Consider the following 72,089-nt stretch of genomic DNA (forward strand, 5'->3'; position numbering starts at 1 on the left):
GATGACCCGGTCTACCAGACCTAGCGAGGGCTGCATGGTGCTCATCTATGGTTTTCTCCCCTGGCTCTATTGGTTGCTCATGTCGAATGAGGCAACCATCACTTCATGATGCAACATAGAGCGTTCTAAAGCATTTCGCTGCACAAGCGATGCTTAGTTCCCGAGCCCCCGGGCGGTTCAGGGCCCGAATCATCCGGGAGGCACGGGTGTATGGAATGAATGTGCATATGGATGTATGAATGATTTATATAGAAATAGAGGGGGTTTTGGCAGTGTTTACCTTATCGACTGGAGTGACGGGGTTCAAAGAGCTTCAGTAGAAAACGTCCAACCGGGACCCGTGCTCGTCGTTCATGACGGAGTCGGCATGGCCTACTGAAAGCTCTAGTTTGGTTTTGGTGAATTGATGAAACCCTATGTGCTAACCTAGTTTATCAAGAGATCATGAGATAGGTAGCACATTTCATGTGGTGAAGCAAATGGAGATCATAACATGAAGATGATGATGGCATGGTGATGATCAAGTGCTTCAACATGAAAAGAAGAAAGAGAAAAACAAAAAGCTCAAGGCAAAGGTATATTTGTAGGAGCTATTTTGTTTCGGTGATCAAGACACTTAGAGAGTGTGATCACATTTAGGATTGATAGCCGTACTATGAAGAGGGGTGAAACTCGTATCGAAATGCGGTTGTGAAAGTGCCACTAGATGCTCTAACTCATTACAAATGCATTTAGGATCTAGTGGAATGCTAACACCCTTTAAAATGTTTGTGAAAATGTGCTAACACATGTGCACAAGGTGATACACTTGGTGGTTGGCACATTTGAACAAGGGTGGAGAAGTTAGAGGTGAAATGGAGTTGGTCGCAATGACGCTAGCGTCGGTCTACTGACCGGACGCTGGGTCTCTCAGCGACCGGACGCTGAAAGGCTGCGTCCGGTCGAGCTGTCGGACGACACAGAAAATTGGGTTAAGCACAGGACGCTAGGCTGTGTCCGGTCAGCAAAAATAGGATTTGGACCCTTACTGGAAACGACCAGATGCTGAGGGTCCAGTGTCCAGTCATCCCTATCGGAGCGTCCGGTCACCATTTCGATCGTTGAGATCAAATGTTCACTATTGAACGCAGGTGACATGTGGCCACCATTGGGCGACCGGACACTGACGAGCAGCGTCCGGTCTGTTCGGCCGGAGCGTCCGGTCAGCCCGATCAGTGCCCAGTGAAGGGGTACAACGGCTCTATTTCGTGGGGGCTTCTATTTAAGCCCCATGGCCGGCTCAAGCTCACCCTCTTGCACATTTACATTGACATAGCATACTTGTGAGCTTAGCCAAAGCCCTCCCACTCATTTGCATCATAGATTAAACATCTTTGTGAGATTGGGAGTGATCCAAGTGCATTGCTTGAGTCATTGCATCTAGAGGCACTTGGTGATTGTGTTTCGCTGCGGACTTCGCTTGTTACTCTTGGTGGTTGCCGCCACCTAGATGGCTTGGAGCAGCAAGGATCGTTGAGCGGAGGGTGGTGATTGTCTCCGGCTCCGATCGTGGTGATTGTGAGGGGTTCTTGACCTTTCCCCGGCGGAGCGCCAAAAGGTACTCTAATACATTGCTCGTGGCTTGTGTGATCCTCATCTTGTGTTGGTTGTGCGGCACCCTATTGAGGGTTTGGCGTGTGATGCCAATTAGCGCGTGAACCTCCAAGTGAGTGAATCGCCACAACGAGGACTAGCTTGCCGGCAAGCAAGTGAACCTCGGTAAAAAATCATTGTGTCATCATTGATTCCGAGGTGATTGGTCTACATTGATATTTATCATTGTGATTGATTGGTTCCTTCCACAACAAGGCGGTATAACTATCTCGCTCTTACTCTTTATATTGTCGCAAAGTAGTTGTCAAGCTCTTTAGTGTAGTTAGTTCTGAGAGCTTGTTGATTTGATTAGTGTGAATCTTTAGTTAGCATTTGAGAGCACACTAAACTAGCTTTGTGTTATAGCTATTGTGTGGATATATACTATCTAAACTAGAATTGTGATAGGTGGCTTGCATTTTAAGTAGGCTAGCCCAACACTTGCTTCGCCGCATAATTGTCTAACTATTTTGTTAAGTGTTGTTGTAGAAATTTTATTAGGCTATTCACCCCCCCTCTAGCCATTAGGACCTTTCAAGTGGTATCAGAGCCGAGGTCACCATTATTTGAGGCTTAACATCCTTCGGTGTTAAAATGGCTCAAATCAACAACACCAAGAAGCCACCCCAATTTGATGGCTCAAATTATCCCTATTGGAAGGCTAAGATGACAACATATATCAAGTCAATCAATAGGAAGATTTGGAAGGTAGTAGAAACTAAGATTGAGATAGAAGATGAAGAGGCTCCCACCGCCGTCGAAAAATTGCTACTCCAAAACAATGACATTGCTCTTAGTGCCATCCATGATGCTTTCAATGAAAGAACATTTGAACAAATCAAGAACATTGAGAGAGCTCATGAGGCATGGAAGAAATTAGAAGAATCATTTGAGGGCACCAAGGCAATCAAGGGTGCAAAGGCATACATCCTCAAGGATAAATTTGCTAGCTTCAAGATGAAGGAAGATGAAAGTGTGCCGGACATGTTCCATAGGATGGAAGTGATTGTAAATGATCTCAAGGCACGTGGTGAGAAGATAGAGGACAAGGAGTTCTCAAACAAGTTCTTGAGATGCTTGCCTTCAAGATTTGGCACATTGGTCACCATCCTAGTGAGGAGTGGTTTGGACACCATGACACCAAACCAAGTGTTGGGAGATATCATGACCGATGATGCTTATAGAGATGATGATGAGAAGGAAGAAAAGAGGGAGAAGAAAGATGACAAGAAGGATGACAAGAAGAAGAGCATGGCATTCAAAGCCACATCATTCAAGGGTAAAGCAAAGCAAGAAACATCAAGTGAGGAAGATGATTCATGGGATGATAGTGATGATGAGAAGATGGCTCTCTTTGTCAAGAGGTTTGGCAAGTTCATGGTGAAGAAGGGCTACCGTGCAAGAAGAAAGAAATCTTCATCCAAGAACAAGGAAGAACCAAGAAGGTGCTTCAAATGTGGAAGCAAAGATCATCTTGTTGCACAATGTCCATACAATAGCGACAATGATAATGACAAGAAAAACAAGAAGAAGGAAAAGAAAGAGAAGAAGGACAAGACATTCTTCAAGAAGAAGAAGGGTGGATCATATGTGGTCACTTGGGATAGTGATGCTTCCTCAAGTGATGATGATGATGATAGTGATGATCATAAGACCACCAAGAAGAAGGTTCTTGCAAGTATAGCAATCAATGAGAAGCCTTCTCTCTTCGACTCTCCATCATGCTTCATGGCTAAGGCCACAAAGGTACAAACTTGTGATGATGAGAGTGATGAGGAACATGGTAATGAAAGTGATCATGAAAATGATAGCGATAGTGATAATGATGAACCTACCAAAGATGAATTATTTGACATGCTTGAAGATGCTAGAGAACATTTTGACATCAAGAGAAGGGAATGCAAAAGCTTGCATAAGGAGATAAAAGCCCTTAAGCAAGCCTTTGATGAGCTCAATGCATCTCATGAGAGGCTAGAGGATGCCCATGAGAAGCTTGGCAAGGCTCACAAGAAGCTTGAAAAAGATCATTCCTCTTTGCTTGATGAACAAACTCAAAAGAGGCATGTTGAAACTTGCAATGTAGGTTTAACTTGTGACTTAATTGATACATCACTATCTATGCCTATCATTGTTCCTCCAACTAACCCTTCTTGTAGCACTTCCACTTCCACCTCATCTAGTAGTGATGGTCTCACTTTGTGATACCTCACTAGTGGTCGAGAATGAGAACCTCAAGAAGGAGGTAACTAAGCTCACTCACACCTTAGCTAAGGCTTATGGTGGTGAGGACCGCTTGCTTATGGCCTTGGGTAGCCAAAGAGCTTCTCTCTACAAAGAGGGATTGGGCTATACCCCCAAGAAAGGCAAGGCAGCCTTTGCTCCTCACAAGACTAGTTTTGTGAAGAACAATGATTGGTTTTGCATTAGTTGCAAGCAAGTTGGTCACAAAGAGCAAGAATGCACCAACAAGAACAAAAATGCTAATGTATCCTCCATTAAGCTTAATTCATGCTATATGCTTATTAAGGGTACAAATGTTTTAAAGGCTAAGTTCATTGGCAAACCATGGATGGGCTCAAAGAAGAAAGCCATTTGGGTGCCAAAGAGCCTAGTGACTAACCTTCAAGGACCCAAGCAAGTTTGGGTACCTAAAAGAATTGATCTTCTTTTGTAGGTAAATTACAAAGCCGGAGGAAGGCATTTGGTTCTTGATAGTGGGTGCACTCAACACATGACCGGTGATCCAAGAATGTTCAACTCAATCAACACCAATGGCAATGATGGTTATGATAGTATCACATTTGGTGACAATGGCAAGGGCAAGGTCAAAGGGCTTGGTAAGATTGCAATATCCAATGACATGAGCATATCCAATGTGTTGCTAGTAGAGAGCTTGAACTTCAATTTGCTATCCGTAGCTCAATTGTGTGATCTTGGATTTAAGTGCATATTTGGGGTAGATGATCTAGAGATCATAAGTGTAGATGGCTCTAATTTGATCTTCAAAGGCTTTAGATATGAGAATCTATACTTGGTTGATTTCAATGCTAGTGAAGCTAGATTATCCACATGCTTATTCACTAAGTCAAGTATGGGTTGGTTATGGCATAGAAGGCTTGGTCATGTTGGAATGAAACAATTGAATAGATTGGTTAAGCATGACTTGGTTAGAGGCTTGAAAGATGTAGTGTTTGAGAAGGATAAACTTTGTAGCTCTTGTCAAGCCGGCAAACAAGTTGGAAACACCCATCCTAAGAAAAGCATGATGAGCACTAGTAAAGCATTTGAGTTATTGCACATGGATTTGTTTGGGCCAACACAATATACTAGCATTGGTGGTAATAAGTATGGCTTTGTGATAGTGGATGACTACACTAGATACACATGGGTATTCTTTCTAGTGGACAAAAGTGATGTATTTGCAACATTCAAATCATTTGTCAAAGGCATTCAAAATGAATTTGAAACAACCATCAAGAGAGTTAGAAGTGACAATGGTAGTGAGTTTAAGAACACTAGAATTGATGAGTTATGTGATGAATTTGGAATTAGACATCAATTTTCGGCCAAGTACACACCACAATCAAATGGCCTTGTTGAGAGGAAGAATAAAACACTCATTGATATGGCAAGGTCTATGCTTAGTGAGTACAATGTGAGTCAATCCTTTTGGGCCGAAGCTATCAACATGGCTTGCTATTGTAGCAACCGCCTCTATTGTCACAAGTTGAAAGAGAAGACACCATATGAGCTCTTGAATGGTAGAAAGCCCAACATTACATATTTTAGAGTCTTTGGTTGCAAATGTTATATCTTGAAGAAAGGCACAAGATTGGGCAAGTTTGACAAGAAATGTGATGAAGGATTCCTACTTGGCTATTCCACTACAAGCAAAGCATATAGAGTTTGGAATTTGGATAGTGGTACTCTTGAGGAAGTTCATGATGTTGAATTTGATGAAACCAAGGGTTCACAAGAAGAGAATGAAAACTTGGAAGATGTTAGAGGCATTCAACTTTCAAATGCCATGAAGAACATGGATATTGGTGAATTGAGGCCTTGGCAAGTGAATGATGATGAAGACGATCAAGTGCAAGTGCTCTCCAACTCAAATGTGCAAGAAGATGCAAATCAAGTTAGTGCAAGTGACTCTCATGACAATGATCAAGATCAAGTGGCTAGTACATCATCTCTACCCAATGATCAAACAAGTGCAAGCAATCAAGTTCCGGTGCTCCAACCAACTAATATTGCAAGAGATCATCCTTTGGACACTATAATTGGTGATATCTCAAGAGGTGTGCAAACAAGATCAAGATTATCATCATTTTGTGAACACTTCTCATTTGTGTCATCCATTGAACCTAAGAAGATAGATGAAGCCTTGATGGAGGTTGATTGGGTGAATGCTATGCATGAAGAATTGAACAACTTCACAAGAAATCAAGTATGGGAATTGGTAGAAAGACCAAAGGGACACAATGTGATTTGAACCAAATGGGTCTTTAGAAACAAGCAAGATCAAGATGGGATAGTAGTAAGGAACAAAGCAAGATTGGTAGCACAAGGCTATACACAAGTTGAAGGTCTTGACTTTGGAGAAACATATGCCCCGGTTGCTAGATTGGAAGCAATTAGGATCTTGCTAGCCTATGCTTGTGCCCACAACATCAAGCTCTATCAAATGGATGTCAAGAGTGCATTTCTCAATGGCTACATCAATGAAGAAGTATATGTTGAGCAACCTCCCGGATTTGAAGATGACAAGAAGCCCAACCATGTATACAAGTTGAAGAAGGCATTGTATGGCTTGAAGCAAGCACCTAGAGCATGGTATGAGAGATTGAGGGACTTCCTCCTCTCTAAAGAGTTCACAATGGGCAAGGTTGATACCACTCTTTTCATCAAGAAGATTGGAAAAGACTTGTTTGTGTTGCAAATCTATGTGGATGACATCATATTTGGGTCAACCAATCAAGATTTTTGTGATGAGTTTGGAAAAATGATGGCTAAGGAGTTTGAGATGTCCATGATTGGAGAGTTGAGTTACTTCCTTGGTCTTCAAATCAAGCAATTGAAGCATGGTACATTTGTGAGTCAAGGCAAGTACATCAAGGACATGATCAAGAAGTTTGGCATGGTTGATAGCAAAGCCATTAGTACACCAATGGGAACCAATGGCAACTTGGATAGTGATGCAAGTGGAAATATGGTGGATCAAAAGTTGTATCGGTCAATGATTGGAAGTCTACTCTATGTGACCGCAACAAGGCCGGATGTCATGTTTAGTGTATGCATGTGTGTAAGATTTCAAGCCTCACCAAGAGAAAGTCATTTGAAGGCTACAAAGAGAATATTGAGGTACTTGAAGCATACACCAAATGTTGGTTTGTGGTATCCCAAAGGAGCAAAGTTTGAGTTAGTTGGTTATTCCGACTCGGATTATGCAGGATGCAAGGTTGAAAGGAAGAGCACCTCGGGCACATGTCAATTGTTGGGAAGATCACTTGTTTCATGGTCATCAAAGAAGCAAAATAGTGTTGCATTATCAACCGCCGAAGCCGAATACATATCCGCCGGTAGTTGTTGTGCACAAATACTTTGGATGAAGGCCACCTTGAGTGACTTTGGAATCAAATTCAAGAAAGTGCCATTGCTATGTGACAATGAAAGTGCAATCAAGCTAACCAACAATCCGGTTCAACATGCAAGAACAAAGCACATTGATGTCCGCCACCATTTCATAAGAGATCACCAACAAAAAGGGGACATATGCATTGAGAGTATAGGCACCGAAGATCAACTTGCCGACATATTCACCAAGCCATTGGATGAGAAAAGGTTTTGCAAGCTAAGGAATGAGTTGAACATATTGGATTTCTCAAATATGTGTTGATGCACCTCCTCTTATATGACACGCCTCTCCTTCGAGCAATCAAAGGTAAAAGTTGCTTGGCATGACATACATCCTTGCTAAGGACATGTTTAGTACATCTAGTCATTCCCTCTAGCCACTAGTTTTATTAGGCTCATTCAAGAAAATCAAATGAATTTGATGATTGTATGGTACCACTATTGCTTCTATGTATGACTTGATCTAGTGGTAGCATATGACATGTTTATGGGCTTGCAAACCTAGTGTTTAATCTAGAAAATAAGCTCTAAGTGTTTAACTCAACATGGTACAAGATAACCCTTATTTAGAGGTGTGAAGAAGCTTGTCCTTGGATCAAACCGAGTTAAAAATCATTGGCATATATTCTAGTTTGAACCAAATTTGGGAAAATAATCCTCACCCCATTGATTGACATTGATAATCTCAACCCTACAAGTAGTATTGAGTACATTTTAAATCCTTTGTGGTCATTGATGACAAAGGGGGAGAAAATAAAGTATACAAAGATAGTGAGATGACTAAGGGGGAGATAATAAGATGACAAAGGGGAAGAGAGATTAGTGTACAAAAATAAAGAAAAGATATCAAAAGGGGGAGAAACAAAGATAATTAAAACTTTGAGCACACAAGTAGGGGGAGCAAGCTCATGAACTTGTATGATGCATTTGAATGTGCATTTCATATGTTTGCTTGCATGGCACAAGTTTTAAATTCAATTATCCATGCTTGTGTGATGTATGAATGATGATATGAAAAACTAGCATGCATAGGTTATCTATGTTTTCATTATTTTATGAAGTGGTATCTATTCCAAATATTTCCAAGTGGTATATTTATCAATTGGTATCAAGCTAACCATGATACTTCTAAATACTTTTATAAGTGGTATCTAGCTAACCATGGTACTTTCAAGTAAATTCATATGGTATCAAGCTAGTCACGATGCTAAGGATGGTATAATTGTGCACTCCGATTGGTATCATGCTTCAAAGGTCCATCTCTCATACCTTAGCATCATGTGGTAGACATTGTCTCCTATATTTCCTATCTAAGCATATGTGCATGCTTCAATCCAAACTCTTAGCACATATATAGGGGGAGCAATTGCTACCATTTAGGGTTCATGAAACTTGTCCATATTCTTTTACACATGGTAAATATGCTTGGACAAGAAACATGGATTCAATTGAATTTCAATTCATATCTTTGTATAAGGGTTGTCATCAATTACCAAAAAGGGGGAGATTGAAAGCTCTAGTTTGGTTTTGGTGAATTGATAAAACCCTATGTGCTAACCTAGTTTATCAAGAGATCATGAGATAGGTAGCACATTTCATGTGGTGAAGCAAATGGAGATCATAACATGAAGATGATGATGGCATGGTGATGATCAAGTGCTTCAACATGAAAAGAAGAAAGAGAAAAACAAAAAGCTCAAGGCAAAGGTATATTTGTAGGAGCTATTTTGTTTCGGTGATCAAGACACTTAGAGAGTGTGATCACATTTAGGATTGATAGCCGTACTATGAAGAGGGGTGAAACTCGTATCGAAATGCGGTTGTGAAAGTGCCACTAGATGCTCTAACTCATTACAAATGCATTTAGGTTCTAGTGGAATGCTAACACCCTTGAAAATGTTTGTGAAAATGTGCTAACACATGTGCACAAGGTGATACACTTGGTGGTTGGCACATTTGAACAAGGATGGAGAAGTTAGAGGTGAAATGGAGTTGGTCGCAATGACGCTGGCGTCGGTCTACTGACCAGACGTTAGGTCACTCAGCGACCGGACGCTGAAAGGCTGCATCTGGTCGAGCTGTCGGATGGCACAGAAAATTGGGTTAAGCACCGGACGCTGGGCTGTGTTCGGTCAAGCATGACCGGACACGTCCGGTCAGCAAAAATAGGATTTGGACCCTTACTGGAAATGACCGGATGCTGAGGGTCCAGCGTTCGGTCATCCCTATTGGAGCGTTCGGTCACCATTTCGATCGTTGAGATCAAACGTTCACTATTGAACGCAGGTGACACGTGGCCGCCATCAGGCGACCGGACACTGAGGAGCAGCATCCGGTCAGTTCAGCCGGAGCGTCCGGTCAGCCCGATCAGTGCCTAGTGAAGGGGTACAATGGCTCTATTTTGTGGGGGCTTCTATTTAAGCCCCATGGCTGGCTCAAGCTCACCCTCTTGCACATTTACATTGACATAGCATACTTGTGAGCTTAGACAAAGCCCTCCCACTCATTTGCATCATAGATTAAACATCTTTGTGAGATTGGGAGTGATCCAAGTGCATTGCTTGAGTGATTGCATCTAGAGGCACTTCTTGATTGTGTTTTGCTGTAGACTTTGCTTGCTACTCTTGGTGGTTGCCGCCACCTAGACAGCTTGGAGCAGCAAGGATCATTGAGCGGAGGGTGGTGATTGTCTCCGGCTCCAATCGTGGTGATTGTGAGGGGTTCTTGACCTTTCCTCGGCGGAGCACCAAAAGGTACTCTAATACATTGCTCGTGGCTTGTGTGATCCTCATCTTGTGTTGGTTGTGCGGCACCCTATTGAGGGTTTGGCGTGTGATGCCAATTAGCGCATGAACCTCCAAGTGAGTGAATCGCACAACGAGGACTAGCTTGCCGGCAAGCAAGTGAACCTCAGTAAAAAATCATTGTGTCATCATTGATTCCGAGGTGATTGGTCTACATTGATATTTATCATTGTGATTGATTGTTTCCTTCCACGACAAGGCAGTATAACTATCTTGCTCTTACTCTTTATATTGCCGCAAAGTAGTTGTCAAGCTCTTTAGTGTAGTTAGTTGTGAGAGCTTGTTGATTTGATTAGTGTGACTCTTTAGTTAGCATTTGAGAGCACACTAAACTAGCTTTGTGTTATAACTATTGTATGGATATATACTATCTAAACTAGAATTGTGATAGGTGGCTTGCATTTTAAGTAGGCTAGCGCAACACTTGCTTCGCCGCATAATTGTCTAACCATTTTGTTAAGTGTTGTTGTAGAAATTTTATTAGGCTATTCACCCACCCACTCTAGCCATTAGGACCTTTCACCTACATGGGCCATCCCTTCACTTCCTACATGTGTCTCTGTGTGGATACTGAGTGATTTGATCAACTTAGGGGGCCGGTTGGTCTCTCGGTGGTGATTTCGTTTTTTGGTCTCCCCAGGCCTGGCCTGGGGAAGCGAGGAGCCACCCGCGTGCGGTGGCGCTTCGGTTCCTGTGCCCATCGTGTGGTAGTGGTTGGTCATACGGTAGTGGTGGGGCCATGCCCAGGCCACGTCCCATCTAATCAGGAGCCGTTCCATCGAGCAGGGCGCGTCTCATCGGTTCAGGGCACGTCTCATCTGCATTAAATGGAAAAGAGAGAGAAATTCTCGCTTCGCCGTTCTGCCTTCCCTGATCGGCGTGTCCTTCCTTAACCGCTGTTCCTTTTTCCTTAAGTAGGGGCAGGGAGAGGGTTTTCATTTTGTTCTTTTGCCTGTTCTTCATCTGCCGCCGCCTTCTTCCTTTTTTGCCGTGAGCGTTCCTGGGAGCCGCGGATGTTTCTAGGAAAGAAAGGGGAGAGAGCGAGGGAGAAGAGAGGAACTCACAAATCCTTTTATGATCCGGAGCGAAATGTCAGACTGGAGGTCTTCCAACATGAGGAAGTCGGTGCTGGAGGCTTTCATCATAAAGGGGTTTCTGCCGCCGTAGGAGGTGGCGCACTGGAGGGTCCCTGGGAGGGAGGAGTTCCCGCAACCTTGTCCCAACGAGGTGGTTTCCTTCCTTACCTTTCATGAGCGCAAATTAGGATACCCCGCGCACTGGTTCCTGCGCGGGCTCCCCAACGAGTGGGGTCTAGAGCTACAGCACCTCAACCTGATGGGGGTGCTGCACATCGCTGGTTTTGTCACCGTCTGCGAGGCTTTCCTCGGGATGGAGCCGCACGTGGATCTCTTCCGTCTTTTCTTCTCTGGGAGAGCTATGACTGACTGGAGTTTGGCCGAGACCGCACCGGTGGGAGGGTTCGCCCTACAGTGGAAGCCAAGTGTGGGAGGCTCGTATCCCGCGTACATCCCATGTGACTCCATCCGGGGATGGCATGGGGAGTGGTTTTACATCCGGAATCCAGCGGCGGCGCTGTTTCCGACATTCACCGGTGGGAGGCCGGTGAAGCAGAAAAGTTGGTTGTGGGGTTGCGCCCGCACGGAGAGGCACAAGGCGAAGGCCATTGAGGAGGAGCTCTGGAAGCTCGTAAGGCACGACCTCAATGGGGTGCGGGTGTTCCACACCCTTTACCGCCACCGAGTTGCGCCGTTGGCGGAGAGGACGCACCCGATGTGGATGTACGGTGGCCGGTCGGACCCAGACCACGTGTCGCCGGAGGAGCTGCCGGACAACGTGATCTAGAGTCGCGTCGGCCGAGTGCTGCAGCTGAGGCCTAGAGAGACGGTCGTGGGAAAACCCATACCATTCAATGCCTCGATCATGCCCACACTGGTATGCTCCCTTATTTTGTTCGTGCTTTTTCTCTGCTTTTTTCCCATTTCTTTGATTTCGGTTCATTCGTTCCGTAGGGGCTTGGGAGGTACAAGTCCCGGCCACACCTTCCTAAGGGACAGGAGGGCGCAGCCCGGCAGCCCGCCTAGAAGGGGGTGGCAGACGCCCGGAAGAAGAAGAAGACTAGGGAGATCTGGTGGAAGCAGGAGAAAGAGCAGGAGGTCGCCCGGCGCGCGAGGGCCGAGGAACATAGGAGCGACGTCGAGTCGGAACTCGATTCGGACGATCCTACGGATGTGGATGACATGGTCTTCTCCGATGAGGAGGAGAGTCAGGAGGTCGTTGTGACCTCGGTGGAGCGTCGCGGCACTGCGTTGACATCCGCTGGTAATGAGCAGGAGGCCGCGTGGCGTGCGGCGGTTCCCACATTGAGGAAGCATGCAGCAAGCACGGACGTTGTTGGTGAGCGAGCGGCGAAGCGGACGTGGTCACCGCGCCCCTCGACGGCGTCGCTGGTTCCGTCCCTACCTATTGTGGACGTGGCGGAACAAGGCGGGTGGTCCGAGGAGCGGACTGGCACCCGTTCGTCGCTGGGGTTGGTGACGGCGCGCGACTTGTAGCCAGGGGCAGCCCTGCCCGCCGCGGACGCAGTCGAGCAAGCCGGTCGGTCCAAGGTGCAGATTGGTGCCCGTGTGCCACGTGACTTGTAGTTGGTGGACGTTCCGCCTGTTGCTCCGGTTGGGGAGTCCCGAGCCAGAGGTCGTGGCGACCTGTAGGTCACGCAGGAGCCGGTAGGAACGACTCCACCCATGGCTGAAGTAAGGGAGCACGGGTCATAGTCTGGGAGCGGTCCTCGCCGTGCAGGCCCGTCGATGTCGGGATCTGCCTTTAGAGTTGTGTCGCTCGCCTCCCGGTACGTCTTTCTCTGTTTCCTTTTGGCCTTTTGCTGGCTGAGTTTTTGTTGGAGTGTGACTTACCCGTACCTTCCAGCAGGGGCCTAGGGATGCCGGGGCTGAGCATCACCCCTACTCCATTGCAGGAGACTTGGAAGCCCATCCTGTAGCGTGTTGCAGTGAGTGAGGGGGCATCAGGGTGGTAGCGGCAAAGCCTTCCCTCTTGGGGGTGGTGCCCCCCGGGGCGGCTACTAGTAAGGCGGTAGCGGCGACATTGGTGATGGCGGCGATCCCAGTGCCATCAGCGGGGGTTGCGTCAGAGGTAACCCTCGCGGCCCTTCCTCTAACGGTCACGGTGGAAGAGACGAGGGAGGATGAGCTCCCTATCTCTCCGGGTGGAGGGCCGCATGGCTTACCCTTGCCGTCGGAGCCGAAGGCGCTGGAGGAAAGTGCGGCCGGGACGGAGTTGGGATGCCTAGCGACGTTCCATGCGAATGAGGTGGTGGACATCCCATCTGATGATGAGGTGGATATCGCGGCGAAGCCACCGGTGGTGTCACCGTGGGAGCTGGCGGTGTTGCTACGGGAGCCGATGGTGTCGCTGCGGGAGCCGGCGGTGTCGCCGCGGGAGCTGCCGGTGTTGCCGCAGGAGCCGACGGTGGTCTAGTCGAAGGCTGGGCCCTCTAGCAGGCTGCCAGAGGGGGACCTAGAGTGGCCCTGCCCTGAGGACCCTTCGAAGGCGTGGTTCGCCCTCCGGGATTCCTGAGAGCATCAGCTCTGGGACATTTTTAGGGGGCAAGGGCATGCCGCGGTGTCTGAACTCACCAAGCTATCCACGAAGCTCGAGAGCGCCCAAAAGCAGGCTTAGTTCGCCCGGCAGTTGGTTGAGGGTGACCTGCAGCTCGCCGTGGAGGTGAGTTTCTAGTACTTGTCCTTGCCCTTTGAAAATTTTGTCGGTTGTTTTTTAGCATGCTTGTTTTTCATAGGATATAAGGAAGATGTCATCCCGCAAGTCTTACTTCCTCCAAATGGAACACGCCCGGATGGCCAAGCTTGAGCGTCGGGTGGAGTCTGCTTGTCGTGAGTCCTAGGTCCGGGCGGCCGAGGCGGCCATGGCACGAGCGGAGGGGCAGCGAGCGGCGGAGTGGGCGGCTACTGCCGAGCAAGGGCTCGAGGCGGCGAAGGTCCACCAGGCAGAGACTGAGGCGAGGCTACGGGTATCCTAGGCGAACACCGAGGCGGCGCTTCAAGAGGCCTTGGTGGCCCTTGATCTGGAGTGGGCCGCCCTAGAGTCAGCATAGAAGGCCCTAGAGGTGGAGCAAAGGGCCCGGTCGAAGGCGGACTAGGAGGTGCTCGTGCTCCGGGGCCGAGTGATGGAGATGGAGGAGGCGAACGCCCGGCTCCATGTGTAGGTGACTCGTCAGGCAAAGGAAGCCTCCGCCCTTGAGAACTCTCGTGTTGGTACGTACTTTTTGTTTTGTCGTCGTGTTGATTTTTCCCTCGGCCTATTTCTAAGCTTGTCACTCCTCTTGCAGAGCTAGGTGGAAAGGTGGAGGTGCTGGAGCGGGACCTAGAGACGACCAAGGTGACCCTTAGCTGGAATGCGGAGGAACTGGCCAAGTCCCGCGAAGAGCGACATGCTCTCGAAGGGGATCTTGACTAGATCCACAATGTTGCCCAGCTCGTCGTCTTGGAAGTCTTCGGGTCGGCGCCAAGTACCAGTGCGCCCACCATACAGCTGGCGGAAGTCCCAGACACGATCAAGGACCTTGTCAGGAGCGGGCTGTTTTACGAAGCGTTGAGGGTGCTGACCTCGGTGGTGACGCACCACCCGAATCTGGACTTTGCCACTATCTGTAGCGGGTATGCTGAAGGCCTGAGCATGGCGGACATCCAATCTATCGGGGAGAGCTTGCTGCCGCATGCGCGGTCGGTGTCAGAGCAAGTCTCTATCAAGTGGGTGATGGAGGTTCACCATGAAGACATGGCCCGAAGCATACGTGGGGACGATGCCTTCGAGCCTATGGATAGCACGAAGCCTGGATCAGGGGGGAACGTCGCCTCGGCTCCGAATGAGCCAAACATCGTGCCGCTAGGGAGTGAGCAGCCTACGTCTTCATCGGTCGTGCCTCCAACAGATGCCGCCGGACCGGTTTAATAGCTTGCAGAATATAAGTAGTTTAGTGAATGTAAAAAGTTTAAGTTTGTGGAGGAGCCCCCGTGTAAACGTTTCTGTGATGGAATCACTCCATTCGGGGAAGCTTGTTCCCTTTCGTTCCTTAGCTTTCCCTTAGCATAATTTTGTTTTTTATTTCTTTCTTTCTCGTACCTACCCATTTGTTCCATAGGCTATGACCTTGAGAGCCCGGGGCATGGCCTGCGAGGCTCAGCTGCTCGTTACCATAGGAAAGAGCGGGGTGCGATCAGTCAGAATTTTTAAAGCAAAGCTACGTAAGGTAATTTAAAGGAATGAACTACCCCTTGTTAGGGTAGGAAGGAATTTCTCCATACGACAGTAAACAAAATAGAGAGGTAATAGTGCCCCCTAGTGGAGCCCCGAGCGCCTGAGCCAAAAAGTGTTCGGGTCGGGGTGTTCTTACAGGAGCATACGCTAAGTAAATAATGGTAAGACTAAAACTTAGGGGAAGAAAAAACAACATAGTTGTTCCAAGGTGCTCGGAGAGAGCATCATTGTTGTTGTCCTTCAGTCGGTAGGCGTTCGATCGGATCACTTCGTCCTTCAGTCGTTGGATCCTTGTCCGCTATGCCCCCTTCTTCGGTTGCTGCCTCCTCGCCTTTTTCTTTCCTTGGCCTGCCAGTCTACCTCAGTAGGCGCTTGAGGAGCTGGCAATCCTTGTAGAGATGTTTGACGGGATAGTCGTGGTTGGTGCATGGGCTCTCCCTGAGCTTGTGAAAGTGGACCGGAGGGTCTTGCTAGGGCTGAGTGCCCGCGTGATCCGCCGTGGTGACCAACGCGGAGTTGGCCGGTCGGCGGTGATCCTTTCTGTTCTTTTTACCCCTCAGAGTGGAGGGTCCCTTTTCTTGATCCTGGCGCTTGGCCATGCCTTCGCCGTGGCCTCCGTTGAAGCGCGGTGGGAACGGCGCTTGCTAGAGGTGTTGGGCAAAGGTTCATGGTCCCGGGCTATCAGGACTAGGACTCCGGTCGACGCTGCGTGTGTCTCAATTCGGCCCGAGCCGCGCATAGGAAGGCGGTTGGTGCGGAGCAGTCGTCAGGTCAAGATGAGGTGCCGTTGTGGCCTCATGTGCCGCGCTCAGCGGCTGTTGTGGTGATAGGGTGTAGTGCCCCATCTGCTGTGTCCCTGTTCCCCGGACGAGGAGCGAGGTCGCGAGTCAGCGTCGCGATACGGAGCACTCCACTTGTTGAAACGGCGGTGGTCTCCACCAGTGCCCGCAGGTTCTGGTGGATCGCCTGTTCGTGAGGGTCGTTCGGCTCGGACAGGCTGCGCAGGAGCATTGCTGTGGCAGCAATGTTCTGGCTGGCCCAAGCGAACTGCGGGGCATTGGTTCCCCTATATGGGGTGTTGCGCTGGACCTGACGGGCACAACCCTGAGCGCCATTCGCCGGTCTATGCACACGGGGCACAATGTCATGCACCGAGCGTGCTGGCGCAGTTGGTGGCTGATGCGGCCACTATCGTCGTAGATCTTCCCCGTGCTCACGTGTGAGCTCAGGGGTGTCCGCATAAGGGCCCGGGGGGGATGAGTCCGTGAGGACTCCGTTACCCCTAGCGGTTGTTCCAGAGCGTCCGCCATGGTGCACTCCCGGGACGGACGGTGGCTAGGTGCCACGTCGTCGATGCTGGAGCCGTCACTCCCGACGTCGTCATCCATGATGTCGAGGAAATAGGTGTGAGCATAGCTCGCCATCCCCACGAACTTAGACATGAGAGGGGGCGGCGCCATAATCTTTTGGAGCCCCCGGGCGTGCGTGTCCGCGGGAGACACGAGGCCATAGGGGAACCGGCCGTACGGTGGCTGTGATGGGGACAATGGCAGCACTCTGGGTATTTGGCGGAAGATAGAATGTAGTAAGTACATAACAGCATGTATATTACTTACAATGGGGTTTGAGCAGAGAGTTTGCTCGAAATGAAGTGCAGATGCTGCGTTGTTGAAGTCGTGCATCCCGGAGTCGATGGAGGACATCCCTCCGATGGGTGCCGGGTCATGAGCCTCCTCATAGAGGTGTAGTACACCGAGCTAGTCGGCGATGAAGTCCAGGCTTTTGAAGAGGATGGCCTAGGATGGCTCGAAGACTGGGGGAGCCCGTATCCCAGCGGGTGAGAGTGCGGGAAAATCCAGCAAGCCGAAGCGAATCGTATCTCCCGAGCCCGCCACGGCGGGGGTGGCGGAAAAATGGGCCATCCGATTACCAAAAAGTGCTGAACGTACAACGTCTTCCCCACGGACGACGCCAACTGTCGGTACAAAAAGTGACCAACTAGTGAATATTTGTAGTTTTGTTGTACGTTGTGATCGGAGGTGGCCTAGCACTTAATGACACAGGATTTATACTGGTTCGGGCAACGTGCCCTACGTCCAATCGGGGTCGGTCGGTGACTTTATTCCTAAGCCCAGGTGCTCGAAGTCTGCAGTGGGGTTACAAACGAGAAGGAGAAAGATGGGGTGTACAAGAGGCCCGGTCGGCTCTGATCGGAAGGGCCGAGAGCGACTGGAACTAAGCTTATGAGCTAGGTGTTCAAGTGTGTGCTTGAGGTCCGAACCTAGCGGTTCTATGGTTTGTGAGCTATTGGACTAATGAATCTAAAAGAACTGAGTTTGAATGAATTGGTCATCCTCCTGTTGGAGGGAGTCCATCCCCCTTTATAGATAAAGGGGATGGCTTTACAGGTGAGAGGGAGAGGGTACGGATGCTTTGGAGCCTTGTTGCCCACACCGACGAGGATAGGACAATGGTTGGTGCCCACAACACTGTTGATGTCACTGTAGAATGTCAGGTGCACGCGGGAGGTTACGTTGTCTTCTTCAGGAAGGGTTGATGTCGGTACCTGCAAAATACTGCTTGCCCGAAGGCATGTGAGGAGTCTCACCACGTTTACCGGGTATGGTGAATCCTGGCACCTACAACACTATTGATGCCAGAGGCATGTGAGGGGTTTTTTTGCCGTATGGGAGTTTAATGGCGCCTACAATACTGTAGGGCCAAATGTCGGCTCCTACAATACTGTTTGTGTCAGGGCGGTTGTGGAACACTGTTCCCGTAGGTGCTCAGGGTATGTCCCTGTACCGTGGTTTGACTCGTGTGCTGCTTTCTCCGTTTGTCCCTGGACCCTTCTGAGCGGGCGTCCCCGGTCGGATGGCCCCAGTCGACTTCGGTTGCGCCAGTCGGAGAAGAGCGGTGAGCAGGGTTCTTACGTACCCCGGTCGGAGAGACACGGGGTCAGAGTCGGAAGTAGGGCTCGGGGTAGGCCTTCCGATCGGAGAGACCGTTTGGAGGCGGCTAGAGCCCAGAGCGAGCGCTCCAGTCGGATAGGTGGGCCGAAGTAGTTGACGAGCGGGCGTTGCTCTTCTTGGGCCAGACCTTCCGGTCGGTTGCCGGGCCGCCCCTTTGCCCTATTGTTTTTTAGACTCTCGGGTCGAGCCTTGGCATGGAAGCCGGTCCCTGAGGGACCCCGGGTTTATGAACCTGACAATAGTGTTAAGGAATGTGTTATTTCATACACTGGTCGCCGTCTTCTTGATCCCGAGACAGGGTATGCCCGTATTGAGAAATTATTCTTATCATTATACTATGCATGTTCTAAGTTGAGATATTATTTGCTTTCTAGCACATGTGTAGTTGCTTGGTAGGCCAATGTCAACAAACACATGTTGCATCGACCAATCCTTAGTGGAAGGATTGGTAAATGGGCATATGCACATATAGAATATGATTTGGCCTTTGAACTATTGAAAATTTTTAAAGGTCAAGTTATTGTTGATTTTATTGTAGAGCATGGAGTTGATTTAGATTATGAAGTCAATTACATAACTTGCACTCAATGGAAGCTTTATTTTTTTATGGATCAGCTTGCAATGATGGCCACAGTGTTGGCATTGTCATTGTTTCTCCTAATGGTGCTATTTTGATATGTCTTGCCGATTGGATTACTGCTGGATTAACAATCAAGCAAAATATGAGGCTCTCTTATTCGTCTTGGAAATATTGCAATCTATGGAGGTGTAGCATGTTCTAGCTTTTGGTGATTCTTTACTAACTGTGTAGCAAGTCATCATAGGTGTTTATCTATGGAGCTCCCATTGTTGCATATCTCATCATCAAAGTGGATAAAAATATTTAGCGATGTGCTTTCAAGTTTATTTTACACGTAATTGATGAATTGCATCGGACAGCCATCGAAGATTTATTGCTTAAGTGCTTGGATGATGATCAAGCTAGAGTGGCTATGGAAGAAGTTCATGAAGGCATTTGTGGTATGCCTCAATCAACTCTGAAGATGAAGTGGTTCTTGAGAAGAGCTAGGTTTTATTGGCCTACTATGATTGCTGATTGCTTTCGCTAATGCAAAGGTTGTGAAGAGTGCCAACGGTTTGGTAATGTGCAATTGGTCCCTTTTGCGTTGATGCATCCAATTATCAAACTATGGCTATTCAGACTTCAGAGGTTAGGGTTTAGACTTCATTGGCCAAATTCATCCCTCATCATCAAAGGGACATTGCTTTGTCTTGGTTTCTACAGATTACTTCACTTAATGGATTGGGGCGGTTCCTTTGAATAATATGACACATTGGCCATGTTCGCTTCTCTTATAATCCGTCTTTTTAGCTTGTTTTTTTCAGCCGGAATAGTATTTTTCTCTCACAACAAATTAGCATGAACAGTGTTTCAGCTTGTTTTTCCAGCGAAGCGAACGGGGCCATTGAGAGGTGATTGAGTTTATTATTGAGCACATAATACATAGATTTGGCTTTCCCTAAACATTAACTACAGATCAAGGAACTTCTTTTGTGTCTAAGGAGATGAGGGGGTTTTGCTGAATTATATAGGATTAAGTTGCTCAATTCATCTCCATATTAGGCTCAAGCTAATGGCCAAGCTGAATCGAGCAATAAACTTTAATCAAGTTGATTATAAAGAAGATTGAAGACAATCCCAGGAGATGGCATGAGGTATTGTCTGAGGCTCTATGGCTCATCGTATCTCTGGACATGGTTCTACCAAAGTTACTCCTTTTGAGCTTGTTTACGGTCAAGAGGCTGTGTTACCCATTGAAGTAAACTTGGATGCATATAGATTTGCAAGGCAAAATGATTTATCTTTTGTTATGTATCATGATCTAATGATGGATAATGTCGATGTGGTGATAGATAAGAAAATTCAAGCTTTGGAGGAGATTGAGATGGATAAAGCTAGAGTCAGTCAGGTTTATAACAAGAAAGTGAAAAGCAAATCCTTCCAAATTGGAGATTTAGTGTGGAAGACTATCCTACCTCTTGGGATGAAATGCAACAAGTTTAGCAAATGGTCACCTAGCTAGGAAGGTCGATTGAGAGTGATCAAAGTAGTGTTTGGAAACTTATATATGCTAGATGCATTGCAAGGTGATCTTTTCCCTAGAGCAATGAACAGGAGGTATTTTAAAAAAATACCTTCCAAGTGTTTGGCAAGAGACCTAAAGAGGTGTCCAAATAATGGACGATACATGCATCGTCCTTAGAACAAATATGGTCGATGTATATGCTCTTAGATGCTAGATAGCCGATGAGTTGGACATCATCACTATTTCGTTTTTCTTATGTTTTTAGGTTCACCTGAAGCTTCACCTAAAAATAGGGGGGCATATGTTGATGATCGAAAATGGCCCAAGGCTTTGCAACAATGCTCATGACGAAAGAAAGTCCCTAAAACATGTTTTTGAACTTTGGGGAGCGAGAGAAGGAAAAAGAGTCACCCAGCCCTGTCAAACCAGCATGGCCGGTCTCCCTAACTGGACAGGCTTGCTCCCTACGTCGCTTGCATGCCCTGCTGCCCTGCTGGGTCTCCCGCGCTGTCCTCGATGAAAATAGCGTGGTCGGTTTGGGACCCGGCTAGGCTGGCTACCCTACACCACCTCTGCCAAACCAGCTTGACTGGTTGGGACCCAACCAGGCCGGCTCCCCTATGCTAGCTGCTGCCTAGGTGGGCTAGACCTCGACAAAACCAGCATGGCTGATTTGGGACCAGGCTCGTTTCTCTGCTTAGTCCGAACTAATCTCCTTCCTAATCGGTTTTTCGATCTATTTTCATGTAGGAAACATGGAGAACACATTTTGGACTTGTTTCCTACAAGGATAAGACCACCCCTCACTATATATATGTACCATCCCAGATGTTAAAAAGTAGTTACAACTTTGATCATGAGCATCATGAAGCAAAATCATCAAGTATTGTTTCATTAATGCATTTTATGTTTTGATAGTAGCATGTTTATGTTGCATAAGTGATGTTTCATATGATGCATAAGTGATGTTTCATTTATAGTTTTGCTCTATTGCAAATGTGGTGTATCATATGTTTCTTATAATATGTTTCCCATGATGCATGAAATGATGTCAATGTTAGTAATTAGGGATCTTTGTGAATTTATATGTGAGAATTTGCTTAAACAAATAAAATTTGGTAAATATAAACTTTATACTTCAAAGTGTGCTTTATGTTATGGAATCAAGAATTAATGATGTTTTTAAATCAAACATGTTTAAATTTGAGCTCAGAGTTTGGATTTGGTGCTGAATTTCACACAGCAATTTCTGCCTAAGTCCCTAGAATTCAGTGTTTAAGTTCAAACTTTGGTGAATTACTAAATCAATTTTCATAAATAAAACTTGATCAAACTTTGTTCCATTGCTTGGTGCCATGCTTGACCTTTGTTACTGTGTAATTAGTTGTAATGTTTGATCAATGTTCAGCCTCCAATTAATTGCTCAAAGTTTGCTAACCAAAACTTCTTTTCAAAACCCAAACTGAAGTTTTGAGTTCAGTTTCAATCTATCCCTATTTCTTAGCCCTGATCTCTCTAACCGATTAGAATCAGGGGATGAGCTTGTAAGCAATGTTGGAGATCTCATCAAGATGAACAAATTTTATTTTTGGAGATCATAAAGTTGACACTTGGAATCTGAAGAAAAGGGAAGAGGAAGATCAGGGTTCAGGTTGCTACAGTGCAACGGCAATCACCTGCCACGCAGCAGCTTCACCACCGACCATTGCCCTCGCTCACCGCTTCACGTGAGTTGGGCATGCAGCTGCTTCGGTGGTGCGTTTGAACAGCTGCTGGCTCGCCCAGAAGCCTTGCCCCGCCTTCAAATCACCGATCCACCGGCGTCCTCCCCTTCTTTATCCTTTTGCGCCGCCGCCGAGAAGCTCTAGCTCGTCAGTGAAACAAGTCACCGCCGTAGCATCTCATCTCAATTACTCATGCCACAAGCTTTGCCTGCTCCTTACACTCCTTGCCAACCCGCTTGCATCACTTATTATGACCGCAACCTTCCTCGGCACCGGTTGCCACCACGGGCGCACCTCCATCGCCGCCGCGAGTACCTCATCGTGGCCAGCCCACTCCAGAAGAGATCCCGCCCTATCTCTTGGTGTTTTGGATTCCTTTTGATGCCATGTTGCTCATTGGCTTTCTCTTTTTATCTCTACCACCTAGGTTTCATCGAAACGCCACCACGACGCCAGTTCGTGCCGCTGCTTTCGCCATCACCGCTGATAACACAGCTCCGCCTTGGCTCCGACTCAACCGAGCAGCGCTTTGGCATCGTGGTGAGCCACTTGTTCCACCCGAGTCCTTAGTCTAACCCTTACCATGTCCTAGTGACTAGCCCGCTGCCGCGCTGCCATCCTATGTGCCGCCGTCTGCCATGACCATGGCCAAGCACATGCGAAGCCTCAATCCTTTCAACCGATAACACGGTAGCGATCGTGGTGGTCTCCTGGTAACAACTATCGCACCCGTCTAACCTCTACCGGCCCTTCATGGCCAGCGCAACACTCACCGTTGTGCCATGGCCGCCATGGCCAGCGACAAGCTCGTCGTGGAGTCGGATACGTTCAACCGATACCCCTAGACGATGCGCTAGGTTAGCGCGAGCATGTTGGTGCTCCTGCCGCCGCCGATGACCACGCTAGCGACGAGTTTTCGCCGGGCAAAGGGCGGCATAGCCGCGGTCAGCGTGGTCACGTGTCGACGTTGACCTGGCCCCGCGCATCAGTGATTGGGGCTGGGTGAGGCTCAGTGAAAAATGAATTTCAACGTTTTTGTTTTTCAGAAAATGTTAAAATATGCAGTTCTTTGTTTAATTCATAACTAAATATAGGAGCATCATAAAATTATGAAACTTTTTGTGTAGCTTTGTCATGATGTGTTCTACCAAGGAAAAATATGAATTGGTCATTTTCAGTAGTTTTGGTATTCTTAAAAATTACCTCTTTTAATTAATAAATGAACCTTGCATAATTTTTATAGGCTAAAATAATTATGTTTTAATCATGAAACTTTTTGTGTATGCTTTGCATGTTTATTCCTGCCTATGCAAAAATGTTGATCCTATTTTGATAGAAATAAATTATCTACTTAATTCAAATGCTCTTTATGGATTAATAAAAATATCAAAATGATTTCTATAAATCCCTAAATGACTTTGATGTGATTTCGGGATTGATTGTGGACCTTGGAACACCAAACCCTTGTTGTTCCTTGGCAACATAATTCCTTTCCATGATATGTTTATCATCAACTTGTTATATTAAATAAATGGTTTAATTAAATGCTTAATTAGTAGATGCATGTACGTAAGTCTTGATTGCTCCTTGTATTCATAGTTGAGTAAGTAGTTATGCTATGTAGATTCTTTCCATGTTAATCTTGTTGGTCCATGTTAAGTTAAATACCTGTCTTGCTTAATTAGTATAATATAATAAGTGTTGCTCTCATGTTAATAACTAATTAACTTAATAGTTAATTAACTAAAATGCTTTGTAAGATAATAACCCTAGTTCTTAGTGAAGGAAAGTTGTACTCAAGATAAATAACTTTGTTTAACTTTTGTTATGTACTTGTGCATCTCTCACCATGCATCATGGCATGCAGTACATCATGTTAAGCAAAGCATCATTTATTACGTGTAGTGCATACGAGAGTGAGAAAACTCGTGTTGATCAAGTTTCGAAGAAGGTCCATCCACCCATGGTGTTGGTGCCAAGTCTAACTTCTAGATCTTTCTATGGAATCTAACCGTCTCTGTAATGCAGGCAAGCCCCGGTGCATACTACCCTTCTATAGCATTTATAAATTTTTACTACACTTTAAGTCTTGTGAGATGTGCATTAGGCAATTAGGTTTTGGTTGAATACCGTTGCTGCATGATTACCCTGATAGTCAGGTATCCTTAGTCATACCCTGCTAGTATGAATAGGTTGATATCTCTAATGCATAGTAATCCTTAGACTTCGATAGAAGTCGAATGATGGTTTCATCGTTCGCAAGGAATAGGTTCTACCTTGCTCTTCTCGACTCTGTTTATGGGTCAGGAGTATACCATGATGATAACGATGTTTAAATTGAGACCAGGCAGTACTGGTGTTAAGGTAAGTTGGGTAGATAGGTTCGCCTGATCGTGCCCATTCCACCTGTGTCGATTGAGGACCATACCATTGTAGACTTGTCGTGTTTGAGACCTTGCAGTACTGGCCACATATTCTGGTAAGCCTAATACTTTGGCTATTCCATTATGTGAAAGGCCAACCATGCACTGGGAGTGGAGAGATGGCGAGAGTAGCGTGTACACATCCTATGAATCCACCAAGAGTGGCGCAGGGAGGTGGATTACTGTGCTCTCGGGTAGCGCTGGACCCGTTCATGTTTTGGAGGATCTGAGTGAGGGTTGATATATGTAGGTTCGGGTATGGGCCTAGACCTGCATATGTCGTGTGGTAAGGAAACCCCAGCTGGGCCAAATTGATTCGAATCGTCATGCTTCTTAGTTATGGATACTCGATCCCCCGATCTTCATCGTAGTTAATCTATGCAACATGGCTACTTGTGGAAATGAGATGAGAAGAGATGTGATAATTAATGAAGTGCTGGAGCTAGATCATAGGTGCAAATTGGATACTGATAATGACTTAATACATAGCTAAAAGATTAATAGTAAGGATCCACTTGTAGTGAGCTTTTCTGCAAAAGTAATTCTTGATTCAAACTTTCCTTTAATCCAGCATGCCCTTGGAGTCTTTTCTTTAGTCGGGTAAGACTTGTTGAGTACCCTCAAGTACTCAGGGTTTATTAACCCCTGTTGTAGGTGCTAACTTGTGCTGATAATCGAGGTTATGTTGGTGGGCTCGACATGATCTGGCTATCTCTCCTACCATAGATGCTTCACCTAAGATGCTTCTGTAGTACTACTCACTTTTAAAACTCAAGTTAAGTTCTTACTCGAATATCTTTTGTAACCAAATGTTATAAGTCTTCCGCACTCTGATGTAAGTTATTCTTATACCAAATGTTGTAGTGTTGTGGCAACTCCATGTTGATCCTGTATGAGTTGTGGATGATTCGGGGTTCCCTGAGGATACCCAACAGACTATCGGGATTGTGTGGCTTATGTGTGCACCAGTCAGAGGTCTGTAAGACAACGACGAGCACATGTGGGCCATATAATTTGGGTGGTTCTAGCACAGATGGTATCAGAGCTCATACATGGATCAGCAACAACATTACTTTTGAAAACTTCAAAAGGAATTTACAGATTAAAAGTTTTTAAAGAGTACCAAACTAAGACTACTACTTAATCTCCCTTATGCTTGCTATCCAAGTTCCGTGAAGACTTACTAGTGATTCAAGTAGAAGGCATCGCAAAGTTTTCAACTCTTCTTCAGGCAAGCCAGATGGAAAGTCAAACGTCCCCAACAATGCTTTGTAGAGTGCCATTCAACAGCCATCTAGGCTAGACTAAAGATAGTGTATAAAGTATTGCCCTATATAAATAACTTATGTCCTAACTCACGTTGTGATGACGTATAGGACAAGCATGCATCATGTCATTCACGTAAGGTTAAAAATATAATGATGTTGAGATTCTCCCTTTAAATTCTGGGACAACTATTCTCCTTTATAGCTATTCTATTTAAATAAATCTCGTCAAATATTAGGTTTTTGTTAAATCCAATATCCTTGATAATCCTTGCTCTATAAGTTCCTAATCCTTGGGGAACTTTTGGATGTACTTTATTTACCACTTCACCTCAATACAGAAACCCAGAACTACTCCTTGACTCTTAACCCTATGCGTGAGTCATGTTTTGATTTCTTCTATCCTGACACATGCTACTCCTTGATTTGATAGCCGACATGTGTTGGTTGAAAATTACTGCAATTGTGCCCTATGATGGTATCGTGGCCCGTGACCTCGGTGCGACGTTGAAACCTGCGGTCTCCTGTGGCTCGTGACCATAAGGAAGTACTGCTAAGCGCTCGCAAATATCGAGGTCTTGCGATCATGATCTATTATAGCCCACAATTGACGTACTTTCTCTATCCCTTGAACCACTTTTCAGAATTTACAGATGTGTTATTCCTAAAATTCTAAATTCCTTGATAATTACAACCTTCCTTCGATCTCGGTTGTAATTCTCAAACCAATCCTTGTTGCTTTGTAAACTTCTTTTAGGTTAATGTGCTTGACACATTTCCTTTTCCATTACTTAACCCTAGACTTTTGTCACTTCATAATCTCAAGACAAGATTTCTTTAAGGGGGGGTGATTGTAACATCCCAGATGTTAAAAAGCAGTTAAAACTTTGATCATGAGCATCATGAAGCATAATCATCAAGTATTGTTTCATTAATGCATTTTATGTTTCGATAGTAGCATGTTTATGTTGCATAAGTGATGTTTCATATGTTGCATAAGTGATGTTTCATTTATGGCTTTGCTATGTTGCAAATGTCTTGTTTCATATGTTTCTTATAATATGTTCCCCATGTTGCATGAAATGATGTCAATGTTAGTAATTAGGGATCTATGTGCATTTATATATGAGAATTTGCTTAAACAAATAAAATTTGGTAAATATAAAATTTATACTTCAAAGTGTGCTTTATGTTATGGAATCAATAATTAATGATGTTTTAAATCAAACATGTTTAAATTTGAGATCAAAGTTTAGATTTGCTACTGAATTTCACATAGCAATTTCTGCCTGAGTCCCTAGAATTCAGTGTTTAAGTTCAAACTTTGGTGAATTACTAAATCAATTTTCATACATAAAAATTGATCAAACTTTGTTCCCTTGCTTGGTACCCTGCTTGACCTTTGTTACTGTGTAATTAGTTGTAATGTTTAATCAATGTTTAGCCTCTAATTAATTGCTCAAAGTTTGCTAACTAAAACTTCTTTTCAAAACCCTAACTGAAGTTTTGAGTTCATTTTTAATCTATCCCTGTTTCTTAGCCTTGATCTCTCTAACCGATTAGAATCTGGGGATGAGCTTGTAAGCAATGTTGGAGATCTCATCAAGATGAACAAGTTTTATTTTTGGAGATCATCGAGTTGCTACTTGGAATCTGAAGAAAAGGGAAGGGGAAGATCAGGGTTCAGGTTGCTATAGTGCATCGGCAAGCACCTGCCACACAGCAGCTTCGCCGCCGACCACCGCCCTTGCTCCTCGCTTCACGCGAGTTGGGCATGCAGCTACTTCGGTGGCGTGCGTGAATAGATACTGGCTCGCCCAGAAGCCTCGCCCCGCCTTCAAATCGCCGAGCCACCGGTGTCCTCCCCTTCTTTCTCCTTTTGCGCCGCCGCCGAGAAGCTCCAACTCGTCGGTGAAATTGGCCGCTTTTGTAGCGTCTCAGCTCAATTACTCGTGCCACAAGCTTCGCCTACTCCTTGCGCTCCTTGCCAACCCGCTCACATCTCTTCTTGCCACCGCAACCTTCCCCAGCACTGGTTGTCGTAGTGGGCGTGCCGCCATCGCCGCCACGAGTACCTCACCGTGGCCAGCCCACTCTAGAACAGCTCCCGCCCTATATCTTGGTGTTTCGGATTCCTTTTGATGCCGTATTGCTCATCGGCTTTCTCTTTTCATCTTTACCTCCTAGGTTTCATCGAAACGCCATCGCGACACCAGTTCATGCCACCGCGTTCGCCATCACCGCCGATAGCACAGCTCTGCCTTGGCTTCGACTCAACCAAGCATTGCTTTGGCATCGTGGTGAGCAACTCATTCCGCCTGAGTCCTTATTCTAACCCCTACCACGTCCTAGCGGCTGGCCTACTGCCGCATCGCCGTGCTCTGCGTCGCCGTCCACCAAGACCATGGTCAAGCATGCACGAGGCCTCAATCCTTTCAACCGATAGCACGGAAGCGATCATGGTGGTCTCCTGGTCACAACTGTCGCACCCATTTAACCTCTACTAGCTCTTCGTGGCCGGTGCAACACTTGTCATTCTACCATGGCCTCCATGGTCGGCGACGAGCTTGCCGTGGAGTCAGATACCTTCAACCGATACCCCTAGATGATGCGCTAGGTCACCGCGAGCCTGTTGTTGCTCCTACCGCTGGCGATGACCTCGCCGGCGATGAGTTTTTGCCGGTCAAAGGGCGGCACAGCCACGGTCATGTGTCGACGATGACCTAGCCCCATTTGTCAGTAACTGGGGCTGGGTGAGGTTGAGTGAAAAATGAATTTCAACGTTTTTGTTTTTCAGAAAATGTTAAAATGTGCAGTTCTTTGTTTAATTCATAACTAAATATAGGAGGATGACAAAATTATGAAACTTTTAGAGTAGATTTGTCATGATGTGCTTTACATGTTTATTCCTGCCTGCATAAAAAGTTTGATCCTGTTTTGATATAAATAAATTATCTACTTAATTCAAATGCTTTTTATGGATTAATAAAAATATCAAAATGATTTCTATAAATCCCTAAATGACTTTGATGTGATTTCGGGATTGATTGTGGACCTTGGAACACCAAACCCCTGTTGTTCCTTGGCAACTTAATTTCTTTCCATGATATGCTTATCATCAACTTGTTATATTAAAAAAATGGTTTAATTAAATGCTTAATTAGTAGATGCATGTAAGTCTTGATTGCTCCTTGTATTCATAGTTGAGTAAGTAGTTATGCTATGTAGATGCTTTTGATGTTAATCGTGTTGGTCTGTATTAAGTTAAATACCCTGTCTTGCTTAATTAGTATAATATAATAAGTGTTGCTCTCATGTTAATAACTAATTAACTTAATAGTTAATTAACTAAAATGCTTTGTAAGATAATAACCCTAGTTCTTAGTGAAGGAAAGTTGTACTCAAAATAAATAACTTTGTTTAACTTCTGTTATGTACTTGTGCATCTCTCATCATGCATCAGGCATGCAGTCCATCATGTTAAGCAAAGCGTCATTTATTACGTGTAGTGCATACGAGAGTGAGAAGACTTATGTTGATCAAGTTTCGGAGAAGGTCAATCCACCCGTGGTGTTGGTGACAAGTCTAACTTCTGGATCTTTCTGTGGAATCTAACCTTCGCGTGGCAGGCCGTGGGCTGGACCAGGATAGCTTCCTCATGGTGCTTTGCCCCAGTTGCATTGATTTGATAGGCGTCTCACTTGTTCCTTTACGCAAATCAGCATCGAAAAGCGCTTTTCAGTGAATTATTCCATGTATTTGTGTTTATGTTTGTGTCCTGCAAAAATAATGTTCTTCGAATACATCTAGAACTTGGTTAATAGTAAATGCATATGTGTTTAAGATTGCTTATTTCTCCTCTTTTTGTGTCTTAATTGGCGGTCGGATTTGATCGGTAAAGACCGCCAACAAGCTCCCCCAAGCTTAACATTTGCTCGTCCCAAGCAAATAGCTAAGTTATTGGTTGTTGATCAGTAGTTGCTACAATGATGAATATAATTCATAAGTGCCATGCCTATAACAAAGTATTCTTCCTCAATTTAAATAAGTTGGCATTCTATCCACCCTTTTAACTTAATCCTTGTGGGGCTTATTACTTTTCCAAGTCTTAGGTGGTTGCAAGATAGAACGGTTCTAACAGAATAACCAATCATTGATTCTTTGATCAACTTTTTATCCGGGGGTTTTATGAGTTTTGCAAAATAAAACATAAGTTCCTCAAATAATTCACTCGATCGCTCAATGTGTATGATCCTCACCAAGGCATTTGATTGCTTTTCCTTCTTTTCATCCTATCTCTAAAAGGCTTTGAGTAGAGTTTTAGGTAGGTATGAATGAGAGGCATACTTATATCACATATATTGCTAAGTCAAAAATCAGATCCAAGGAGATGCAAGTCATACACTTTGATCAAGATGTGCAAGTGTGTGGAGTATTTTCCCAATCCTAATATTTTTGGTACTCCTTTGATCATGACTTTCTCTCTTTTGATTATTGCCTTAGAAGTATGGGCTATCTCTCTTTTTTCCAATACTTTGGAACCTTCATGTGTTCCATTTTTTTCTTTTTCTTTTTTGCTTTTTTGAGAGCTTCATGTGTCTCTCTTTTTCTAGCATAGCCCCATACTTCTTTTTGACATATGAAAACTTTGGAAAGAAAGACTCATGACAAATGAATGGAGCTTTTATTTTAGGTGGATGAAAAAAAGCATGTTTTTGCGTAACTCTCAGTGTAAGAGTTAGCATTTTATTTGTGGGTGTTCATGAATCTTGATCATGGGTGCATGACGAGAATCTCAACAAGGGTCACAACAATTTGACAAAACTCAATGTGAATATAAGTAGTATATGACTAAGGTTTGAAGTTTAATTGTGTCATATGGCCATGGTAGGAATTCATAACCATTGAGAAACTTTTGATTTTAGCTTTTTTAAAATGAAAACTCCGGATGCCAAGTTTCTCTTAGAATAAAGTCATAGCATATTCTATTTACCATATCATAACTTGCAACAACTTAGAAAAGGATCATGCTTTTGCAACCCACAAGTTTTAAGTTTTAGGATGAAACATTTCGGCCAATAAATTTAAATCTTGAGGAATACTAAGTTACAGCCTAGGCACAGATGAATTATAGATAGAGCAACTATTCATTATTTCAACAAAAAAGAAACTAAACATTCTTAAGTCATATATGAGAGTGGAATAAATATTTTTGTTGTCCTTATCATATTTCATTTTTTGGATTTTATATTTTTGGATTTTTTAAAGCTAATAATAAATGTAGAAAATAAATCATGCAAAAATCAAAATGCATAAAATAAAAGATACTACTTACCTCTACGGGGGTCCTCCCCTAAGCTTGCTCGTTGCCTACTGTCCGGGATTGAACCCCATGTATCGCCAGTAGGCCGCCTACTATTCTCGCTGTTGCTACAGCATCGCGTTCATTTGCGCCATTTGTTGTTGCTGATGTTGATGCCACCGGGCCGAATACTGCATGTGAGTATTAAGTGTGTTTTGGATCTCACCAGTATGGATTTCTAATCCTCCGAGGCGGTTGTTAATGTCCTCCCATCCTGAGACGGAGTGTCGTGGTTGCACAGGTGGAGGAAGCCCCTCGGAGTCGGATGAGTGCATCACCCATGCTGCGGCGCCAGTTTCTATCCATCCGGATCCTCCGGCCTCGTGTGTCTGCGGAATATACTCCCAACTGGGGTAGTGCATGGGTGTGAACCACGGCACTTGCCCAATCAGGAACGGCTCTATGTGGAACACCTAGGGCATAGCGGAAAAAGGCTATGGTTGAGCCTGTGAACTGCTTGCTTCATTTCTAGCTTTGCTCCTTGTCATCCTGCCAGACACAAAATTTCTACGAGCTTCCTCTTGTGGGACAAGTGGGAAGGTTAGTGCAGGGGAATTATACAATCGAAGACCTAGGTTAGGTAACGGGATCTCATTTGTACACCCCTAAAAGAAGAACACAAGTTGTCTGGCAGCATTATGTTTCAAATGATGTCCTTGTAACAAGTAATGCTCATCAATAATAAGTTGTGGAGTTCAAATATATTCTACTTCTTAATCTTCCAACGCACCAACACCATTGGCAATACGAATGACAAGAGATGTGCAAGATAATGAAGTAGAAAATGTTTTTAGCAATTCTAACCAATGGTTGAATAATTCTTTGACAGGAGCAATTTTAATCTTCTTCATCATGGCATAGAGTATTTTCATTTCATCATTATGAATAACTCGAATATCTTGCCTAGAGAATAAAGTCATTGCAATCCAACAATGCATGAGCCTTAAAGTGGGGTGTTGGATGTCCGTGTTATGGGGTGCAAATTTTCCAACTATGACTTGACCCAAAATTTCATTCCAAAATTTATGGCGATCAAATCCTCTTGATCTATGTCAAATGAACATTTTCGATGGAAACCTATGTGTTCGGCAAGATCTCTCCAAGTGCAAAAATACTCTATTTCAAACAAGCGAAAAGTGATCCCATCGTTGACTTCTTTTAGTGAGCATAAAAATTGGATGGTTAAGAGATGAGAACCTTCTTCCCAAACGGGATCAATTTCCTCCCACTCAATGGCTTTTCCAAATGGAGGTGAATTCGACATCCATACCTATTTCTTGGAGGAGCGCGAGGTCATACAATGGCGTGGGCTCAAACTCGTGGTCCTTGATGAGGTGGTAGGCTTCCATCTCCCGGCCTCTTTCCAAGTCGAGGTGGGGCTCGTCATCTTCCTCCATAGGTTGTCCTTGCTCTTGTTCTTGCTCTTCCACCGGCATGGTTTCTTCATCTTCATGCATCGGGCTTTCTTCATGCTCGGTGTAGCGCGAGCTTGAGCTTCCACGGGAGCGCTTCGAGCTTGATCCCGCAATCTTCTTGACAGCGCCGGCGATGGCCTTCCCAAACCTACCCAACAAGCGAGAAGTTGAGCGCGGGTTAAGGGTTAGCACAAAAATAAAATGAAGAATCCGAGAACTAGCTTGAGCTTGGAATTATTGCAGAGCTTTCTTGCACTAAAACTTGTTGCAAAATGCTTGGAAGAAAATTGGGAGCAAGTGAGTGAGTGGGAGAGTGAAAATGAGAGAGTGTGAGAGGGGTAAGGAGCTCTCCCGGGCACCCTCAGCTTTTATAGGCATGAAACCAACCAGAAACGGACAGAGGGCAACGGTCACGGCCTCCTATCCAAAGGCGGCGGCAATGGTCACCTACAGGGGGCGACCAACCCGTGGGGTCACTCGATCCTATGGTGGGCCGACCTGGCCACCCCTTTGGAAGGTAGTGGCCAACGGCCATTTCAGACTCAAGACCGTTGGGGGTTCGGTCAGATCCCCAATGGTCCGCTCAAAAATGATTTTCCAACAGAATTTTATTGAATTTTTTATTTTTATAATTATTGCAAAAATGATAACTAGTAATAAAAAATTATTCTTATTCGGAAAATGATTTTATTTGATTTTTCAAAGGTTCTTATTTTTACATAGAAATTCAAAATTTTAAATTTTAGGAATATTATTTTGAATGCTTTTTTATTTTTAAGATAACTACCGATTTACCTTCGATAAGGGTTCGATGTTTTCGGTTGGTCGAACAAAACGTCTCCTCCTTCATTGATCTACAGCTGCATTAGCATTTTCGAGGGAATCCTCGGGTTGCCCCAGGATTTTCCTCGATTGATTTCCAGGAATAGCCGCAGCTCTTTGAGAAATTTGAGTTTCTATCATTTTATTAAAACTTAATTGATTCTTTACTGTGGAGGATAAACTTTCTATTTGAGAATTTATATTTTTGAGCATTTTATCGTTTGACATTAATTTCTTTGTAATATTTTCATTAATTTTTGATTGCCCTAATACCAAGTCTTTGAAAGAAGGCTCATTCGAATTGTAATTTGAGTTATAGTTCGAATTACCTTGCGGGCGGGATTGGTTATTCCACCCGTTATTACCTGGTTGGCGAATGAAGGCAGCTTCTTCACGGTTTTTGGGGCAATCATTCCCCGAATGGCCAACATTCCCACAGACCTCACACGTCATGTGTGAGTCCATGGCCTGGACGGTGCCCATCATGGCGTCTTTATCTTGGGCCCGTTCCTCCAGTCTTTTCATCAATAAATCTATTTTTGCCGAAAGCATGTCCGTCTACTTCAAGGTATGCACTCCTTTTTGTGTTTTCCTTTCCTCCCCCAGCTTTGATTCGACACCATTTTATTGATGAGATATGTGGCTCCATCAATGGTGAGGGAAAGGAAAGCGCCTCCAGCAGTAGCGTCGAGGTGGCCCTTAGACATGGGTATTAATCCATCATAAAAATTCTAGAGCAATAACCAGTTTTCAATCCTGTGGTGCAAGCATGATTGGATGTAGTCCTGCAGCCTCTCCCACGCCTCGGGAATGCTTTCCATGGAGCCTTGCTGGAAGTTTGAAATTTGAACCCTCAAGGCGTTGGTTTTGCCCATGGGAAAGAACTTGGCGAGGAACGTCACGGAGCATTTGTCCCCACGTCTTGACAGCTTCCTTTTCTTTGTAAAACTACTGCTTCACCTTCCCCGAGAGGGAGAAGGTTAACAAGTGGAGCCTAATGCTCTCAAGTGCGGGGATGACTGGTTCGACTGTCGGAAGAGTAGCAGAAGAAGGAGCGGCACGAGACCGTTTCTTCCTTAGGAGTGCCTCTGGATTTTGAGTGTAGTTGTTCGGTAGGTCAAAACCGGTCATACACTATCCTGTTTTCATCCACAATACGAGAAAACAAGCAAAGTTAGCCTACATAAACAATGGCTACCTTACATGTATATTATCATGAACATGTCCTACTAGATTCTTTAATCAATATGCCTTCCTTGGCAACGGCACCAAAAATGCTTGTTGGCACTTCTTAGCATAGGTACTAGGTTTACATCCTTAGCAACGATGCTAGAACTGTTTGTTGGTATTTCTTAGCATCATCCCTCATGATTAGCAATGACACTAAGCAATAGCTTTGATAGTTCCTTTATATTTTTAGATATTTATCCACAAGCGCACGGAGCTATCATTGTAGCATTTCACCCGAAAGTATTTAGGGTATCGTTATATATATTTTCCTAAAGGAAGGCATTTGATTAAGAGTCTGGTATGGATCTGAACTTGAATAATAATGCTTGCAAGTACACCAATGTTTATAGTAGGGGTAAATACGGTGATTTCAAGATAGTGGACACACACTTGGCATTTCTCAAAGGATAAAATAGAAAAGAAAGAATAAAAGAATAATCCTAAGTCGAGCAGGCATTGGTCTAGTATAGTCATACAAAGATTAGTTAATGATCATACAAGTTATATAATTAGTATTAGGGCTAAGTGTGAAGCAGGTCGGGAGGCCACCGAGTACTGGTCTGCCAGGAACCTCATGTGACAATTTAGACTCCTACACCCCAGTCGAACATGGAGGATTACAAGGGATGGACAGGGCTATCACCACCTGCTACCTACCCCTCAACCGTGGAAAGGGACAATGCATTCACTGTCTCTCCATACCCAAGCACCACGCTTGCGTATACAGAAACTACCCAAATCCCTCTGAGTCCCTAACCCTACGGATCGATAGGTAAAGGACTTGGACACACCTTACGACACGATGAACCGTCACCTCAACTTTGCTCTAATTCTGATTATATAAGTTATATAAATAGTTAAGCTTAAAGTTGTGTATGCTATTCTCATGACACACAAACTATACACTAGTTCATATATCAAGATAATCACGTAACAATTATACTCTAGTTCATAAGTATGACTATAATGGTAATATGAGAGCATAGCTTTGGAAGAACTCATAATTCTATTCATGCCTAAGAGTCACTTTTTCCATGGAGCCAAGCTCTCCAAGGTAGCTTTGCCTTGCTCTAAAGCTACTACTAAAAAGGAAAAGCTACAACAGTGAGTGAGGTGTGTGAGGTGATGCTCAATGTGTTGTGTGTGTTGAAGAGGGGGGTACCCCTCTATTTATACAGTCCTCAAGGCGGTGCTGGAGGCTATTCTTGGCCCGTCCCTGGCTCCCACCACCTTAGCATGCTTCCATGCCACCACCACGGCAAGGGATGGCTGAGCAGCGCCGGTAGGGGGTCAGCTGCCCCTTGGGGTCGGCCGCCCTTGACGATGGCCACTCGCCACCGCCTTCACATGGCAGGCCGTGGGCTGGACCAGGATGGCTTCCCCATGGTGCTTTCCCCCAGTTGCAATGATTTGATAGGCATCTCCCTTATTCCTTTGCGCAAATCAGTGTCGAAAAGCACCTTTCGGTGAATTATTCCATGTATTTGTGTTCGTGACCTACAAAAATAATGTTCTCCAAATACATGTGGAACTTGGTTAATAGTAAATGCATATGTGTTTAAGATTGCTTATTTCTCCTCTTTTTGTTATTAATTAGCGGTCGGATTTGATCGGTAAACTTTACCACCAACATTTATGGGTCATGAGTATACCATGATGATAATGATGTTTAAATTGAGACCAGGCGGGATTGGTGTGAAGATAAGTTGGGCAGATAGGTTCGCCTGATCGTGCCCGTTACACTTGTGTCGATTGAGAACCGTACCGTTGTAGACCTGTCATGTTCGAGACCATGCAGTACGAGCCACATAATCCGGTAAGCCTAATACCTCGGGTATTCCATTATGTGAAAGGACAACCGCGCACTGGGAATGGAGAGATGGCGAGAGTAGCATGTACACATCCTGTGAATCCACCAGGAGTGGCGCAGGGAGGTGGAGTACTGTGTTCTCGGGTAGCGCTGGACATGTTCATGTTTTGGAGGATCCGAGTGAGGGTTGATATATGTAGGTTCGGGTACGGGCCTAGACCTACATATGTCATGTGGTAAGGAAACCCCAGCTGGGCCAAATCGATTTGAATCGTCGTGCTTCTCGATTATGGAGACTCGATCCCCCGATCTACATCGTAGTTAATCTATGGAAATGGCTACATGTGGAAATGAGATGAGAAGAGATGTGATGATTAATGAAGTGCTTGAGCTAGATCATAGGTGCTAATTGGATACTGAAAATGACTTAATACATAGCTAAAAGATTGAAAGTAAGGATCCACTTGTAGTGAGCTTTTCTGCAAAAGTAATTCTTGCTTCAAACTTTCCTTTAATCCAACATGCTCTTGGAGTCTTTTCTTTAGTCGGGTAAGACTTGTTGAGTACCCTCAAGTACTCAAGGTTTGTTAACCCCTGTTGCAGGTGCTAACTTCTGTTGATAATCGAGGTCATGTCGGTGGGCTCGACATGATTTGGTTGTCTCTCCTACCTTAGATGCTTCACCTAAGATGCTTCTGTAGTACTACTCACTTTTAAAACTCAAGTTAAGTTCTTACTCGAACATCTTTTGTAACCTAATGTTATAAGTCTTTCGCACTCTGATGTAAGTTAGTCTTATACCAAATGTTGTAATGTTGTGGCAACTCTATGTTGATCCTGTATGAGTTGTGGATGATTCGGGGTTCCCCGAGGACACCCGACATACTACCGGGATTGTGTGGCTTACGTGTGCACCAGTCAGAGGTTCGTAAGACAATGACGAAGTGGGGCATATAATTCTGGCGGTTCTGTCACAATATATCAGAGGATCATGGCCTATTGAAGGGTCCAACCACTCAATCATCTTTTTTTACATCTATTACCCTACTTTTTGCCCTTTTCTAACCCTCCTTTTGTTCATTGCATCTCTCCACAAGATTTATCGGTGTTTTAGGTGGCCTTGCCGACCCTATAACAACCCTAGGTGTGCTCCTCCCCGACGGGTCTCCCGGGAGGTGTTCCCAGGCTTTTCTAGCGAAGGACGGGCTCTAGATCGACCTAATCGATATCTATTCAGTTTCATCGATTCTGGAGTTGTTTCCTACGTGTGTTAGGTTGATTGCAACCTAGGGCGTGCTAGCCCTTGCTGGTATGTGATTTGAGATCTAATCCAACATCAACAACGTGTAAACACTCCGGAGAGAGAAAGTGGCTTTGGAATCGCTCCATTTGGTGAAGGTCCACTAGTTTCTTTCACTGCAAGAGCCTTAGATTACTTGGTGAAAAAGTTTGAGGGTCCCACTCAACCACCCTCCCCTAGTCGTCGTCTGACTTCTTGTTCCTCATATTTCAACATCAAATGTCGATAGCAGTAAGCCTAAAAACATCGAATTCATATCGTCAATAGCAAAGCTTTCTAAAAATAAATGTGGATGGTGAATCAAAGAATTTCCAGTTAGAAAATGAAAATCTCTTCCGTTGCCAGAGCTGGGTTCAGCCCAGCGGCGTCGGAGTCACTGTCAGAGGGGAGAAATAGGCTACCTGGGTTAACTACTGTAGAGTGAAATCTAAAATGTCAATCGTTGAATGCGGCAACCCCTTTTTACACGAAAACGGATATAGATATCGGATGTTTCGGACCCACCTACCCTCCTTTTTCTTGTCCCGAACGCGAATGCTTAACTAATCGTGGGAAATGTTCCTATCGACCAAATGCCAGCCGGGGCATAATGCCATCGGATGCTGCTCCAACTCTTTGTCGTTGTTGCCACGGGCTAGTAGCTCATTGAATTGGTCTGCACTCGTCAGCCTGTTCGGCAACCGTAAACGATCGTGGATTATTTACTGCTGACTAGTTTGGTGTGAGAGAAAAATACTGTTCTGACTAGAAATTTACGATCATTTGTTGTACTGTGGTATTAAATAGTATGCTGTGTTTGCTCCAGTCTTCTTGCAAGTGCATGGAACGCAACCCCACTCTTGCAGCCCGCATCTGATCCCGGCCCCGCGCACTTCAAGATGGTGGCTAGTTGCCGTTGGCATCTCCTCCCCCTCCCCGATGTCCCCGTCGCCAGGCTCCTCCTGCTCCTCGCTATCGCCATCGTCGTCGGTTTATTACCCTGTGCAGCAGATGCTGACGAGCAGCTGTACCTGCCGCTGGACACTCTCTGCCCGGCGTCGAGCAACTTCAGCGCGGGCACAGTGTTCGAGGCCAACCTTGACATCGTCGTCCACAGGCTCACCGCTGGCGCCGCCGCTGCCGGCGGTTTTTACAACGATAGCTACAGCGGCCGTTCTTTCGAGCCATCAGACGAGGTCTTCGGCTTCGTCATGTGCAGCATCGACACCAGCTGGCAGGGCTGCCAGAAGTGCCTGGACTGGGCGCCGTCGTATCTGAGCACGGCGTGTACAACGAATGCATCCTACGGTACTCGGATCAACCTTTCTTCAACTACCCCGACCGAGACTGGATCCACTTCAGGGTGGTGATCGACGCACGGTGGGAGCAGGGGCGGGCACAGCTATATTCAAGGGTATTCAGTTGAATACCCAAATTTTTTAGCAAGAAAATTTATAGATATAGTGTATATGTATTGGAAAGAAGAAAGCAATGAAGACAAATAAAGTTCTGGTGAAGAATACAGCCCAAAAACAAATGTTTCCACTCCTCTCGTCTTCCCACCTGATGGCCCAATAATGGCCCATTTTGGCCGAGCAATGGGACAGCAGCAGCTCACGCTCAATTGCTGAGTATAACTGTATAAGTTTTCTCATTCCTCTATATATTTGATATGTTGTCGCTTTGGGTATCCTCGCAAAAAAAATACATATACAATATTATCAATTATGATGCTACATATTAAGCTTTGGTTGTAAAAAAAACATCTTTTTTATATTTTAAATACCCGACCTCAAAATCCTAGGACGCCACGGGGTGGGAGCTGATGAAGAGGCTCGTGCCCGAGGCCGCCTCGTCGCCGCTGCGGTTCGCGAACGGGAGCCAGCCGTATAACAAGGACAGGAATGATACCTACGGTTTGGTGCAGTGCAGGAGGGACTGGGATCCGGCCCACTGCACCGACTGTCTCAACTACCTAATTCAGGAGCTGCTGACTGGGTTCCCTAACAAGACGGCGGCTTACGCCAAGGGGTTCAGCTGTTATGCCCGATACCAGTCAGATCCATTTGACACCATCTTGGATCCTCCCGGTAAGCCCGTCGTCGTTTTGCTATTTATATTTTGAGCGATATTTTCCATTGACGATTGGAACGTTGAATTTTGAGCTGACTTAAGTCTTGATATCATGATTCACTGAACAATTGTCTCGGTTTTCTATTGTTTATCAAAATTCTGTATATCTTTTTACTACATATTTTCTCTCAGCTTCACAAAACTATTTTCACTTGCTCCTACCAAACAGACCTTGATGAAACAACCTATAAGCTGTTTTGCAGCTTCTCTCACATGCACAGTTCCGCAAGTAGAGCTGAAAATACTAGCTTCTTCTGGCTCTCTATGCTGCCTTTCTTGAGAAACTGTTTTATTTACCAAATGCCTTTCTAAAACAACTTTTGCTTCACTAGTGAAACTACTTTATGGAATCGAAGAAGAAAAAAACTACTTTTCTAGTGAAGTTGAGGTGTACCAAACATACTCTTGTAGTGTATATGGTTTACGAATAACGTGAGAATGTACGGTAAAGTCATGTGTAAGTCATCAATGAACAAGAAAGACCCTTGTCTCATTTTCCAATAATTATAAAAGAATAATAATAATAATAATAATATTTGCTTTGCATAATAAACTTAGCTTAATCTAGTCTTTTAAGAATAAAGCTATGACCTCCCTTTCTCCCAAATAAACAAAAAAAAACTTGGTGCTAGACAAGTTGCCTTCGGGTATTTGTTGGCGGTTCTTAACGATCAAATCCGACCGCCAACTAAGATCCAAAACAGGAGAAATAAATAAACTTATGACACATATGCTTTTACTATTGACATAGTTTCACTTGTATTGCAAGATTACTATTTTGCAGGACTTATACTTGGAACTATAGTCAAAATGCGCCATCAGAGAAAGCGTAATATAGATCCTACACCAAAGAATAAGAAGACGGCCCATCCAACTGACCAATCCAAGCCCACCAAGAGACCCACCAGGTGAAGGCGGTGGCGAACGGGCTGGCCCAAGGTGCACCGCCCCCAGTGCCGCTCGGCCCCACCTCGCTCTAGCCGTGCATTGATTACACGTAGAGGCGGTTTGGGATGTTTCCTATTTTATCTCCCCCAAACTGACCAGAAACTAGTATAAGTAGGGGGGTGGAGCTCACCCAGAAAACACACAACATTTGGAGCCTCACACCTCACACCACATCTTGTACTCTTTTCATTTTAGTAGTCTTTTGGAGCTAGTAGAAGCTATCATGGAGAGCTTGACTCCTTGGAAGAAGAGAAATCTTGGTATGAATAATATGAAGAATTCTTCCAAAGTCTTGCTCTCATTTTATCAATATAGTAGTGCTTATGAAATAGAGTATAGTTTTCATGTTTTGATCTTGACATATGAACTAGCATATAATTGCTATGTTATGAGCTTAACATGTAGAACTTTATGCTTAAACATTCATATAACTTATATGATTAGAATTAGAACTAAGTTGAGGTGGCGGTTCGTTGTTCCTTCGGGTTTGCCCATGTCCTATGCTTGTCAATCCCTAGGGTTGGAGTCCCGGAGGATATGGGTAGTTTCTTTGTACACGGGTGTGGTGCCCGAGTGCACGGGAACCTTAGATATGACGGTGCTCCATGGTTGAGGGGTAGACGGCAGGTGTTGACAGCCCTATCCGTCCCTTGTAACCCCCCACATTAGGTATTCATGTAGGAGTTCGTAAAGCTTCCCATGCACTGGCAGACCAGTGCCCGGAGGTCTCCCCGCCCATCTTACACTTAGGTCCAGCTCTAACCATGTATTTTGTATGATCGTTAACTATTCTTTGCACGACTATATTAGAACAAGCCTGCTCCACTTAGGAATATTCTTTTATTCTTGGTTTCTCTTTTATCCTTGAGGTTGGCCCAAGCGTGTGTCCACTATCCTAAAAATACCATGTTTACCCCTGTCATAAACTTTGGTTCACTTTTCAAGCATGTAATCTTGTTCATATCTATACTAGAATCTTCACACCATGCCTTCCTTTGGGAAAATATAAATAATGATACCATGAATACTTCCGGGTGAAATGCTACAACGATAGATCCGTGGGCTTGTGGATATTGTTTCTGTAATCATTAAGAACTATTGTGTTGGTGTTCCTTAGCGGTTGCTAAGATTTATCCAAATCTTAGTGATGGTGCTAAGAAATACCAACAGGCATTTATGGCGCCATTGCCAAGGATGGATTCTATCTTCATACTTGGTGATTGCGTTAAGAAATGCCAACATTATTCTTTGTCACTAACCATTACAGAAACGAAGGATGAACGATGTCTAGGAACATGGGTGCTGCAATACAAACAAAGGAGATGCTCCAACATTCACACTTAGCTTTTAATATTGAATGACATAAAAGACCGTGTGTGGGGTCCTGACCCTACCATGTTTTTTTTCGGGCACACTGGTTTGCCCTCCATCTTCTCACCCATGCTTAGTTCCTATAAGTTTGATTGTGTTTGAAAATGCTATACATGATAATCAAACTTAAAATATGAAACAAAAGCACCAAACCACATAATGAACTGGTGTTGGGGCTTGCATGCAACTCTGATCCTATTTCACCTGTTCATATGCATACTCCCGGTTCTACACTCATTTAAACATGCAAATTAAAAAGAACCAAGTTAGAGTCAAATTTGAAAGTGAACATGATTATTACTCTTTGAGATTGGACTGCATAATCTTTATTCCTTACATACACTTAGTGCTTATGGGAAAAATATCATATAGGAAAAACATATTGACTAAGTTGTCGTGAAGTGAGATATGGCTTTGACATGGAAATCCAACCTTTTCTATTCAAAGTACTTAGAGAATTTTTCTTTTTAATAAAAATGTCAAAATCCATAGTTTCACACATATACTCCTCAATGGTAAGAAAAATTCCTACCAAGACCAAATATCATGATGAAAACCTTTTTGATGTGGGAGGCATGTTGGTCGCTAATTGCAAAACCTCTTAACATAAACTAAATTCTCCCTTATGATAGTACATACATGCATATGTATGTGGAAGGAAAGAACATCTACACTTTTGGTCAATTAAGGGTAAACAAGGGAATTCAAGCTATATTATGGAGAGTAGGCACAATAGAGATAATAAGTTCCAATCCAAATGAAATCGAGAGATGCTTTTACCAATTCTGATTGAGTTAGGTAGCATACCCAAGAGTAACTTATTCTCACCAAGAGACCACACAAAATTCACTAGAAGAAAAGGAACACTAGCATATATGTAACAAAAAATAATAAGCAAACACCATATGTAGATATTTATATTTATTGAGAATATTGGTCAAATATATCGTACACTGGACATATAGTATATAGGTCTGAATCCGCTATGTAGCTAAGGTATCTGGATCTGTATTTATATAAAAAAATTATCCAAATAGAAAATATTGTTTTAGATATCGAATCCATACCGTCAAAAAATTATAAGGTGGTGCAAGAGGCCGTTATGGGCCTGCATGGGCTTTGTTGCCATTGTACAGGGAGCCCCCCCCCCCCCGCATCTAGCCCAAGCTTTTCTTCCTAAAAAATGGCGAAATAGCCATTTGGGCCCCTGAACTTCCGTGCAAGGCTCAAATTGGCCCCTGAACTATCAAAACGTCCACTTTAGTCCTTAATCTTCTGATTTACAACTCAATCTCGTCCATTCTGCATGATTGCTGGACACGTGGACAGCTGCACATGGAAAATGTCTAAATTGTCCCTCCCTAATTCCTTTACCTGGCGTGGACGGTCACGGCGTTTTCCTGTCCGTCTCTTTTCCTTCCTCTCGGCCTTGCCCTGTCTCTCTTTTCTCCATGGTGGCTGCACAGGTAGGTTAGGGTTTTGGCTTGGGAAGGACAGCAGTGGGCGCACCCTTTTCTTGGTGGAGGCGCACCCCTTCTCTTGGTGGAGGCGCACCCCTTCTCTTGGTGGACGCACGCCCATCGACCTTGGGCAGGCAGACTCCGGCTCATCTACAGCCACGAGGCAGGAAGAGGAGTGGAATTGCTACAACAGGTGAGATGAAGTGGCACTTCACTAATTTTGTGATTGGATTTGATTTCCTTGTAGAATGTTTGAATTTGACCATATAGTTGATCTGTAGGGCTGCAAAACAATGTCTGAATTTGAGGTACTGGAAGTTTGATTTCATTTTAATGGGGACTTTGTTCTTGATGGGTTAAAGATGTTGTATTGCAATGGGGATTGTGGAGTGTCTCACATAGAGAAGGACAAGATATCTATCCTAGAACTTGAAGGACACCTGTTGGATCACACAACTTTTCCTATATCTGTTAGAATGCATTGGTTGCCATATGGTGCTGAATTGAATAGTGGAATGAGGTTACTTGTAGATGACAAGTCATATTTGGACATGATTAATGAGTTGGGAACTGCTAGAGCTATAGATATATACATTGACTCAGTTGACATGGGTGGGAATGAAGAATCTAGAACACAGTATGCAGATGAGGATGTATTTGCCCTATTTCGAGATGAAAATATCATGCCATTGGATCATGTAGAACCTGTTGCTGAGGATCAAACTGTCCAAAATAGGGACAAATTTGTTCAGGGTGGTAACATGCTGTTGTTGGAAGATCCAACTCATGGTCAGGATGGTCTGAATGTAGAAGAAGAAGAAGATTCAGAATCAGAGAGTGGTTGTGATGCTACAGGTTTCACAACTGATGAAGATGATGAAGTTAGGGAGATAAGAGCCAACTATAAAGACTTTATGTCAGAAGTAAAGAAGAGAGGAGATATTCCAATGGACAACCCAATTGAGGTTGATGGCATACAAGGTGGAGATATTCCATTAGACAGTAATAATCAGGTCTTAGAAGGTGGAGATGGTGTTGAATACTTTGATTCAGATGGTGATGCATCATATGATGAGGACAGTGATGGTGCCTTTACAAGAAGGAAGTACAGGTTCCCAATATTTGACAGTTCTACTGATACTCCACAGTTTGCAGTTGACATGTGCTTTAGAGGAAAGGATCAATTGAAGGATGCTATAGAGAGGTATGCACTGAAGATGAAGATAAATATCAGATATGTGAAGAATGAGCAGAAAAGGATTAGGGCTGTTTGTAGGTGGAAAGGTTGTCCTTGGCTTCTATATGCTTCCCATAACTCAAGATCTGATTAGTTTCAGATTGTAACTTATAATCCCAACCATGCTTGTTGTCCTCAGCTTAAAAATAAAAGGTTATCTACAAGTAGGATATGTGAGAGGTATGAGAGTACTATCAAGGCTAATCCATCTTGGAAGCCTAGAGCAATGAAGGTGACAGTACAAGAGGACATGGGAGTGGATGTGTCAATCACAATGATTAAGAGAGCAAAGTCACATGTAATGAAGAAAATAATGGATACTCAGACTGGTGAGTACTCCAAGTTGTTTGACTATGCTCTGGAGTTGCAACATAGTAATCCTGGAACTAGTGTGCATGTTGCCCTTGACCCAGAGGAAGAAGACCATGTGTTTCAGAGGTTTTACGTATGTTTTGATGCATGTAGAAGAGGATTCTTAGAAGGATGCAGGAGGATAATTGGGCTTGATGGTTGTTTCCTTAAGGGGCCATTGAAAGGTGAGTTGTTATCAGCTATTGGTAGGGATGCAAATAATCAGATTTACCCAATTGCATGGGCTGTCGTGGAATATGAGAATAAAGACTCATGGAATTGGTTTCTTGGGCATCTTCAGAAAGACATCAACATACCTGTTGGAGTAGCAGGCTGGGTGTTTATAACAGACCAACAGAAGGTAAATTTCTGTCTATCTATGTCAATTTTATGCAGGGGCTGTTTTAATCATTAAAAAAAATATTTAAATCATTTGTGTCCATTTTATGCAGGGGCTGCTAAGCATAGTATCTACATTGTTTCCATTTGCTGAGCATAGGATGTGTGCATGCCACATCTATGCCAGCTGGAGAAAGAAACATAGGCTGCAAGAGTACCAAAAGAGGTTTTGGAAGATTGCAGAGGCACCTAATGAGCAGTTGTTTAAGCATTACAAGAGTAAGCTTGCTGCAAAAACTCCTCGGGGATGGCAGGATTTGGAGAAAACAAATCCTATTTATTGGTCTCGAGCTTGGTTTAGACTTGGATCCAATTGTGAATCAGTTGACAACAACATGAGTGAATCATTCAATAGTTGGATTATAGAATCAAGGTTCAAGCCTATTATTACTATGTTGGAGGACATCAGGATCTAGGTGACTAGAAGAATCCAAGAAAATAAGAGTAATAGTGAGAGGTGGACAATGGCAGTGTGTCCTAACATTATCAGGAAATTCAACAAGATTAGGCATAGGACACAGTTTTGTCATGTCTTGTGGAATGGTGAGGCTGGATTTGAAGTGAGAGACAAAAAAATAGGTTCACAGTAGACCTGAGAAGCAAGACATGCTCATGTAGGTACTGGCAAGTCTCTGGGATTCCATGCCAACATGCTTGTGCTGCCCTATTCAAAATGGCACAAGAGCCTAACAATTACATACATGAGTGCTTCTCACTTAAGACATACAAGAAGACATACCAACATGTACTGTAGCCAGTGGAACATGAGTCGGCTTGGCCTGTGTCTCCAAATCCCAAACCATTGCCTCCTAGAGTAAAAAAGATGCCAGGGTGACTAAAGAAAAATAGGAGAAAAGACCCTTCAGAGCCAGTGAAATCTGGAACCAATTCGTCAAAAGTTGGCACTAAAATTAGATGTCGTCGCTGTGGAATCTATGGTCACAACTCGAGGACATGCTCTGTGAAAATGGTGTTTACTGAATTTACTATTTTCCCTTGCCGCACTATATTCATTCCTTACTCATTTTACTAACTTGGTCCTTACTCATCTTACAACAGCAATGAAAGGATCAAGATGCCCAAGAGGGGGGGGGGTGAATTGGGCTAATTCTAAATTTTCTTGCACTAATTAAATCCTACGGTTAGCCCAATTAACCCCTTGTGCCTAGAAAAGTGTTCCTATTAATCTAACGCACAAAAGGACTTGCAACCTATATTCTAAACTTACTCTAGCATATCAATTCTAGGAATGTGAAAGACAAGAATTGAATTGCTCAAAGTAATGCTCAAAGTAAATGCTCAAAATAAATAGCGAGAGAGGAACGCGGTGATGTTTTGCCGAGGTATCGGAGAGTCGCCACTCCCCACTAGTCCTCATTGGAGCACCCGCGCAAGGGTGTTGCTCCCCCTTGATCTGCGCAAGGATCAAGTGCTCTCTACGGGTTGATTCTTTGACACTCCGTCACGGTGAATCACCCAAAGCCGCTCACAACTTGAGTTGGGTCACCCACAAGCTCCGCCGAGTGATCACCAAGCTCCAATTACCACCAAGCCGTCTAGGTGATGGTGATCACCAAGAGTAACAAGCACGAACTCTCACTTGACCACGCGAAGCCTAATGAGAACGATGGATACACACTTTGCTACTCTTGATTCACTAATGAGGCTACTCTCTTGGATTCTCAAATCTTAATCACCTCACTAGGACCTTGCTCTTCTTTGCACTCACAAACGTGTTTCTCAGCTGTTGGAATGAGCAAAAGTACCCCCTCACACGAAGGGGTCAAGTATTTATAACAGCGGCTGAAAAATGAACCGTTATGTGCCTCTGCGGGGTAATCGGACGCTCCGGTCATGTTGACTGGACGCTCTGGTCATGTTGACCGGACGCTCTGGTCAGTTCAATCCGCACACTAGTGTTTAAGTGATGACCGGACGCTGGTAGGGTCCGGTCAGTACTGACCGGACGCGTCCGGTCGCAGATTCTCTTCTCTGGAACCTTACTAGAGTCGACCGGACGCTAGCCCTCAGCGTCCGGTCACTTGACCTCCAGCGTCTGGTCACACCAGACAATTCCTCCTTGGTCAAATGAACTGACCAGACCCTGCGGCCAGCGTCCGGTCGTACCGGAGCTAGCGTCCGGTCAGTATTTGATCCTCCATTCATTTCCAACTCTCGATCATATGTGAATGAAGTTTGCTCCATTGGATCTAAGGACAATGTAGGAGCTACCTAGTGCTAGACTTAGCAAGTGTGCACCACACCTAACTCACTAGACTCATCTAGGTCAAGCTACCCGTCCATACCTCTCTTAATAGTACGGCCAAAGGAAAAACAAAGTCCTAAACTACTCTAAGTGTCTCTCCAACTCCAATTTACACTTAGAACTAATCATCCTTAACCTTGTCGTCCATCCTTTGAAAACCAAAACGATTTCCATCGTAGGGGCATGACATCCATGATTGCCCAATCGATCTCTATTACCATGACCTAACTTAATTGTCTTTGCAAAACACACGTTAGTCATAGTAATCTTGTATTGTCATTTAATCACCGAAACTCAACTAGGGGCCTAGATGCTTTGAAACAAGAACAAGCTGGGTCATATAATCCTCCCGCTAACAATGCAAGTCACTCAAGCCCATTACTAATTGAACCTGCACAGTCGAAGCAAACTAAAGGAAAATCCATAGCGGCATCATCAAGTAAGAGAAGACTGTCCATGCCTGAGGGTTCATCATTTATACAGGTTAGTAATAATTCTGACATGTCCATGCTATAGCCTAAGTAAATTGTATATTTGCCTAAATTGGCTTTGCTGTTTACAGTCTAGCCATAAGAGAAGACTGATATCTTTTGGAGAGAGTGCTCAAGCATCGGCGAAGGCATCTGTTGGAGGGAGTGCTTCTGTTGTCATTGAAACCAATGCTGGGACTGCTGGCTCATTTGCAAAGGCAACAATCAATGTAAAAGGTGGACGTGCCTCTGCAAAAGTCCATTCGACTTCACTTGCCCATGGATCAGCATCAGGCCAAAGTAGCTCGTCCCAGAAAAAACAACAGAGCTGGTGAATTCAAAGAATAAGATGATGTAGCTTGCCAATGTAGTTTCAAAGCAGCAATGCTTTTGTATCACTTAGTCATAATGTTGTGAACACTTGCATTTGTTATGTCAAAACCATGAGCATGAGACATGTAGTTTCAAAGCAGCAATGCTTTTGTATCACTTAGTCATAATGTCGTGAACACTTGCATTTGTTATGTCAAAACCATGAGCATGAGACATGTTAAATTTGTTTTTGCATTCATTTCTCATTGCCTCAAACAGTGGTTACACAATGAGCCATATGCCACAAGCAATTACAATGCTAAAACAAATTAAGATTACAATGCACTCTCCTTGTTCTCTAATAGTACATTTGAGTTCACGAATTTCTTGTTTCGCTCTCTATCGATCAGCATATATATCATCCCATTGTCCAACTAAATGTTCGTACAGCTCCCACATGATGTGCCTCATGGAAACTAGGTCCTGAATCACCCTTTTTGCTCTACCTTCAAAGTGTTCATCGATCCAATACTTGAAATCACAAGGCTGCTCAACTTGTGAGCACGCCAGGAACCTTCTTCCTGTGTCTGGACCAGACCAACAACAACACAAAATTGGAGAGAATCCATGCCGGCATGTAAGCCCTGTCCTCACCAGCATCCCCTCTGAATGTTGTTCAAGCAGTGTTTCAAGCTACACCAAATCGACGAATTTTTATCAAAAATCAAATCAATCCCCGATTCAAATCAACCCTAGCCCAAACGCCAACAACTCTGTACTCACTTCCATTGCGCGCGCAGCTTCATGAGCGCCAGAACTCGACGCTCCGGGAAATGACGCTACTCCCCTTATTGGCATCGACCTTCTCCCTCTCCCCTCCCTGGATCCATGCTCCATGGGGATACAGGCACAGCGGTCGCCACCTCCACAATGGAGCGAGCAGATGGGGAGCGATGGAGCTAGCAGATGGGGGAGACGGGGGAGATGAATCGAATGAAGCAGACGAGGGAGAGGGAACTGGGGACCCGGCGGCCAGTGGGTCTTCCTCTCCGGCGGCGACTGCTGTCCTCCCCAAGCCAAAACCCTAACCTACCTGTGCAGCCGCCATGGAGAAAAGAGAGACAGTGCGAGGCTGAGAGGAAGGAAAAGAGACGGACAGGAAAACGCCATGACCGTCCACGCCAGGTAAAGGAATTAGGGGGGATAGGTTAGACATTTTCCATGTGCAGCTGTCCACGTGTCCAGCAATCATGCAGAATGGACGAGATTGAGTTGTAAATCAGAAGATTAAGGACTAAAGTGGACGTTTTGATAGTTCAGGGGCCAATTTGAGCCTTGCGCGAAAGTTCAGGGCCCAAATGGCTATTTCGCCAAAAAAAAAAAAATCAGCCCAAGCGTGTTTTTCCAACGGCCTCATGTCATTGCCATTCGAGCCCACCGCTTTGACTCGCACGAGCTCACCCACCTCACCTGGCCACCGCCACGCCACCTCTGTCCTCCCCCCACCCATTCCCCGAGTCCGAGTCCGAGCCCGACTCCAACCGAGCCAAAGACGAGCAGCTGGCCGCGTCGTTTCGCCTCCCGCCGCCGAAAGGCCGAGCCCGTGCCCGTGCCCGTGCCCGCAACCCTAATCCCCTCCCCCCGTCGCCTCTCGCCGGCGAAGAAGAGGGAGGAGCCGCGCAAGCGTCGCCGGTGAGCACGCGCCCCCTCCCTTCCCGGCTCCCTCCGTCCGCGCCGTGGGCGAGGCGCGCGCGTCCACCCCGATCCGTTCCGCCCTCACCGCGAGGAGGCGGAGGAGGATCTGGGAGGGGAGGGAGCCAGGTCCGGCGCACCCACCCGCTCTCGTCCGCGCCGGCGAGCGCCAAGCGTGCCCCCACAGGTTGGTGTGCTCCTCTTCCTCGTCTCTCTTTTTCCTTCGAGCTGGCGGCCTAGGATTTCATTTCTATCAATCACGTCCTCATCCTAGCTAGGGTTTCCGGGTTTCCAAGCGTGAGAATGCGTTCTTTCCCCATTGATTCGCGTGGAATGATTAGGGAATTGGCGTGCCTTGTTCGGGGCTCTGCGAGATAGGTTATGGTTCGTTTCTGCCATCAGGGAAATGGACCCGTTCTTTTCGGATCTGCGGGGAAATTGATCTCGTTTCATGGCCAATACGAAAGGACCGGACCTAATTTCTCACCAAACCGAATTCCAAAGCAACGTTTATGGGACCTCGACCTCCCTAGAATCGTTGTTTGTCTCTAGGGCTAGTTTGGGATTCTAGGGTTTGCTTAATGGGTTGCGTGCTTGCGTGCTTTATCCTGTGGTTCCCCCATAGTGCTTTAGGCTTTCATCAGTGGTATGTTGGCATGTGTTACAGCGCTGCTTTGATTTTTTGTTCTTGATAGATTGTTTCCGTCTGGGTACTTGTTATGGTTCATAGGTGTTTCTATTTCCTGCATGGTTACGGTTATTGTGGGGTGGGTTGGCTCAAATGAAACGTTAGCTGATTTTGATAATTAGCGGAAACGGAAACATGCAGTACCGTTATGGCAGTGTGCAATATTAATTAGTGGGAATGGAAATATCATTATTTTAACAGTTGGAGATGATACCGTTACTATTTGGGAGAATCAGATTTAGCATCGAGAAATCTGAAATGTTGATTCATTGATTCCAATGAAATTTGCAGCTTCTGTTTCTTCAACTGGTTTTGCTATTCTGTTTTGTCATTTCTTTATTATGCTAGTACATCCTCTGCAAGTGGAGAATGGATTACCTATCATTTCTGTTTACATCCTTTGGACTCATTGTATATAAGCTGAAAAGCTTCCATTTATGGGTATGATTGATAATACTAAGACCAAATGGCAAAAGAGTCACATAAACAAAATAGCACTTAACAATTCAGTGCAGAAACTAAAGGAGCAAATTTCCACTGGTAAAATCAAATATAACATTTCCTAAGTGCCAAATTCATTTTTTCCCAAATGTTATTGGCAAGTGGTGATCAATAGTTTTTTTTTTCTATTTTTGACACCTTTCGTGAGGTTCATGTGAGGTAACCTTTTTTGGCTTGATAACGTCAATTGAACACATATTGATAGTAATCTATGTAATCCTTGCTTACCTGAGAAAGATAAGTTTGGGAGCTGCTAAACCAATAGAATTGGGATAGATTATTTCTAAAATTAGAGTTCTACCTGCGTCAAGTGTTGGGCTGGAATGGCAATGACGAGGCGGTTGGAAAATAGTTTGGGTAGATGTGGGGGAGACTCCCTGTACAATGGCACAGCCCATGCAGGCCCATGGCGGCCTCCTCCACAGCCTTAAATTTTTTTGACATATGGATCGTACAATACAGGTCCGGATATTATTGATCTTCAACGCTTAATAAATCGCAGGACGGCCAGGGCATCTGCTTGGACTTCCCAATTTTGTGTTCAGATCACATTTTCCCATAGTGCTTTAGGCTTTTATCAGTGGTATGTTGGCATGCGTTACAGCGCTGCTTTGATTGTTACTTCTTTGAGATAGATTGTTTTCGTCTGGGTACTTGGTCTGGTTCATAGTTGTTTCTGTTTCCTGCATGGCTACCATTATTGTGGGGTAGGCTCAAATGAAACGTTAGCTGATTTTGATAATTAGTAGAAATGGAAACATGCAATACTGTTACGGCAACATGCAATATTAATTAGTGGAAATGGAAATATCATTATTTTACAGTTGGAGATGATAACCGTTACTATTTGGGAGAATCAGATTTAGCATCGAGAAATCTCAAATGTTGGTTCCAATAAATTTGCAGCTACCGTTTCTCAACTGTTTTTTTTTCATTTCTTTATCATGCTAGTACATCCTCTGCAAGTGTAGAAAGGATTACCTATCATTTCTGTTTACATCCTTTGGACTCATTGTATATAAGCTGAAATTTTTCCATTTATGGGTATAACTGATAATATTAAGCCCAAATGGCGAAAGTGTCGCATAAACAAAATAGCACTTAACAATTCAGTGCAGAAAGTAAAGGAGCAAATTTCCACTGGCAAAATCAAATATAATATTTCCTAAGTGGCAAATTCATTTTCCCCCAAATGTTATGGCCTATGGGCAAGTGATGATCAATAGTTTTTTCTATTTTTGACACCTTTCACAAGGTTCATGTGAGGTAACCTCTTTTGGCTTGATAACACCAATTGAACACATATTGATAGTAATATTTGTAATCCTCGCTTACCTGAGAAAGATTAGTTATAGAATTGGGATAGGTTATTTCTAAAATTAGAGTTCGACCTGCCTGAGAGCAACATGTCACATGATGTTTTCGTTCCTTCAAGAAAAACAAAGTTTGGTTACTTGGTTAGAGCTCTGCCAATTGCCATTAGCACATAGGGGTGGGTACAAAACCCGATTCCCGAACCCGAACTACCTGGACCCAGAGCCAAACTACCCATACCTGAAATATCTGATTACAATTTTGGTAGTAACTATATTACCCGAATTTAGTTTGGGCAGTTCGGGTATTGATCCCCGGTACCGGAATTACCCATAATACCCGAATTGTGTGATCTGTGATGTGTATGAGAGTATATGTTCATCTGTTTGAACAACATTTGTGTAGTTGTTGAAGACATATGCTGTTTGATACTTTGGTATTTGCTAGCTATGTGATTGATTATATATTTTTCTCTGTTAAATGCTGGTAAAAACTGTTTACTGCTTTTAAAACGCCACTGAAATTTTGTCTATTTTGCTGCTTTTGTTAAATTCAGGTACATCAGGTATACCTGAGTTTTCGGTTGTGTTTTCTCGGGGGGGGGGGGGGGGGGGGGGTGGACACCTGAACTACCCAGCCCGAATATTGAATATTTGGAAGTTTGGGTATTTGGAAATTTGGGTCAGATAGTTCGTATTACCAGAATACATCATTTGTTTTTAGTTTGGGTGATTTGTGTAGTTCATTCATCCAGCATTTCCGGAAAATCTACATTTTACTCTTTTCATTCTGGATCTGAGTTTCCTCATTCATATGAGTATCTAAACATTAATTTAGTGATCGTGCAGTTCTTTTAACATGTCAGCAATTCCCATTTCCCCCTGAATTGGTTGAACGGATTTAAATAAATAGCTCATTTGAATCCGTTGCTGTAACTCTTGGATATCCAGTGTGGGGCTATGGTCCCACTTTGTTTTTTCCTTTGGGCATGTTGAGTAACTTGCTTCTAAATGAATGCTCCACCTACAGGCTTGGCTGAGGAAAACCTGTGCTCTGCATCTTGGACAGGGCTTCACCATTTACCAAGTCTTGAGTTATTGCTCCGCTGTCAGACCAGAAATCAAATTCTCTAGCCAAATACAATGATGGCACAAGCCTGTAAGAAGAGGAGAGTTTATATAAGCAGTGAATCGGGAGACTCTGATACAGATTCTGATGTTGAGGGAAGCAAATTATCTCGACAGTTTGGGGTGCCATCAATTTCTACATGCCAGCACCATTATAAGGTCAAGGCTGCAAGTATGAAAAGTAGCAGGATGATTAGGTTGTGTGGAAATATTGTAAGGAAGCTCATTGATCACAAAGGTGGCTGGCTTTTCAAAGAACCTGTTGATCCAGTGCTATATAGGATTCCCGATTACTTCGATGTTATCCGCAACCCAATGGATTTGGGTACTGTAAAGAATAAACTCACAAAAAAGCAATATGCAAGCATCGAGGAGTTTGCCGCAGATGTGAGGCTAACATTTTCAAATGCTATGAAGTACAATCCTCCAGAAAATGATGTACATAAGGTCGCTAAAGAATTGAATGTAATATTTGACTCAGAATGGGAATCAGTACAAAGGAAATTTAGGGGCCGAAACCCTACGCAAGAGCAGCAGACAACGAAGGTCATAAAAGTTCGAGCTATCATGGATTCAAAGTCTACAGTTGCTAGAGAGCCAGTTGCATGCTCAAATTCAAAACCTTTGGTTGCGAGAGGGCCAGTAACTGGTTCAAATTTGATTGCAAAGAAGACACTGACAGATGCATTATCCTCCAAAGTAAGACCACATATGCTCTTATTCACTTGATTTGTTTCTCTGGTGGTAATGTGATTTTAAAAGTACTACTATCTGGTGTTTATACAGGTAAAAATTAAATTTTCCGTGCGCAGCTCTGAGCATACCTCTTCCAAAGGTGTCAATGGCATAACTTCTTTGCATTACATGACAAGCTTTTATCCTAAGGTCAATTAAAAAAATCATTGTTGTGATTATTAATGCTTTCCTTTTCATTCAGATGTACCTGTTCAAGCAGCTGGTAGCAAAGAGGGGTCCTTAAATCACTCTGTTCCTACTGGCAACAAAGAGGCATCTTTGAATTGTGCTCTTCCTTTCGTGAAGGTTATGGGCATGAATTTCCTTCTCATTCTTTTTGACTTATTATTGTCTGTTCAAAGTATAAACAAATCTGTAACTCTCCATCTAAAGCTATATCTTCTACCTTCAGGAAAATGCTAAAATTTCAAGGATACGAGAAACTGAGGGCAGCTCTGGTTCAATTGGTATGTTGAGCATTTCTGCACAATGTTATTCTAGGGTTTCTGTTTTGCTAATATACTTGAAATCCTAGGAAATGAATCGTGGTCTTGCAATGACACTTCTACTTCGCCTCTTGCTTCCTCTGCGCAAGGTTATTTCGCGTGTTCTTCCATACTTAATTCATCTGCTTTTTTTTTTTTTTAATTCCTGTTATTCGAAACAATGAAAACTTAACATTTAGGAGCTTAGGGTACTTGATTTTGTCCATATAATTCTTGGCTAATGTACTGCACGCTCATGTGAATTCCAGGTGAGGAAAGTTACCTTCATGATGAACCTTTATCACCAAGCAAAGCTCTTCGTGCAGCAATGCTCAGGAGTCGTTTTGCTGGGACTATTGTGAAGGCTCAACAGAAGGCACTTCTGGATCATGTAATATTCCAAAAATATGTTCTGAACTTTGTGGTCTTCTATTTGGTTATGGCTTTGCAGAGGACAAGTTTATCTCTGTGCACTGATGCAGCTCTTGCTGATATACTGTTTTGATGCCCCAGGGGAAGAATATAGACCCTGTAAAATTGCAATTGGAAAAGGAGAGGCTGGAAAAAAGGCAGCAAGAAGGTAAGAGTATCGTATAATTGCGATCTGGATCTGTTTTTACTTTATAGTACCTCTAGAATTCCTGTGAGTAGAACAAATATCTTATATGTGTACATCTGTCACTGAGACTGGCATAGATCTCTTACCAAGACTGGTCCCTTCTGAGGGGTTATTTTTGTATTTGTGAAATAATTTTTTAACTAAAAATACTTGGACACTTCCTTAACTCTTAGCTTTGAGAAGTCCTAACTTTCCAAAAATGTCCCTGGTGAAGTATCAGCAGTGTCTGGTGTTAAGCGCAACTGTCACATTGATTTGTACTTAGTGGTGAAGAGCCTAACACAAGGCATGATATTTTGGCCTGGGTATTTAGATTCTGTAGATTCAGGTTTTGAATGGACACTAGGCCATTAGATGCAAAAGAAAGACCAAGTGTCAGCAATGTTCGGTGTTTAGCGCAACTGTCACATTGATTTGTACTTGTGGTGAAGAGCCTAACGCAAGCCATGCTATTTTGGCCTGGGTGTTTAGATTCTGTAGATTGAGGTTTTGAATCGACACACTTGGCCATTAGATGCAAAAGAAAGACACTCAATTACGCACAGGATGAAAAGCTGTGTAAAAAAGATCTTTTTGCCTGTTGTTTTTTTGTCCTGGATAGTGCTGAGCTGGCACAATAGGCTTAATCTGTAAGTAGTGTTAGCCTAAACGTTTAAACGGACTAAACGGTTACCTATCGTATAGCTATTTATTCAGGCTAAACGGCAATTTAAACAGATTAAACGGGATAAACGGTTGATTAAACGGACACAAGCCATTGTGTAGCGTTTACATGGCATGTAAACAGGCTAAACGGCCGTGTAGGCTAACAGTGCTGTAACCAATAACTGATATCTGCCCTGCAGTCAACTCAAAGTCAGTCACAGGACACTGTGTGTATGAGCTAGTTTTTAGTAGACCGGTTACAGTTGTGATTTGGGAACTTCAGCTAGGAGTGCGTGGAGATCAGTGATCCACGTGCTCAAAACATGACATGCCTTTTACTATCACTAGTAAATTTCTATATACCTCATACTGCCTTTTTTTGTCCTTGTTGGTTTTCATTTTGTCTACTTAATTTGCATGGGACTAAATGTCTTTGGTGGGGGTTAAAGTTGGGAACCTGCTACTGAAGGCATGTTATAAACTGTGCTGAAATTTAGTCCCATGCAAAAAATGGACGCCTGGGATTGCTGCCTGGGCCAGGCAGCTTTCCCAGGGTCCATCCAAACAGCCCCAACTTGATTATTTTTTTTTTCACTTCTTAGCTCTTGACCATTCTTTTTTGGAGTTAAGAGAAATGACTTACTTGAAAATCACATCTTCCAACCAATTTGTGCTGATGAAATTTCATATTTACTTTTATGTGCTCTTTAAACATGATCTTTGTACATATATTTGCTAGAATAATAGGCATCTTGAGGTCGAGGAATAGTGAGACAGTAACTACACAGAGTTCTGTTTTGGGGGACTAAGAATAGAATCAGTACAGTCAAGAAGCTATATTGTGGCATATTCGGAAGCTATACTTTTTGTATCATCTTGACATGAGCTATGCCATTCCTGTGGATGCTAACATAGTTACGGCTTCATTTTTTTTTTCATTGTAATACAGAGAAAGCAAGGATTGAGGCCCAGGTGAAGGCTGCTGAAGCAGCTGCACAACGGAAGTTTGATGAAGAAATGAGGATGAAGAGAGAGCGGGAAAGGGAAGCAGCACGGCTGGCACTACGCATGGTACTACCTGCTTGTGGTTTTCTGACCTGCAAGTTTATATGCTTGATGGTATGCAAGGGATAAATCTCCTCTTGTGCAGATGAAGAAGACTGTTGATATTGACAACAGTGACTTCCTAAAGGAGCTGGAGAACTTCAGCGAAACGTGGCAGTCCAATACACCTGGCAAATTAATCGTGGATTTCATCGATGGGGACTTGCCACCGGGGTTAGGGAGCCCGCTGGAGAGGCTTGGCCTGTTCATGAAGAACGATTTCGAGGATGAGGTGGAACTGGAAATGGAGGACAGCGCATCACCCTCGATGGACGTTGACATGAGGAAAGATTCCCAGGAAGACATAGGGCATGAAATGCAGGACAGCATATCACCCGTGACGGTCATTGGCATGAAGAATGACTCCCAGGGAGCGGAAGGGCATGAAATGGAGGACAGCCTACCATCCACAGTCATTGACACAAAGAAAGATTCCGAAGAAGAGACAGAACATGAGATGGTGGACAGCGTATCACCTTTGATGGATGTTGACACCGAGGAAGGAGAGATCAGCTGCTGACGATAGCCACACGTCTCTGTCATCATCCACATAATTTATTGAGGCCGTGAGACAAACATCCTTGCTGGGTTGTTAGATTAGGCGACCTCATAAGCAGAGTGATGAAGAAACATTAGTTTCCTCTGGTTGCGTCGTAGAACCATGTGAACATGTCTCAACCGAACTGAGTAGTGCTTTTGGCTCCGCAGCGGATTTTAATTTTCGTGGTCTTGTCAGTCGGGCAAGAGTATGATAACTCGGCTGTATGTTGGATTTGTTAGGTACCTATTTAGTGTGAGCTCGTCGGCTGGATGACCTGTATAAAAAGATGAGAAAAAAAGGGGTAAGTTAGTGCTGGTATATATTGTAGGAGCTTATGGTGGAGCCGGTTGCAGCACACAAGCTATAGCATTGTTCTCAGATGTGGTCAGCGCACCGTAGTACCTTGTTACTGTCTTCATTCTAAAACTTCAATAAAATGATGCCTGTCGCACAAGTAAATGTAGGTATAGCTATGATATATCTGAAATACTGAGTGTTTGGTTTACTCTATTCTAGATGAAATTGCTTCAAGAGATCATTTCTTATAGAACGATAATACTTCCATGGTCGACTGTCCTGTCCTGACTCAACTCGGGCCGCTCTGCCGTGCGCGCTCTCTCTCTCTCTTAAATAAAAAAAATCCCCTGCGCTTATCCCTCATCCGCCCTAGAGCTCTCTCAACCAAAAAAAAAAAAAAAAAAAAACTCCACGGTCCATCCAAATTTGTGCCATCCTCTTCCTCATCATATTCCTCGCCTCTAAGGTGCATTTCTTCCCCGCCCCGGCACCGTCGCCCGCTTAAGGCTTGGGCCCAGTGGCACCTTGATGCGGATGTGGTGGCGCTCCATCTCGTCATCGAGCCACTGCTGCTCAGTCCCCATACCCCCCTCCTGGTCCCTGGTAGTGGGCACCGCCACCGGCTCCACGTCTCGGCGATGGTGGTGCGAGGACACGCGGCAGCAATTGCGGTTGAGGTTGCGGTCGCCGTCCTCGTTCTCCAAAGCTTGCTGGTACTGCAGTCCCCCACCAGGTAGGCCATAGTCGCCGGCGACGTCGTGTTTCAAGTGTTTCAGGTATTTCAGACTTATGTTTAGTGTTTCATCTGAATGTTGCAAAAGTCGATCTGGGATGTTGCATATGTTGCTACGGCAATATATGCATGTTGCAAGCCTATGTTTCAATTGTTTCATGTGTTTCAGACGTTTTGTTTCGAATGTTTTCATCTGGATGTTTCAAAAGTTGATCTGGTTTTGCACATGTTGCAATGGTTATACACGCATGATTCCAGTGTTTCATCTGTCTTCAAACGTATGTTGCATATGTTTCATGTGGATGTTTCAAAAGTAGATCAGGTGTTGTACGGCGACGGTGGCTGGCGAAGAGAGGCCTGTCGTAGAGCTTCGCCTCCTACCTCACGCGTCGCGCCTTGCCCTCTCCTCTCCTCTACCACCCCTCCCTTTCCTCCATCTCGCCGTGGTAGTTCGAGCTCGACCTTAGCGGGATGGGCACGAGGCGTTGGGTGCGTCGGGCGCAAGTACGGGAGCTCCATCCGGACGGACGCCACCTCCGGAGCGGGATGGGCGCGGGGCAGAGGGAGCTGCGTGCGCCGCGGTATGGAATGGGGTGCAGACGTGGGCGTCTTTCCGGACGTACAGACGCTAGCACTACCGTTCTTAGAATTCAGTGGAATGAATTTATTTGTGATATTAGCACTAATTATAAGCCTAGAATGAGGTGGTGATTTATCAACTCATCTTATTTTACAAACTAAACAAAAAAAAAAGTAATAACCAACAAAAAAAAAAAAGTAAGAAGTGAGGTGACGATGAACTATCTCATTCCATAAATCAAACACCTATTGCCTGATCGGATAGGCGCTGAAATTGCGCGACGCCATAAACCATCGTGACCCCAAAAAGCCGCTGAAATTGCGCGACGCCACGAACCATCGCGAGTCGCGACCCTAAAAAGTTTGTATTGGGCTGACTGCTTCGCCATATCTGTGGCCGTGGTGCGTCATGCCATCGATCCCTCCACGGTCGGCAATAAGGACGGTGCGGTCCATATTTTTTCTTTTTCTTTTAAGTTTTATTATCCGCTTCTATTATCCTCGTATTTACAGAAGGGGGAGAGTTGTTTCTCACTTGTTTTTGCAGATCTCGTTTTCATTCGAATTCACATTTTTATCCCGTTTTTAATCTATGTGGGGGCATGATATGCACCGATCGGTTGGCAGTGAGGACGATGCGATTAGTACCTGCTTCCACGACGTTAGTTGCTCTTCTTTCGTAAAAATTTCTTCTAAAAATACCAAACCCAATCGTGAATAAAAGTTGTATCATACTTTTATGCTTACGAGCTAAAGTTCTAGCATATGGAAGTTATGAAAGTCGAAGTATACATTTTAGTCGATACAAAGTCTGTGTTTTCGATGATCCACTATGATAATGAAAAAGATTTCTACATATTTGACTAAAACAATCAAGAATATCCCAATCCGATAAATCAGTCCAAATGGGTTTACTCTTAAGTTGCTCCGGTCCAGTACAAAACTGAGCTTTCAATAAGAATCCAACAAGGGGAGTAGTACGAGCCGTGGTATCGAATTTTTTCTTTCAAGTATCTGTTAGAAAAGAATTCCCTAGCATTTAATTCCTTATACGTGCCCATGGGCCAAACCGCACATCCGGTAGTGCTGGTTGGGGAAAAGTAAGATCTGCTTATGTAAACATTTATATCAAGTTTAAAAAAGTTACAGCCCAAAGTAGATTCCGATTTCACCGTTGTATTTCTTACCATAAATACTTAAAAACAAGACTTCACATAGATATATTTAGACAAAATTTTATTAAAGAACATCTTTCTCATCAAGATAGATTTTTTTTATTACGCAAAGTGATGTTGTAGATCTGAGATAAAATGTTTCATTTTTTATAGGACAAATGTTCTAAGTTCCGAAGAATAATATTCCAGACTGAGTATGGGCAGAACTTTTCTCAAGGTGTTATTCAGGTCCCCAGACCTTAAAAATGCATTTCGAGGTTATCGAGCTTGTCTTTGTATGTCATCTACTCCCTCCGTTCTAAATTATACGTCACCCCAACTTTCTTGGGATTAGATATGTGATAGGTAAAGGATCGATAGAAATAATAAGATATGTGATTAGATGATGCAAAAATCTATTTTAAAGAAATCGTCCATTTAAAATATATTTTTGTACAGTAGTAGAGAAAAGCATCTTATAGTTACTGTTTACGGGTTACTACCCTTGTTGATTGAGTTTGGCCTGAGCCAGGCCAGCTGATTATCATAGAGTATGTTTGGGTAGCTGTAGCTAGCTTGTTGCAAGCTGCTGCTACGACTGACTGAGAGCCGCGCGCGGGCACAGCACACGTGACCACTTGAAGATCTCGCCAGTCGCCAGTTGCATGCATTGCATCGCATCGGCGCGAATCACAGTGGCCGTGCACACGCTGCGCTGCGCTGCGGGCGCTCCAGGCCCAGGTGCTTCGCATTTACTCGCATGGCCGGGCTGGTCACTGGTGGCATCCGATCGATCCAGCATTATTGGTGAACTGCATCTGCATGCATGCATGTGGTGGACTCGTCGACGCGACGATCACAGCATGCAGAAGCACGATACTGCTGCAAGCCTGCAACTGCAAGGAAGAAATAATAGAGCCATGCATGCATGCATCCACATGAAATATTTTACTACACTCTTTATTTACTGACCCTCTGGTCTCTGGATCACTGCCTGCACCTACCTACCTATGTATATATACGTACGTGTGTGTGTGTGTCAGTGTCGGTGTGTGTGAGAGATCGAGATGGGAATTTTAGTCCTTGTTTAGTTCCATGAATTTGGATTTTGGGGTTACTGTAGCACGTTCATTTTTATTTGGCAAATAGTGTTCAAACATGGACTAATTAGGCTCAAAACGTTCGTCTCGTAATTTCCCACCAAACTGTGTAATTAGTTTTTCTTTTCGTCTACATTTAATGCTCTATGCACGGGCCACAAACATTCGATGTGACAGGTACTGTAGCAACTTTTTGGAAGTTAGGGAGGAACTAAACAAGGGACAGGGGCTTACTATACACATGCGATGCTTTTTAGATGGAGAGAGTGTATTTGGTTACGTACGGAGATCCAACAGCTACTACGTATCTGTGGTACATCTTAATCCCAGTCATCGTCACACCTGCATGCACATCACATACATACGTATCGAGAGCGACGTGCTGTTTACTTGCCGTGCGAGCGAGGTATTTAATTTAACCCCGGTACGACTACCACTATACCTGATGAGCTGATCTCTCTAAGTCCCCCCAACGCACACTGCTGGTATGTCCTCAGCTGCCAAGCTCCTGTCTACTGACGCCAACAGTGACGTCTATGTCCTCAGTTAGCTCCTGCGTCTACTGACTCACCCACACGAGCTAGTTACACAACAGTGCATCCAGCTCCTCCATCCATATATCTATTTTTTTTTTTTTTTTAGATAATGGATAAACATCCGGCCTCTACATCCGTAGATGTACACAGCCCAAAATTACAGAAAATGATAAAACCAAAAAGAAAGCCAAGGTCTTATAACATGACCAAGACGCTAACTTAAACAATAAAATTGTTTCCATCCGTTATTGGATATCTCTAGAGCAATAACTTCTAATTTCTTGCTTATTGTCGAGAGCGCGTCCTTAGCTTGCTCTTCACGCTGCAGCTGGGCCCAGAAGCGTAACCAGTACGCTCCCCTGAAAATGACCTGCATAATAGAGTTAGATTTTATTTTATTAAAAACAACATCATTACGGCATCTCCAAATAGCCCAACACATAGCAGCCACTCCCACCCAAATCAAATTTCTAATCCTTTTATTTTGATTAGACAGCCAGTTACCAAACATGTGGCTGATTGATCTAGGTTGAGTTAAACTAGTAGCAAAGAAGATAATCCTCCAAATCATTATGGCAATAGGGCAGTCCAGGAATAAGTGTTGAATAGTTTCATTCCCATTGCAACAAACGCAATTCTGACTCCCTTTCCAATTTTTCCTAGACAGGTTATCTTTGGTAAGAATGACACCTCTTTGTAGGAACCAGAGGAAAATTTTTATTTTTAGAGGAACTTTTATCTTCCAAATCTTCCTATGCCGAAAAGATGTATTTGTATCTATAAGGTTGAGATACATGGATCTGACTGAGAATGAACCTGAGCTGGTTAAACTCCATCTAAAATGATCAGATCCATTTATTAGTTCGACATGAGAAATACTTGCTACTAGACTAAGCCATTCTGTAAGTTTATTACCCACCAGAGCCCTCCTAAAAGAAATATTCAGAGGGCTAGTGCTCATTATCTTTGAGACTGTAGCGTGAGGATCTCTCACAATATTATATAAAGATGGATAACGAACTTTCAGAGGCCTAGCACCTACCCATACATCATCCCAAAATCTAGCCGTGGTTCCATCCTTAATATCGAAAGAACCTTTTGCCAGCACCTCATCCTTGATATGCATGAGGCCTCTCCAAAAATGTGAATCATTTGGCTTTGCCGTGACCTGGGATAAACTTTTTGAATTTAGGTATTTATTCTGTAATAGCGTTTGCCATATGCCTTCTGTGTTCATGAGATTCACTAGCCATTTTGCTAGTAGGCATTTATTTTGCAGTTGTAAATTCAGAATACCTAGTCCACCTTGATCCTTGGGACGACAAATGATATCCCATTTGGCAAGGCGGTATTTATGTTTCTCTGAGGATCCTTGCCAGAAGAACCTCGACCTAAAATGATTGAGTTTTTTGATAACTCCTTTTGGGATCTCAAAGAAAGACATCATAAACATGGGTAGGCTGCTTAATACAGAATTAAGCAGTACTAGACGTCCCCCATAGGATAAGTATTTCGCTTTCCAGCATGAGAGCTTTTGTTCGAATCGCTCTTCAACTTTTCTCCATTCAGCATGCATTCCACGAGCGTCATATAATATAACAATAGAGTAATAATATCCGATTATTTACCCCTAAAGTTGTCACTAATGAATTTAAAAATCACTCTCTAACTTAAATACTAGACAACAGGGGCGGATCCAACCGGGGGGAGGGCTCGAGCCCCCTACCTATACCGGAACAGTGGAACCTTCTGTGGAGCCCCTATGAATTTTTAGGCAAAGTTCTATAGTGTAGGGGGGGCTGAGACTTAAGATCGAGCAGCAGTGTTGTTCAGACCCCCCTAAAATATTTCCTGGATCCGCCGCTGCTAGACAACTTCCTCACTCAGTTTCCAAAACCAAATAAAATAACCCCCCTGACCATTTCAGAATGGTTTCTTGTGTGGGTTTGCTGACATGATGGTGGACCCACATGTCATACAATCTCTCTTTCTATTATCTAAAAAAATCATAACTTTTTTTGTATGAAGTTGGGCAAACTTTATATCAAAACTATAGAGCTAGATGAGATGCACAACTTTTTAATTTGAGATATTTTAGAAGCTTAAATAGTCGTTTTAGATTATTAGATTTTGAAATTTATTTTTTTTAATTTTTTTTCAAACGACCTAGAATGTTGACATAGTGTAAAGTTGTAGTTCTCAATCGGTCTACAACTTTATTGTTGATAAGTTTTTTTTGTCTGAGGTCGTTGAGAGGATCAAATTCATTTTTTTAAGATCTCAGATTTTGAAAACTCAAGATTTTTTTAAAATTTTCTAACAACCTTGTTTAATTGACATGGTCTACACCAAAGTTATAGCTCTAAATGTGACCTACAACTTTGTAGTTGACATATTCTTAATATGAGATAGTTTGGAGGCCCAAATATTCATTTTAACTTCTCACATTTTAAAGCTCATTTTTCTTGTATTTTTTTGAATGACATTGGGCATTGATAATGGTCTATCTATACCAAAGTTATAGATCTCAATGCGATTTATAACTTTGTGCTCGGAGGCCGTATAGCCGTGCCTAGGTCAAGAAGTCGGGACGACATAAATAGCGTATAGTGCCTGTTAGTGTCATGCCTATTAGTGTTGTGCCTAGTATTGCTAGTGATGTGTTGTTCACTTGGCCATCTATTGATGCGTGTTTTAGAAAAAGAAGACTAATAACCGACAAAACACGAAATATGTGAAAATGACAGATGGTGTCATCGTCACACGGCCGGCCACAAGATTAGCCCCATGGAGAAGATCCTCCTGGGCGGGCGACGGGACCAAAGGAAGAGTTTCTGTAGCTGTACGTCGGAGCGAGAGCAGTGCAAATAAAAGCATGACGGTCGATGGCGAGGCGAGGGTCAACAAAAGCAATACATGTGCCCCGAGACTTTGCGAGCATGCAGCAGTACTGAGAGGCCAAGGGCCTGTTTGATACAGGGCCAAGGCCGGGGGTGACCTGCGCCCTCCAGCTGCCGGCCCGGCTCCCCGGATACAAAACACAGTCTCTCTCTCCTGCACCCGGGAAACTCCCCGGGCCAGTCTCGCTCCGTCCTTCACGCGCTGCATCCTGTCACCTCCCGGCCCATTCGAGTTGTGGATGGTCAGCTTCGTCGACGTCGTGGCTTCGCCGCCTTACAAGTTACAAGTGCTCGATAGAATGACCAAAGGTGAGGGTAACTTCACCATATCCAGATGGAAGGTCATTCTATCCATGTGTACACCAAATCAAACACGATCCTAACCTGACCTGGCTCACTAGGAACATGGCAATCAAACAAGAGCGGTGCACCATGGGAGCCAGGCTTTGGCTGGCCACAAAGGATTACTGCGCAGCTAGCGGCGCAACCGGCCGGCCGGCGGTCAGCAGACGGCAGGCTGGAGAGATTCGTTCGTGCCCCCTGCCTGCATGCCTTTGGGTTTCAAAGCTCACCGAGCATGCAAATGCAAGGCCTTCGTTCGTTCTCTTCCAGCTAGCTAGCGCTAGCTACCATCAACGCTTTAAGTGGAAGAAGATCTAAAGCAGCAGCCCAACAATGGCTTGGAATCTTTGGATGGACTTTGTGTAAAGAAAGTGGAAGCATGTCAGTAGGAGATTTACATGCATGCATATGCCCTCTGATATATATATATATATATATATATATATATATTAACACAACGAAGAGCGACATTTTGGATTGCGTGCAGTCAACCAGCTTATCCATCGATCATCACTTTGTGGGTGCTACTAGAAGATTTTTTCATAACAATTATAAAAATGGAATCGGTAATCAAACTTGTCTCAAAATTAAAGGTATAGTTTTGTAATCAATTAATCATACAACTTTGATGCGGTCTGTCAAGGTAGTATAGAGGAAATAGGTAGTCAAATTTATGCTTAGGGAACCCCATTCGTTATTATCCAAAAATGCCATTCCTTTTTTTTTCCAGAAAAATAGAATAGTTTCGACCACTGCCACTGCACATAACCAAGTCTTACAGGTTTTATTAGCTCAAATAATAATAATGGACAATAGGGAAAATGCAGAAACAAATGAATGAAAAATCATAAGCAAACCATATTATTGCTTCGTCATCCGTTCTTGGAGATTCTCACACTGCAATAACGTATAAAATTGCAGCCAACAAACCATATTTGTATAAAGGAAACATATTATTGTTTTTTTCTCAAAAATAAGATTGTTACGTGTACACCGAGTTGCCTAACGTAGAGCTGCAGCCCCAGTTCACATTCCTCCATCTCGAAGCCCATTAGCTAGCTCCCAAAACATGTGAGGCGTGGATCTAGGTGTGTGGTTTACTCAATAGCTATATGAACATGTTCCAAATAGTATTGACATGTTAGCACTCAAAAAGGAGGTGTTTAATTGTTTCATAACAATCACATAGACAACACTTCTGGCTACTAGTCCAATTACTTTGGGCTGAATTATTCTTTTTTTTAAATTATACCTCACTAAAGTTACCAAAGAAAAAAATCTTCATCTTAAGAGGAATTTTCATCTTCCAGATAAATTTATTAATAAAAGGAGTATTATTTATTAGATACTAGTACATCGATTGTATTGAGGATTAACCATTATTGTGTAGGTCACAATGAAAATATCCCTCTCATTAGAAAGATGAATGTTGGCTATTTTAGTTACTAGGTTATGCCAAACCATCATTTATTCCCCAACTAATATTGTGTGAAATGATACTTTGACCAAATTTGGCCAACTTTATAGAGAAGAGTGTCAATATCTACCACATGAAAGACACAAATTATTCGACAAAAATTTGTGATGTGTCTAATAATGTTAAGTTGATGTCATAAGTATTATTGTTTTTTCTATAAGCTTGGCCAAACTTGTGATAGTTTCACTTGTACAGACTTTGATCCCTTATATTTCATGACAGAGTGAGTAGTATATTATTATAGATGCTAGGAAATTTGTCTTTTAAGGGCGTGGAACTGTGGAACCTACCCATGTATCTTACGAATCTGGTTTATGAACCATCTCTTATTTTGAAGGTTCCACATCCTAGAAAATTGTTCCTAACCTTTAGAAGATCTTTCCAAAACCGAGAGTTCCCAAGTTTAATTGTACTTGTATCTGACATTTTGAACTCAGATATTTATTTCTAAGCAGGGTCTGTCAGGTTCTGTATTTAATCATTTGCTCAGAAAACATATGTTTTTTTTGCAAAGGTCTATTATCCCTAGGCCTCCTTGATCTTTGTGGCAATACATGGCAAGGTGATATTTTGTTTATCACTATTGTCTTGACAGACGAACCTTGATCGATAAAAGAACCAGTATTTTGAGGACACCCTTCTAGATTTCCAAAAAGGATATCATGAACGTAGGTAGGTTATTCAGAGCCAAGTTTAGCAACCTAGTTTGGCACCATAGGGTAAGTGTTTGTACTAGCTAGTGAGTACTTAGTTTCCATTTAAATTAATCTTTCTTCAATCATACTCCACTCCGCATTGTGTAGTTCACGGTGGTTCATTCGGATTCCTAAGTACCTGAAGAGGTATGACCACTCCTACGAGAATATTTGTAGCAACTTTGGTTTGAGTAAGCAGAGATGGGAAAATTTTGAAGGTAGATGTCATTCTTTTGTTGTGACCTGAAGGAATATGTGGCCATGGATCAAGAGCTAATAACTTGTACATCAATTTTGTCTCTTTTCCCCTTAATTACTTAAATCTCGATCGATATAATAACACTATATATCAACATTCAGTTATCCAAAATACACGCTGAAAACTGATCCACGTCGCTTTAAACTCTAGTTTGAATGAAAACTAAAATTTCCACGAGATTTCAAAATCTTGCTTGCTAATGGTTTACCTTACCGGTCAGCAGGGACTATTTCTGGTTTCCCCGGCCAGGGTCTTATATGCACATTATTTGTTGCATATTATATATATAGCTAGGTGCACGGATAGGCACGCGTCAACTCGTGTTCAGGGCTTCAGGCAGGCACACGTGCGAGCTGATACTCGGTATCGGAGTGCAGTCAGTCTCTCAGAGCGCCGCACACAATGCAGCAGAGGAATCTAGCTTGATGAGCTTTTGCTCATGGACGAGCGAGCGAGCGAGATATACACCATGCCATGCATGCATGCATGTTTGCTGATGAGAGCGAGGGAGCTGCTTTTCATGCGCTGTCGAGTGTCGACGACGCATGTGGCCTGGCTGGTCCATACACACAGTACTACAGTGCTATATATGCATGCGACGATCGCTTTCAGATTTTCATGCATGAGTGCTATGCTTGCTAGCTATAACGAGCTACGACCTAGCTACGCTCCACGCGCATGCATACAGCTGAGCTGATTGCAATTCTCGATCAATAGAGGAGGATTGGCAAACCTGACCTGATCTGACAGATGAAAAGCGATCCGGCCGTGGACGCTGCTGCGCTGGTTCAGCAACTTTTCTTGCATGCAGGGAATTTTAATTCCGTCCACGTTGTTGTTGTTATATATATGTTGGGATTGTTTGAGCATATGTTGTGAATGATGTATACACCTCATTGTTACAAACCAACGTGAGTATAAACGACCTACTCCTTCCATTTTAAGTTATAAAATTGCATCTAGAAAACGTCTTCCAATTTGAGGAGGAAGGCAGTATGTGTAATCAAGGCACATGGTACATTATATACTCCCTCCGTTCCTTAATATAAGCCATATAGTTTTTAGCACAAATATTAACGCACGGCTTAAGAAATGATGTGAGACTGAGAAAAAAAAAAGAAAAATCAGGCCATCTTCTTTCTCTCAATCAGATTGCTTCCTAAATCTAAAGGATTGGTTGCGGCATGTGCTATGTATGGTGGAAAGGTTTCCAAACTAATCGGCGTTGGAGCTGATACGTACCTATATTTTGGAATTTTCTTTAGAAATCTATATGGCTTATATTAAGGAACGGAGGGAGTATTTATTATGACTGTCTTATGGCATAAGTAGTTCTTACTTCACTAGCACCCAAAAAAAAACTTAGGGCATGTATTGGTGCGATTTTGCCTCTAGCTCTAACGGTAGCTTCAACAACAACAAAAAAAAGCAGAGGAGTTGTACCAAATGCCCGAGGAGAAGAGGAGTCGTTTTTCGACGTATTTATGAGGAACAAGAGTCATTTTTTGTGTACGGAAGAGGACCTACATTTTGAGGCTTATGCTCCAGCTTTGGCTCTAGCGTATGAGCTGTGCCAATTAGACACTTAGTGCCACCTTTTAAGCCTTATCCCTGTCGTTTATTTGGAGCCAGTAGGTTAAGTATAACAACCAGTTATGCAATTGGTAGCTAAGGCCATGTTTGGATCCACTCATCTAAAGTTTAGATCTAAAGTCCCCAAACAAGTGGTGTAAAGTTAGACCTAAACTTTAGACCATAAATGTGACGTAAAGCGGTCTAAAGTTTTGATTCCTCTGGCCAAAATACGATTTTACCCCCACACTTTATCTCTTCCCTCCCACACACGCTTGAAAATCAGAACTTTGCGGCCTTGCTCGCCAAACTCCTACGTCCGCTTGCACCAACTTCACCAATTCCGTGGCGGCCGTCACATGGGCTAGTTGCTCTTGGCCCCCATCACTCCACCCGTGTGCCCAACGAATAGGATGCCACCGTCGTGCCTTTCTCCCACCGCCTCATGTGTGCAGCAGTCCTCGACGCGCCCAGCAACCTTCCCGTTGCTGCCACTGCATGCCTACCCCAAACCACCTCTCCTTCTCCTCGTCTGAGGCCACCAGCTGCGGTGCCTAGGGAGGTCATGGCAGAGGTCCTATATATGCCACCTCGAGCTCTGCCTAGCTAGCTAGGTCTAGCGGGCGGCCAAGGAGCTTCACCTCTGCGTCCTCGTCTCCTTTAGCGTCAGCCTCCTCAGCATCCTGCTCCCACATGGACACAAAAGTCTTTTGGTTGAATGCGAGAGCTAAAGTTTAGTCCATGATCCAAATAGTTGTATGGTCTAAAGTTTAATGGGTAAAGTTTAGCCCTAAACTTTAGACCTTAATGAAAGCATCTAGGATCCTAATTTGGTTTTAGCGATTAATGACGGCACAATCAATATGACTAACGTGTGTATTTTGCAGAGGCATTATAAGTTCGGGCAAAATGGTGATTGATTATTAGGGAATCAATGGTTTTCATGCCCCTATATGATTCGTTTTGGTTTTGCTTTTCAAAGGATGAGCGGCAAGGTTAAGGACGGACTAGTTTTAAGTGTCGTTTGACGTTGAGAGACACTTAGAATAGTTTAGAGACTTTGTTTTTCTTATGGCTGTACTATAAAAGGGGTATGAGCGGGTAGCTTTGACCTAGGTAAGTCTAGTGAGTGGATGTGATGCACAATTGTCAAACTTAGCTCTAGCTAGCTCAAATAAACTGTTTGGTGTCTCTAATATAATGATGATATGATGCACACTAATATAAGGGCATGTTTGGTGTCACTTTGGCTCCGGCTTCGTTGGTAGCTCTGGCACTGGAGCTGGAGGAGCTGCATGCACTGGACGTCTAAGAGGGGAGAACCGCTTCTACACCTTTGGAAGAGGAGCCATAGCCGTTTCGCATGTATGGAGGCGAAGGTGCTTTCTAGGTGCTTTGGCAGCGGAACACCAGCAGAGGATCTACGCTAAATGAGCCCTATAATGAGTCAGCATGAGTGCTTTTTAGTAATGCTTGCTGTTTGGAGTGATATGTTTGTTTGAATGGTGACCACGCATTGTCACACTTCCTATAAAAATATAATCTGTCAAATTTGTAGATAACAATGTGTTTGCCACACATTAGGCATGGTTAGGAAAAGAAATTGGTCAATGACAAGTGGGCTAGAAGTATGCTGAGTTGTAATTGTGTCAAACAACAGTTTTAAGTTACCGTGGCATGTCTAAACTGCGGCGTGACAATGTTTGGCCATGAACAAACATGCCCTATATTAGTTTTCCACACCTTAATATAGAACTGCACACCTGAAAATTTGCGAAAGGTAAACATAGAGTTAACTAAAACAAAATTTGCCTAACAAAGGAATGGGATTATGTTTGGCACTCGCAGTAAATTAAAAAGACATTTTTACAATACTAATCCAGATATATACACCAGCTAAGTGCATGCAAGTTCCTTTTTTTTAAGCTTTGGACATGAATATACAGAACACACGCGTGGAAAAAGATACTTTTGCCAGCAGTTTGCCTTTCAGCAATGCTTGTCCTGTTCGCTTGGAGGAATTCTGGAGAAATCTGGATGAATCTAGAGGAATTTGTGAGAGAAAAACACTGTTCTGGATGAAAAAAAAGCGGATCAAGCCGGATTTAAGGGCACGCGAACGAGGCCAGCTGTCGTGAGTTCCATCACGGTAATTATAAATTAATGCATGGATGAATTACAGTTACTGATGCATGCATTACAACAGTCATCATGGTTAGATCGATACTATATTTGACGACGATCGAGCAGCAGACAGTGGCCTGCTTGTTTGCCTATT

General features: G+C 43.9%; 1 protein-coding gene and 1 pseudogene across 2 annotated transcripts; both read left to right on the top strand.

Annotated features, from left to right (window-relative positions):
- The first annotated feature begins 43,974 nt into the window (after positions 1-43,974).
- Positions 43,975-48,762, top strand: LOC136486619 (uncharacterized; annotated as a pseudogene).
- Positions 48,763-50,226: 1,464 nt separating this feature from the next.
- On the top strand, positions 50,227-58,626 carry LOC136486481 (transcription factor GTE12-like). 2 transcript variants are annotated; one of them, XM_066483383.1, is made up of 10 exons: positions 50,227-50,595; positions 53,980-54,737; positions 54,825-54,873; positions 54,976-55,079; positions 55,186-55,240; positions 55,309-55,368; positions 55,528-55,649; positions 55,772-55,838; positions 57,472-57,593; positions 57,673-58,626. In XM_066483383.1, exons 2-10 carry the CDS (start codon positions 54,054-54,056, stop codon positions 58,144-58,146), a joined length of 1,737 nt encoding a protein of 578 aa, XP_066339480.1. In that variant the 5' UTR covers positions 50,227-50,595; positions 53,980-54,053; the 3' UTR covers positions 58,147-58,626. The 2 variants fall into 2 exon arrangements, with proteins under 2 accessions (XP_066339480.1, XP_066339479.1); XM_066483382.1 differs by having other exon boundaries at positions 50,228-50,595; positions 53,941-54,737.
- The last annotated feature ends 13,463 nt before the right edge of the window (positions 58,627-72,089 follow it).

The sequence above is a fragment of the Miscanthus floridulus genome, chromosome 10 (genome assembly GCF_019320115.1).
Source record: "Miscanthus floridulus cultivar M001 chromosome 10, ASM1932011v1, whole genome shotgun sequence".
In the NCBI taxonomy this organism is placed as follows: domain Eukaryota; kingdom Viridiplantae; phylum Streptophyta; class Magnoliopsida; order Poales; family Poaceae; genus Miscanthus; species Miscanthus floridulus.

Bases quoted from the DNA above. Each gene is read 5' to 3' on its own strand.
- LOC136486481 (XM_066483383.1), top strand. From the start codon at position 54,054: ATGATGGCACAAGCCTGTAAGAAGAGGAGAGTTTATATAAGCAGTGAA. The intron at 55,369-55,527 runs GTTATTTCGCGT...TGTGAATTCCAG, and splicing joins TCTTGCTTCCTCTGCGCAAG to GTGAGGAAAGTTACCTTCAT. The intron at 57,594-57,672 runs GTACTACCTGCT...CCTCTTGTGCAG, and splicing joins CACGGCTGGCACTACGCATG to ATGAAGAAGACTGTTGATAT.